The 71,160-nt window shown below is 39.8% G+C and overlaps 5 protein-coding genes across 8 annotated transcripts in view; 4 read left to right on the top strand and 1 right to left on the bottom strand.

Moving 5' to 3' along the window:
• The window catches only part of LOC121945771 (uncharacterized), a 33,264-nt gene extending 23,904 nt beyond the window's left edge, over positions 1-9,360 (top strand). For all 3 annotated transcript variants that reach the window (XM_088076044.1, XM_088075994.1, XM_088076015.1), the window contains 6 exons: positions 673-728; positions 1,259-1,434; positions 4,221-4,621; positions 5,879-5,975; positions 6,232-6,475; positions 7,302-9,360. In XM_088076044.1, coding sequence (XP_087932170.1) covers positions 673-728; positions 1,259-1,434; positions 4,221-4,621; positions 5,879-5,975; positions 6,232-6,475; positions 7,302-7,510 — 1,183 coding nt within the window. In that variant the 3' untranslated portion in view covers positions 7,511-9,360. The remainder of the gene's footprint in view (positions 1-672; positions 729-1,258; positions 1,435-4,220; positions 4,622-5,878; positions 5,976-6,231; positions 6,476-7,301) is intronic.
• Positions 9,361-18,647: 9,287 nt separating this feature from the next.
• LOC121943562 (uncharacterized) lies at positions 18,648-30,503 on the top strand. Of its 2 annotated transcripts, XM_088075780.1 has the most exons (15): positions 18,648-18,854; positions 19,998-20,185; positions 20,266-20,430; positions 21,618-21,759; positions 22,840-23,767; positions 23,798-23,831; positions 23,922-24,010; positions 24,096-24,240; positions 24,843-24,986; positions 25,216-25,274; positions 26,364-26,551; positions 27,449-27,843; positions 28,452-28,548; positions 28,685-28,859; positions 30,151-30,503. In XM_088075780.1, exons 1-15 carry the CDS (start codon positions 18,726-18,728, stop codon positions 30,285-30,287), a joined length of 3,015 nt encoding a protein of 1,004 aa, XP_087931906.1. In that variant the 5' UTR covers positions 18,648-18,725; the 3' UTR covers positions 30,288-30,503. The 2 variants fall into 2 exon arrangements, with proteins under 2 accessions (XP_087931906.1, XP_042343045.2); XM_042487111.2 differs by having other exon boundaries at positions 18,651-18,854; positions 22,840-24,010.
• Positions 30,504-32,758: 2,255 nt separating this feature from the next.
• On the top strand, positions 32,759-43,764 carry LOC121943576 (uncharacterized). The gene is made up of 13 exons (XM_042487133.2): positions 32,759-32,924; positions 33,748-33,938; positions 34,089-34,253; positions 34,366-34,507; positions 36,472-37,099; positions 37,200-37,344; positions 37,725-37,868; positions 38,026-38,084; positions 38,189-38,376; positions 39,318-39,712; positions 39,799-39,895; positions 41,179-41,359; positions 43,203-43,764. Exons 1-13 carry the CDS (start codon positions 32,781-32,783, stop codon positions 43,337-43,339), a joined length of 2,616 nt encoding a protein of 871 aa, XP_042343067.2. The 5' UTR covers positions 32,759-32,780; the 3' UTR covers positions 43,340-43,764.
• Positions 43,765-45,380: 1,616 nt separating this feature from the next.
• On the bottom strand, positions 45,381-59,621 carry LOC121942477 (annexin A2-B-like). The gene is made up of 13 exons (XM_042485698.2): positions 59,469-59,621; positions 55,849-55,910; positions 54,587-54,680; positions 52,841-52,935; positions 52,585-52,698; positions 51,614-51,704; positions 51,105-51,184; positions 49,983-50,042; positions 49,794-49,887; positions 48,921-49,016; positions 48,525-48,583; positions 47,388-47,510; positions 45,381-45,616 (listed from the first exon to the last, which is right to left on the bottom strand). The coding sequence occupies exons 2-13, from the start codon at positions 55,897-55,899 to the stop codon at positions 45,557-45,559; spliced, it is 1,017 nt and encodes a 338-aa protein (XP_042341632.1). The 5' UTR covers positions 55,900-55,910; positions 59,469-59,621; the 3' UTR covers positions 45,381-45,556.
• A 6,802-nt stretch (positions 59,622-66,423) lies between these two features.
• cngb1a (cyclic nucleotide gated channel subunit beta 1a) overlaps positions 66,424-71,160 on the top strand; it is a 35,162-nt gene continuing 30,425 nt past the window's right edge. The window contains exons 1-2 of the mRNA XM_088075237.1: positions 66,424-66,709; positions 70,690-70,870. Of these exons, the coding sequence (XP_087931363.1) occupies positions 70,691-70,870 (180 nt within the window). The 5' untranslated portion in view covers positions 66,424-66,709; position 70,690. The remainder of the gene's footprint in view (positions 66,710-70,689; positions 70,871-71,160) is intronic.

Below are 71,160 nucleotides of genomic sequence, written 5' to 3'. Positions count from 1 at the left end.
TCCTAAAGCTACAGATATTTTTTTTGTTGAGCGTCTGAGTGACTTTGGAAAAATGCATGAAGCGTTCGTCCCACATGATGTGTTAAAGGACTTTCAGAAATTTAAAAATCCAACGATAATTTGTATTTTTTAAGCTTTTGTTTGTGATAATTGGTGTAATTTTTGGTGATTTTTATTTTTTAAAAGCAGCAAATTATATTATAGAAACTGGCTCCACTGAATGTGTTTCTCACAGATATGGATGAAATAATAATTAATACAGTTGAACTTGAACAGGACAAAATGAAGTGATGGCATTTTATATCCAAGAGGTCAAAGTTCAACTTCACTGTGACATCATCATGTTTTCGGCGCGGTATCTCAGGAACAGAGAGAGAGAGAGAGACATTTGGTAAAAAGTAGAGCACACATATTTCGATAATAAATTGAACGGTTTCAATTTACAACCATTATTTTTTATCATTTTAATTATAAATAAAATAAATATTATAAAATAATTAATTAAATAAATGTAACAATTTACAAAATAAACCACATTAAATATATTTTCTGTTAAATCTCAATTTAAAAAGCAAAAAAGAGTATATGAAATAAAAAAGTAAATATTTTACACTTTATTCTTCTGCATTTTGCACTGAAACTTGTTTTTTTTTTTTTATCTTTGTCATTCAGCCAATCAGAGATGAGATGTGTTGTCGTCATGGTGACCCAAGCAGCACTCATTCAAGGTCTGTAGATCATCAGTTTTCTCTGTTGTTTCTAGGATTTTAGGACAATTTTAGGATGTTTCTATAATGTTAGAACATTTCTGGGATTTTGGGATGTTCGTAGAGTTATCGGACGTTTTTAGGATTCTCGGATGTTTCTGGGATTTTAGGACATTAGCTTCTTATCGAGGACCTCTGTCAGCATTTTGACGCTGTTTTATTCTCTCTGACATCTTACGGAGACTAAAAGGACAAAAACAATTCACAGTGTGAATAAATGTATTTTTACTGTCAATTAGAAACTGTTTGGGGGCCACCAGGGACCCTGTCAGGGGCCAGATTAGGCCCACGGGCCGTAAGTTGAGCATCATTGTGTTAAAGACATACGTGTCCGTGTAGATATAAATGCATGCAGAACACAATGAAATCAGTCTGCTGTCCTCCCGAAGACTTGGTTTGACTTATTCCTCGGTTGTTTTTGGATAATAGCGAGACGCTCAGAGTCTGTGGTGTCTGTTTTTGGAGACGCGAGCTCAGATTGTGGTTTTCAGGTAAGGCCACCGTCAGATGCTCCCCCAACAAGATGGAGGTGATCCTGGACAAAACCTCCATGCCCGGCATCGACGAGAACTTCCTGCAGCTGAGAGACAAGACGTGCACTCTGACGTCCAACGGCACGCACATCACGGGGACCATGTCCTTCAGCACCTGTGGCACCAGACTGGAGGTGAGGACGCACACTTCCACTGTCCCCCATTATCCTCCACTGTCCTCCACTGTCCACCACTGTCCACCACTGTCCTCCACTGTCCCCCATTATCCTCCACTGTCCTCCACTGTCCTCCACTGTCCACCACTGTCCACCACTGTCCTCCACTGTCCTCCACTGTCCCCCATTATCCTCCACTGTCCTCCACTGTCCACCACTGTCCACCACTGTCCTCCACTGTCCCCCATTATCCTCCACTGTCCTCCACTGTCCTCCACTGTCCACCACTGTCCACCACTGTCCTCCACTGTCCCCCATTATCCTCCACTGTCCTCCACTGTCCCCCATTACCCTCCACTGTCCCCCATTATCCTTCACTGTCCTCCACTGTCCCCCATTATCCTCCACTGTCCTCCACTGTCCACCACTGTCCACCACTGTCCTCCACTGTCCCCCATTATCCTCCACTGTCCTCCACTGTCCACCACTGTCCTCCACTGTCCCCCATTATCCTCCACTGTCCTCCACTGTCCACCACTGTCCTCCACTGTCCCCCATTATCCTCCACTGTCCTCCACTGTCCACCACTGTCCTCCACTGTCCCCCACTGTCCTCCACTGTCCTCCACTGTCCTCCACTGTCCACCACTGTCCACCACTGTCCTCCACTGTCCCCCATTATCCTCCACTGTCCTCCACTGTCCTCCACTGTCCACCACTGTCCACCACTGTCCTCCACTGTCCTCCATTGTCCTCCACTGTCCTCCACTGTCCACCACTGTCCACCACTGTCCTCCACGGTCCCCCATTATCCTCCACTGTCCCCCTCTGTCCTCCACCGTCCCCCACCGTCCTCCACTGCCCCCCATTGTCCTCCACTGTCCCCCATTATCCTCCACTGTCCTCCACTGTCCACCACTGTCCACCACTGTCCCCCACTATCCTCCACTGTCCTCCACTGTCCCCCATTATCCTCCACTGTCCTCCACTGTCCCCCATTATCCTCCACTGTCCTCCACTGTCCCCCATTATCCTCCACTGTCCTCCACTGTCCCCCATTATCCTCCACTGTCCCCCACTGTCCTCCACTGTCCTCCACTGTCCTCCACTGTCCACCACTGTCCACCACTGTCCTCCACTGTCCCCCATTATCCTCCACTGTCCTCCACTGTCCCCCATTACCCTCCACTGTCCCCCCTTATCCTTCAGTGTCCTCCACTGTCCACCATTATCCTCCACTGTCCTCCACTGTCCTCCACTGTCCTCCACTGTCCTCCACTGTCCTCCACTGTCCTCCACTGTCCTCCACTGTCCTCCACTGTCCACCACTGTCCTCCACTGTCCCCCATTATCCTCCACTGTCCTCCACTGTCCACCACTGTCCACCACTGTCCTCCACTCTCCTCCACTATCCCCATTATCCTCCACTGTCCTCCACTGTCCCCATTACCCTCCACAGTCCCCCTTATCCTTCAGTGTCCTCCACTGTCCCCCATTATCCTCCACTGTCCTCCACTGTCCACCACTGTCCACCACTGTCATCCACTGTCCTCCACTGTCCTCCACTGTCCTCCACTGTCCTCCACTGTCCTCCACTGTCCCCCATTATCCTCCACTGTCCTCCACTGTCCACCACTGTCCACCACTGTCCTCCACTGTCCTCCACTGTCCCCCACTATCCTCCACTGTCCTCCACTGTCCACCACTGTCCTCCACTGTCCCCCATTGTCCTCCACTGTCCTCCACTGTCCTCCACTGTCCACCACTGTCCACCACTGTCCTCCACTGTCCCCCATTATCCTCCACTGTCCTCCACTGTTCTCCACTGTCCACCACTGTCCACCACTGTCCTCCACTGTCCCCCATTATCCTCCACTGTCCTCCACTGTCCACCACTGTCCTCCACTGTCCTCCACTGTCCCCCATTATCCTCCACTGTCCTCCACTGTCCTCCACTGTCCACCACTGTCCTCCACTGTCCCCCATTATCCTCCACTGTCCTCCATTATCCTCCACTGTCCTCCACTGTCCACCACTGTCCACCACTGTCCCCCATTATCCTCCACTGTCCTCCACTGTCCCCCATTATCCTCCACTGTCCTCCACTGTCCCCCCTTATCCTCCACTGTCCTCAACTGTCCACCACTGTCCTCCACTGTCCCCCATTATCCTCCACTGTCCTCCACTGTCCCCCATTATCCTCCACTGTCCTCCACTGTCCTCCACTGTCCCACATTATCCTCCACTGTCCTCAACTGTCCTCCATTATCCTCCATTATCCTCCACTGTCCTCCACTGTCCTCCATTGTCCCCCATTATCCTCCACTGTCCTCAACTGTCCTCCATTATCCTCCATTATCCTCCACTGTCCACCACTGTCCTCCACTGTCCACCACTGTCCTCCACTGTCCCCCATTATCCTTCACTGTCCTCCACTGTCCCCCATTATCCTTCACTGTCCTCCACTGTCCCCCATTATCCTCCACTAAACTTTTAATAGTTTCAGTACTTTTTCCTGATTTGACTATTTAAATACGAAGTGTTTCGACCGATCTGTCTGTAACTTGTTATATCGTACGTTGTCTCTTTTTGAGAATGAGGCCCGTGGCTCAATGAGATCACCCGTATAAATAAAGCTTAAATTAAAAAAATACATTAAATACTTTTATTCAAATGACATCATCATAGCAGGACTTTTACCCATAACAGAAAAGTATTTTTTTACACGGCGGTATAAGTATTTTTATGAAAGTAAAGGAAGTGCAGACGTCTCCACCGCTGCTTATCTCTCCGTCTTCAACACAGGACAAAGGCGACTTTCTCGTTTTCGCCAACGAGGTCAGCTCCTTCGAGCTGCCCAGCGAGGTCATCGTCCGCAGAAAGGCCGTAAAGATCGACATCTCTTGCCAGTTTCCCAAAACCATCAGCATCTCCAGCTACTACAACATCCACAAGTCCGACTACATCTTCACCGAGTCCAGCTTCGGCAGCTTCGGGTACACCTTTGAGATTTTCCGCGACGGAAACTTCACAGAAAAGATCCCGAACAGCGACTATCCGGTGGAGGTCAAGCTGTTAGACACCGTCTACCTGGGCATTCAGGCCGAGTCGGACCTGCCCAACGTCAAGCTGTTTGTGGAGTCGTGCAGAGCCACTCCGGACGAAGACCCCGACAACACGCTCTCCTACGACCTCATCAAGAACGGGTGAGTGCCGCCGCCTCCTCACAGGAATGCTTCAGGCTTTTACTTTGAAAATGTTTAAAGTAGCCAAAACATATCGGCATTGTACGTTTCTGCAAACCACAGAAAGCCAAAGTCACATTTTTACTTGGTGTTATTATGTAGCAGCAGAGGCGTCCTGAGGTCCCCGAATGTTTTCCAGTTAGCCACTCCTCTAAATATATAAACTGTATATATATTTAAAAAAGAAAAAAAGGCTTAACGATAAAAAAATTATGTCATTCTGTTCAAATTTGACATTTTTTAAAAATCGTGATTAATCACACAATTTCAATAGTCATTTGCGATTAATTGCATTTTTTAATCCCATTTTTAATTTCATTATTTAGCATTAGGAATCAAATAACAGCAAAAAACTGCACGGCACCAACACAAAGCGTTCATGTCGGTAAAGAGGAGACTCAGAGGTACCACAGAGCCCGTTTTCATTCAAATATCTGGAGGTCAGAGGTCAACGGACCCCTGTCAAATGGCCTTGTAATTTTTAATTTTTTGTGATTTTTCAAAGGCACAATTTTGCCAAACTTCAGGGCATTATTACGAAGCTGTAATACTCCGAGCGTTACAGCCTCTTAAATAATACAAATTTTAAACTCAGCCCTCCCGCAGAGCTCCGGGCCGATCCCCCAATGTCCCCAAATCCTCCAGACGCCCCCGTGTAGCTGCAACGTTAAAACTTAAAACATAATGCTGCGGGTAACGTGGTTTATGAGCAGACGCAGATCTGTAGAATATTATATATAAAGAATGTACTATATAAACCTATAAATATAAAAGATTAAAACACTAAAATGCTAAATGCTACACTATATTAAAATATACTATACATACATAAAATAATGTATACATGAGCGTGTGCAAATTGGTAGAAGTTTCTGTAATTTTAAGTCTGAGAATTGAAATATTTGTGGTATTTGTGGTTTGAAGAAATATACATCGCCCACAGATTTTGGCTATTTGGCTGCTTTAAAGATCTCAAAATATAATAATAATAATAATTATGATATCATATTATATTTTGCAAGAAATTAATAAAAAGAAAATTACCTGGAAAATAAAGCAAAAATAGAAATAAAAATAAATAAATAAGTAAACAAAAGAACAAACACCTGGGGAAAATGCATTTTTTAAAAAATAAATAAATATAATATTAATAATAATAATAATGTTTATATTCAGTTCTCTGACGGCGTGTCTGTGCCGTGTTTTTTTGTCTCGCAGGTGTCTGCGGGATGAGACCATCCAGGTTTATCCGTCTGATCAAACCACGTTCAACTTTCAGGTTCAAGCCTTCAAATTCACTGGAAGCTATGACCAGGTGACAAATACGATTATGACATCATCATTTTAACACATTACGTGCCGTTTCACGCTGTCATTTCATGTGTTTCTGTGACATCACGTTGAAACAAAAACGGCGTCAGCGTCCGGCTCTTCAGCTGAGCCTCACTGCTGCTGACGTCACGAGCTGCTCGCTCATGTGGAGCCACAAACACCTGTACAGGTGAACGTGAGCCACAGCTGGCAGCCAATCAGAAACCGTCACCTGCAGCGTGTCACCTGTCCCCCTCCAGGTGTACATCACGTGCTCGGTCATCCTGTGCGAGCCGGGCAGCGCCTTCTCCAGGTGTGCGCAGGGCTGTCTGCAGAGTCCGTCCCGCAGACGCAGACGCTCGCTGAGCAGGGAGACAGACGGGCACTACATTACCCAGGGTCCTCTGCAGTTTGTGGGGCCGCCGGTTCCCGGCGCTGCCGTGGAGGATCGACAAAACCCAGACAAAGGCGTGGCTAAAAAGATCGACACGCCCACTCCTGCAGGTTCAACACAGACAGCTTTCTTTCTTTCTTTGTCCTGTCTTTGTTTATTTGTTTGTTTATTGGTTTATTTGTTTGTTTGTCCTGTCTTTGTTTATTTGTTTGTTTATTTGTTTGTTTGTCCTGTCTTTGTTTGTTTGTTTGTTTGTCCTGTCTTTGTTTGTTTGTTTGTTTTTCCTGTCTTTGTTTGTTTGTTTGTTTGTCCTGTCTTTGTTTGTTTGTTTGTCCTGTCTTTGTTTGTTTGTTTGTTTGTCCTGTCTTTGTTTGTTTGTTTGTCTTGTTTTTGTTTGTTTGTTTGTTTGTCCTGTCTTTGTTTTTTTTGTTTGTCCTGTCTTTGTTTGTTTTTTTGTTTGTCCTGTCTTTGTTTGTTTGTTTGTTTGTTTGTCCTGTCTTTGTTTGTTTGTTTGTTTGTTTGTCCTGTCTTTGTTTGTTTGTTTTTCCTGTCTTTTTTCCTCATTGTTTGATTCTTTGTTTGTCTGTCTTTGTTTCTTTTGTTTTGTTTTTTTTCTTTCTTTTTTATTTTTGTTTGTTTCATTCGTACTTGTTTCTTTCCTTCCTTCCTTTTTTGGTTTCTTTCTTTCTCTCTTTTTGTTTTTCAGTTTTTGTTTGTTTCTGTATTTCTTTCATTGTGTTTGTTTCTGTCTTTACATTTTTTTCAAAGTTTGTTTGTTTGTGTTTCTTTCTTTTTTCTTTCTTTCTTTCTCCCTCTCTGTTTCTTTCTTTTTTGTTTATTTCTTTCCTTCCTCTTTTTCTTCTAAACTTAAACTCTGACGTGTTGTTTTGTTTATTGTTTATTGTTTATTGTTTATTGTTTATGTTTGTCTCTCAGTGGACCCTCCACCGGTGTCTCCGGGACCTGAACCCAGCGGAGGACATTGGCGGATCGTGGACGTCCTGAGCACCAACCTGAGCTCGGTGATGTTCGGCGCCGCCTTCCTGGTGTCGCTGGCGTTGGCGGCGGTGGTCGTTCGTTACTTCGGCAGGAAGAGAAAAGCCGACGACCAGAGTTCCCTCTTAGTTTCAGACTCGGAGAGCTAAACACACCGTTTGTTCTGTTAAAAGACGAGTTCACAGTTTTTAAAGAGTTTGTCTAAAGTTGCGCTCACGCTCGTTCATCCTCCCTCCTCTTCGCTCTGACCGTTAAAGATTCTTCCTCTCTGGAGGATACAAACTTGTGACGAGACATCAAACGTGTTTTAGGACGTCGATGGATGATTTTGGCATGGGTCACATGTCGTCATCGTCTCTCCACACGTCTCCTTTAATACTCTTTAATAATACACACTGTTAGTATGTACACTGCACTGTACATGAAAAAACTTCAGCTGAACGTCAGCCGCACCTACAGCTTCGCGTTCGCTCGACCAGTTTTACACGAGCTATAAAAGTCCGAAACAGACGTTCAGGTCTGCTGCTGTCAAAACAACTCAGTCTGGTTTTGCAGGATTTTTTCGCTGCTGCTGTTCTGCAGTGAACATCTGACGAAAGGTTCCCACTAAGCAGGTGCTGAAAGTTTGTGATAGAAAAATTCAGGTATTAAGAGGTGAGGTTTGCATGTGACAACCAGCTGAACGCACCACGCCCTCTCCGCGCAATCTGCAAACCGCGTCCAAACTTCTGCCAGATTGACAAATTCTGCTCCACAGTTAATTGATTGGCAGAAGCTGCTGCCAAACAAAAAATGTCAAATTATAGTAAAAAAAAAAATCCTTATTCAAATAAAATGCAAAAACAGTAAATTTACCAAAATTTTCACGAAAGGTTTTGCGGAGAAACAATTATTTTAAAGATTTTCCAAAATTATAATAAAAAACCTTAAATAAAATTATGGCACTAAAATTTTAGTTTGTTTTTTTTTAATTTAACTTTTTTTTCTAAATTGTAACAAACACCTTCAATAAAGTTTAAAAAATGTCAAATTACTGGCATCAGCTGCTGAAAAACAAACCCGTCGTGTGCTGTAAAGCTCTCTGAAGCAAACTGTGATATGTGATAATGGGCTTTATAAATAAAATTGACACTGAAATTGAAAAACCGTGAAATCAAAGTAAAATATCCTAATTAAATGAAGTGGAAAGGGTTTCGCAGAGAAATATTTGTTATATATATTGTATTGTTATATATTGTTATTTTTCAGATTTTTCACAAAAAAACAATAAATTAAGATAATAATAATTAAAGTTTTGTGGAGAAAAACTTCAATTTATTTTCAGATAAAGTGGAAAAACAAAATAAAACAAAGAAATACATTTAAGTGTTTTACAGAGTTTAAAAACTACATCTACCAAAAAAAGGAAAAAAATTATTGTCATGAAAGTGAAGTTATTGTGTGGAGCAAAATATCATTTTGACTCAGCTGCCTCCTCGTGGTTTAATAACATAACACAGAACATAAAAAATTCAAAAAACTTAATCGGGTTTTGTTAAAGTTTCCTTCCATCGTGATTCTGCACGTTTTCTACGGCTTTTACAAGTGAAGTTTGGATTTACACATAAAGGTGTTGATGATGATGCCTCCAAATATCTGCGACAAAACTTTAATTATTTAAGAGAAAATCAAAACTTCTCAATGAGCTGCAGCTCAACAGATTTTATTACATTTTTCTTTAGATTTAATTCCTTGTTTTTTTAAGAAAAAAATATGTTATTGAACAGAATAAAGCTCCAAAACCTGTTGGCAAAAATGTCTGAAGCGCCACAATATGCTGCAGTTTGAGATGAAATCGACGTGTAATATTAAAACTTTATACAGACAGTTTGAAACTCAGTGAACTGTCCCGACAGCTCAGTAGAGGAATATCTGTAACCGTGAAAAAATATATTCTGTCCCTTAAATGTTTTTTTATTTACAATAAAACGGGGAAATTATTTGGACTTTATCAAATAAACACAGGCCTGTGTGTGTGGTTTGTTTTGTGTCTTTTCTGTGATGTAACTGTTATTTGGGGCTGATTATTATTTTATTTTATTTTATTTTATTTTGGTTTGTTTTGTTTATTTTAATTTTCTACTTTTATTTAGGGTTTCATTTTGTTCCAAATAACAGAACATTCCCTGACTTAGAAGATTATAAAATATTTATATTTAAAAATAAATAAATAATTAAAAAATAAAACAAATAAACAAACAAAAAATTAAACACTGTATATACGTAAACAGTTCAATAAATTAAATCAAATAAATAATAAGCTGAGATTTACAGAGAGATGAGGCATTAACCCTTTGGAAACTGGAGTGACATCGCTTTTCTTGTGTTGCTTTTCATGCCTGGAATTCAAAATAAATAAAATTAATTAATATATACATATAATTTCGTTATTTTCATGCATGCACTCCAAACCACGTAAGACGGCTGAAATGAACCGTTTGATTAACGGATTTTCTCTCAGATCTGAATCTGAATGTAACGCGCCGGGTCAAAGGTCAGTGAGGGCGGAAACGTGAGCGAGCGGCTCCGTCTCGCATAATGATCACAACGCATTTTTTTATAGCCATGATTAAAAACATTAAGTGCTAAAGACGTAAAATGCATAAAATTTCCCGAATCAAGATTTTGAATTCGGTGTTTCTCCAGACATAACATGAACGCGCATCGGACCCGCGGAACTCTACCGCGAGAGCGCGCATGTGACTCTAAGAGTTTCTGGCAGCACAGGCTTCGTACCGGCCGTAATAACGGATATTTTTGCTGTAATTCATCAGTTATTAATCACCGTGTCTGTGTCAGACCGTATATACGGTCTGTGTTCAAACTACCGGTTATCAGACAGTTACTGAGAGGTACTGGACGTAGTATTTACTTAAAGATTAGCTGTGTATTAATACACGGGGGAATATTACAAGCAGCACCTTTTCTTACCTTTTTTACGGTCAGGACACATTTCGATTCTGTTAATTTGATTTCTCCGGTCGAGATTACGATTTCATTCCCTGATGAGTTGTATGTGTGTGTGTGTGTGTGTGTGTGTGTGTGTGTTTGTGTGTGTGTGTGTGTGTGTGTGTGTGTGTTTGCGTGTGTGTGGAAAGAGAGAGAGATATAAATATACCACTATCTGATAATCACGTATATATTAAAACCGACAGCGCTGTCGTTATAGCGCCGATATAATAAGCTAAACTACTACCAGACACATGCTCGTGCACCGGCGCTGTTCGCTTCGGGTCATCTGCGTGAGCGAGCCTGTGAGTCGGAGTCAGTGCTCGGGTACACTCGGGTACACTCGGGTACACTTGGTCGCGTTCGGCTGTCGTTAATCACTTCCACGCATGCTCTATGGGCCAGTAGATCCGGGTATTTTATACTTTTCTAAACCCGGAAAAGGAGTTTTCTGTGCTTCACGGGTGTATTATCAGGAAGGCTGTATCCAGACTTCCTGATAATACACCCATGCTCCCTCTCGTGCATGCTCTCGTGGCGTCACGTGACTGAAAGAAAGTGAATCTGAGCAACAGAAAGAAAGAAAACTGCGGAATGAGGGAGAAAAGAAATCCGCAGATTACAGAGTCAGCAGCGCAGTTTAGCGTCGATCCAGACAGCAGAGACACGGAGACACAGAGACATGGAGACAGGGAGATAGAGACAGGAGGAGGCTGAAGAGACACACTGAGCAACAAAACGTGTGACAGAAACACACCAGAGACAGCAAAAAGGCTGTGAGAGTGGTTCAGCAGGAGCAGGAGGAGACAGCAGGAGACAGCAGGAGACAGGAGACAGCAGGAGACAGGAGACAGCAGAAGAAAGCAGGAGACAGTGTGGCTCCACATGATGCTCAGTATAATTATTTCCAGGTGTCCAAAGTGTCTCTGCATGGACATTTTTGGAGTGTCAGTTTGGAGGTCCTCCTGCTGATGGAGACAGAAATCTACTGATGAGATTTACAGAGAAATAAACCCAAAAAGAAGGTAAGAGACATTTATTCATTATTAACCCTGTAGGGCCTGTTTGTCTCATTTTAGTCTCTTTTCTTCTTCCTGTTGTGATAACTGTGTGTGTGTTGATGCATGTGTCCTAAATGTAGTCCAGATTGTGTATTTGAGTGTAATCAGTGAATTTGCAGCTCAGCTCCTACAATAAGTCTAAAATACACTGTGGAAACTAAATAGTTACATTCAGACTGTTCAGGTCCAAAAATGCTCCATTGAAACCCATTCAAACTGACATTTTTGATCCCACAGCCATCAGAGCAGAAAAACAGGACTTGTATTATTTCTGGGTGTCATTCTGGGCTTTTGACTCTGAATTTGTCATTTTGACTATTTTCCACCTGATGAGGTCATTTTGACCATATTTGGCATATGGAGGAAATACATGCTATTTCCACTAGGTGACCTGTCACAGTCAATGTAGCTGCTGATCACTGACATATCCCAGACTGTCAGCAGCTACACTCACACACTGACATATCCCAGACTGTCAGCAGCTACACTCACACACTGACATATCCCAGACTGTCAGCAGCACAATAAATAAATAATGATCTATGCCACATGTGGTATAAAAGTTTAACATTTTAAAGATCCTTTAACCCTTTGAGGCCTGAGCATATTAGCTTGATTTCTTTCACAAACATGGGAAGAAGGCAATGATAGAAGAAATTGCTCAAATATTAGTAAAGAAATAATAAAAAGTTCAAGAAAATTTCCTAATAATTAAAATATAAAAAAACAGAAATAACTTTGAAATATTGCTTTGAAAGTAAGTAATTATGTTGTAATTTATTATTTATTGTGTATAACAGAATTTGTTCTTGAAAGAAATGACACCAGTTTGCTCAGGTTTCAAAGAGTTAAATGCCTGTGAAAAAGTGTCTGAGAGCAGCACAAAGATAGCGGTGTCGTTCCAGGTCTCAAAGGGTTAAGAGAGAAAAAGCAGATAATAAACTATAAACAGCGTCAGATAATCGCCTCTTTTGTTCGTCCCTTCCGCCGCCGCCGTCGTTGCTGCTGCTGCCGCCACCGCCGCTCCAGCTGCCGCTTCCTCTGCCGTTTCCGCTACCGCCGTTGCTGCTGCCGCTGCCACTTCCGCCGCCGATGCCGCTGCCGCTTCCGTTGATGCTGCCGCTTTCGCTGCCATTGCTGCTGCCGCAGCTGCAGCTACTTGTTGTTGTTGTTGTGTTTGTTGTTGTTGTTGTTGTTGTGTTTGTTGTTGTTGTTGTTGTTGTGTTTGTTGTTGTTGTTGTTGTATTTGTTGTTGTTGTTGTTGTGTTTGTTGTTGTTGTGTTTGTTGTTGTTGTTGTATTTGTTGTTGTTGTGTTTGTTGTTGTTGTTGTGTTTGTTGTTGTTGTGTTTGTTGTTGTTGTTGTGTTTGTTGTTGTTGTTGTTGTTGTTGTGTTTGTTGTTGTTGTTGTTGTTGTGTTTGTTGTTGTTGTTGTTGTGTTTGTTGTTGTTGTGTTTGTTGTTGTTGTTGTTGTTGTTGTTGTTGTTGTTGTTGTTGTTGTTGTTGTTGTTGTTGTGTTTGTTGTTGTTGTTGTGTTTGTTGTTGTTGTTGTTGTTGTTGTTGTTGTGTTTGTTGTTGTTGTTGTGTTTGTTGTTGTTGTTGTTGTGTTTGTTGTTGTTGTTGTTGTGTTTGTTGTTGTGTTTGTTGTTGTTGTTGTTGTTGTTGTTGTTGTTGTTGTTGTTGTTGTGTTTGTTGTTGTTGTTGTTGTTGTTGTTGTTGTTGTTGTGTTTGTTGTTGTTGTGTTTGTTGTTGTTGTTGTTGTTGTTGTTGTGTTTGTTGTTGTTGTTGTTGCCACACACGCGTCCCGCACGTTTCTGCACGCGTCAGAGAGCGTGTGAGCGTCGAGATGACGACTGTTTGCCTGATGGAAATAATTCAATCATAAATGAGGAGAAACGCTTCGTTTTCAGTATTTAAAATGAGAAAAAGTTAAACTCAGCAAACGCTGCGCGAGCATTCGCTCCCTCACATCTGCATTATCGATTCGACAGGCAATTATTTTAATGATTAATCCGGCAATCATTTTATTATTTTCCAAAGCCCAGAATGATGTATTAAAACATCCAACATGATGATGAAGATGAAGACAGTAACCGGGTGACGGTAACAGCACATTTTGTGCCTGTGAGTGATATTTGAGATTCTGGTCCCGGTGCTGCATTACACTGTCAATCATCTGACACCTAACGAGGAAACAATTAAGCGCAGCTGTCAGAGAGATCACTGCGGAGCGCAGTCAGTCACGGAAATCTGCCATAACCCGACCCTGAAACCCGACCCTGAAACCCGACCCTGAAACCCGACCCTGAAACTCAAACAGCCCGACAGACCGAGCCGGTGATTTTTTTCTTTGTCCAAGTGTTCTGCATGTTTTCCTTTTTATTGGCTGCAGTTTCAGGTAGTAAAGCAGTGATACTCACCTTAAGGCCCGCGGGCCAAATCTGGCCTCTGATAGGGTGCCAAGTGGTCCCACAATCGACTTTTCATAATAAAAATAAAGTGACTGACACTGTGAATTATTTTGGTCTTTTTAGTCTCCATAAGGTGTCAGAGAGCATAAAACATCATCAAAATAGAGCGTGTTGATCAAAAAAAGAGCCAGAGGAGGATCCCCCACACCCCCACACAGAGGTCCCAGCTAAAACACTAATGTCCTAACGTCCAAGAAATGTCCTAAAATTAAAGACATGTCCTAAAGTCCTAGAAATATCCTAAAATCTCAGAAATGTTCTTAAAATCTGAGGCATGAGTGTGAGTATTTCACACTGCACAAAAATAATAATGACTAAAAATGAATGTTGCTGCTTATAATTGACATATCCCCAAGCTACTTAGCATGTAGTATAATGAAAATATTGTTTGTGTTTTTCTTAACCTAAACACATTGGCATCATGAAAAAAAGACATTTAAAGAGTTTAGATTCTGCAAATTAATGATTATTTGACATGTATGATTAGGACTGATGTTGGTTAAAAATAAACTCAATGAAAATTATATTTTATAATAATAATAATAATAATGCATAATATTTTTTGAGGCTTGATTTTGAAAAGCTCCCGTCATGCGCAGAGTGATATGGGAGTGTGCACTGTTAAAGTGGCCCTGAGGGGTTAATTAACAGCATCATTGTTGAAATGCCAGTTTTACTCTTTGATACTTCTTGACCTTCATATCTTTGCACATCAGTAATGTGATCGGCGTCTTTTTCAGCTCAGTCATTAGTCTAAGAACAATGTTTCGTTGTGTCTCAGTGATTTTTGGCTCCTCCGCGTTTCCTGTCTGCACCTCAACAGAGACGCACCTGAACGCACACGATCGTGCTGGCTGCAGCTGAGCACTTCAGCAGCTTCATTTGCAGTTTTGGCCTCCAGTGTTGTCGCACCAATTTGCTCAGGATTGAAAATTTTAAATATTTGTGGAAGGCATCCGAAAACAGATGCTGTTCCAGGTTTCAAAGGGTTAAAATGCCACTCAGTTTTTGTATATTCTGTGTAGTCGGAGGTCTCTGCTGCGTCTCTTACAGCTGAAAAACGATGATGACGGTTTGCAGGAGGCTGCTACTGGAGGCTGAAATTTTGACTTTTTGTCCCGTTTCTCCTCGCTGCATTTCTACAATTCTACAATTCTACAGTTTCATTTAGCAGACGCTTTTATCCAAAGCGTAAGCAAGCATTTAAAGCAGCTCCATCAGCAGCAGGCTGCAGCAGCATCACAGAAATGGCCGCAGCCAAAAATCTGTGCGTTAATATCTGTTTCTTCATGCATGACTGCAATCAGTAAAGTCACGCTCTGAATGAAAGATAAGTGATGCATTTCCTCGTATCTGCAGATCCGAGCAGAGCTGCAGGAGCGTCACCTCGGACTTACTGGAAGACGAATCTGAAAGTGTTTCATTCAGCGACACACTATATCTTATATAGAATTGAAATAATTAAATTGTACTTCTAAGACACCGGAAATTAAAGTATTAGTATTAATAATAAATAAATAAATACACAAAAACATTGTGTAACTGTAATTCTTCTCAAGATTCATTTTACTGTTAAACAAATAAAACGCTCTCATCAATCCAAATGTTACTGAGCCTTAAACCCAAAAACAAAGGTGAGTTTTGTCCTTCTCAGGGGAAAATACAAGTGTGTGTAATTATTAGGCAACTAACTAACAAAACAGTTCTCCCCAGCTTACCTCTTCACTTCCACAAGTTACTCAAAATGTCAATAAAAAAACATTTTTGACACAAAACTTTGATAAATATTCAGTGAGCAACACAGCCGTCCTTCTTTTCAATAACTGCCACGAGCCTTTCAGATTCAGATTCACTTTATTGTTGCATTTTATCATGTAAACATGCAAAAAGAGCTAAATTCTTGGGTCTTGTCCCCTTTGACCAGCACAGTGATGTCCCACACAATACAGTGTTACCATGGATACGGTATGAAGTGCACCGTATACAGAGCATTGAAGTGCATTGACTTACATTAAAAGCAATATTAGAGTAAATAATGTTCCTTAAAACATTAGAATTAGTACTTATCATAAGTTCCATCAAGTCTTTATGGTTTGGAGTTTGAAAATGTGCACATAATAAGAATAAAATTTGATAAAGTCAAAATACTCACGTGCCTAATAATTGTGCATGCCTTGTGGACTGTGTCTCTTAAAAAACGTTTATGAGACGTCTGAGCTGTGCAGATGTTTTGGTAGTTTGCAGAATCAAAGGATGCCAACATTTTCCTCTGGGGACTTGGCCATTGGTGCAATTATTAACCCTTCTTAAACTGAGCAAAACCAGCAGCTTGTCAAGCATTGGCCCAAAAATGAGCAAAAAATTAGTTAAAAAAATTACAAGAAAATAAGCCAAATTATATAAAGCAAAAAACAAGCAAACAAGAATGACCAAAAAAGCACATAAAATAAAATTGTATTACATTTTTATTAGAACACAATTTATATTGTATAGTATTATATTAGTTTTTCGTACTATGAATATAGTTTTTTGTGACACTTTTGGATAATTTTCAAATGATCCTCCCCTCTTTTTTGAAAAATATAATTTATAGACAAGTTTCTTTCATATTTTATTTATCTTTTTTGGAAAACAACATAAATCTGTAATATTGTACTTTACTAATGTGATTTGTTTGATAAAATTTTAAAGAAATCAAATCAATCTGTGAGGGTTTTAAAGGGTCACATCGCTTGTTGGAGGCATCTGAACGCAGCACAGTAAAACTGAAGTCGCTCCAGGTTTCATGTTTCTGTGAATGAAGACGCGCCTCGCCTCAGTGACTGAAAAAAGTCCACCCTGCAGACGTTACAGTAAACAGCAAGTGAAACTTTGGCGGGTTGTCCCGCGCGGTGTCACGAACACGTTGGGTGTGTCTCGTGCAGAAATGCTAACTATTTGTAAACAATCAGCGGAGAGACAAAAGCTGCGTCCTGACACAGCAATAATCTCGACAGGTCTGGACTCATCTTTTTCAGGGGTTGGCAGGGACGGTTTTTGCTGTGGGCAATGTGGGCGACCGCCCAGGGCGCAATCTATTTGGGGGCGCACGAGCACCCGCTAAATAAATAAATAAATAAATAAATAAATAAATAAATACATAAATACATAAATACATACATACATACATACATACATACATACATACAGACATACAAATCGCAAGTTTTCTACCGCTTATTTCCACGTCACGTTAGTGGAGTAGGTGCAGGGCGCCCTTACTATCATGTCAACTTTCTGCTGAGTCATGTCTACAGGTTGTGTGCGTCAGGAGAAAAGGCAGCAGGGAGACAGGAGGGCGATCAGCTCACAGCTGCAGAGGCTGAGAGCAGGCTGAGTTTAACTCTCAGAGGAAAAGCACGGAGGGGGGGTAGACTGAGCTGTTATGAGCCCAGCTGCTTCCAAATAAACTGTATTTCATTCATAAAATTAACATAGATACTTTTACATTTATTGCGCTATGTGAAAATGTAAAAACTGCCACAACTGTCGGGTTTTTACCGGAACTCACTTTAATGTCTGACCGCATTAAATCCGTCAAGCGTCTGCATAACTCTCAATACGCAACACAGAGCTTCCGCTCACAACTACTGCCTGCTGCAGACCTTTCAACATAAGAGCATGTTGGAATATGCTGAACATCACCACATGGGCGTTTGACGGAGGGAAAAGGTGATGATGTTAAATTGAGTCAAGGGTGTATCATGGACAAAAGACCAAAGAAACCATCAGATGTCCAGTTCAGAAAGAAAGGGAAAGAAGAAGAGGAGAAACGCTCAAAAGATAAAAGGTATGCAGGTCGAGTGACGTTTATTGTACGTAATGAAACAGTAGCTTATACGCTATTTATTATCTTCTTGCTAATATCAGAATCAGAATCAGAATCAGAAAAAGATTTATTGCCAGGTATAGTTAACACAATACGAGGCGCAAAACTACCCAGGACCGCCTCTGGGGTTGGGATTTAGAGGATTAGAAAAACGAAACCTATAAGAGTAAAATATATTATTTTTTAATTTTTGCATCATAACAACGTGCATCTGAGCACGAGACAAAGTGCACGTTGACATTACAACCACTGAAAAAAAACCCAAAATATGATGCACCATCTAATGGCCAGAAAACTAAACGTTTCTGTGCGTTGTGTGTTGTTACAGTTTGTTGTGTTCTACATTCGACATCTGGAGACGTCCAGTGTCCTCCGGGGATCGAACTCCTCGTCCTCCTTCTTGACGGTGGTACCAGCCGCCACGGTTCCGTCCGTTGTTTCGAGCGAAACAAACCGGAGCACTTTGTGTTCACAAAGTTCAGGTAAACGAACTCTGGAAGTGAAGTTCACTTCGAAGGCCGGGTCTTGGAGCGATCGCGAATGTGCAAAAACGAGTCATCGCTGGAGTCCGCTTGCAGGAACCGAGTGTGAAAACATCTTAATGATTGTTTAGTCATAGTTCCATACACAATGAAATCATTCATCTGATGAATGATGATACTTTTACCACAATGACTTCTTTCACAGCTCGCTGCGTGAAACACGAGCCAATCTGTATTTTTCCTGCTCACCAAAAGCAAAAAAAACAAAAGCATCTGTTTCACTCAGCGTTTCTGAAGGTTGACCCGTCAAACAGGCTGCTCGTCACGTCCTCATGACAAATGAAGTAATTTAATAAGTACATGTCTGTCTTCTCTTTGGCTTGTCACAACCGTGCAGTAACTTTACCCTCAGAAACTCATTTCCTCGTCCTATAGTACATAAGAAGCGGCGTTTAACGTAAATGAGCAGAACGCAGGAGGCAGCTCCTGAACGACCATGGCCTCGCTCGCACTGCGGCTGCTGCTTCTCATCTCAAGTGCGTCTGCGTGGAATAGTTACCATGTTTATTACGGCGGATCCGTGACCTTCACCCCAAAAGGCCAGAATTCAGACGGAGCGTATTTGGTGAGTGGGAGTGTAGCGGCAGGTAGAGCTGCAGCGATTCTCCGATCCAAAGAAAATCAGTCGCCAACTATTTTGATACTAAATTGTTATTTTGTAAGAAAAAAACTTCATTTTTTTATTCATGAAAGTAACTAAAGAGTTTTGGGGTTTTGCACTGATTCATTGGACAAAAAATGATAATTTAAAGATGTCACTTTGGACTCTAAAATTGTGAGGAGCATTTTTTTATTACAAATTTGACATTTTATAGATTAAAGAAATAACTGGTTAGTTGTGAAAATAAACTGTGAATTGAATTGTTAGTTGCAGCCCTGGGTAAGTCTGAGAAGACAGATTTGTGGTTTTTCAGTTTTCCAAAAGATAAAAATCTTGATTTTGATGAGGCAGAGCAAGTTTATTTGTATGGTACATTTTATACAAAGTGCAAATTCAAAGTGCTGTCGGTAATATAATATAATATATGTCGGTAATATAAAAAGGTAAAAAAAAAAAAGTTATCAACAGCCTGAAAACAGATGAAGAATTATCAGAGAGGTTAGGATGTTAGTGTTCGGTGGAAAATGGAGAGTGCAGATTTAGTCACTTTGTCTGAAGCCATGATGTCACTAAGGTTTTGGACTGGTTTTGTTTTCAAAGACAAAGAGCCGAGACGAGTCTTCGCCCTGCTTCCTCTGCAGGAACATGATTATTAATATGTCCACCCCAGCCGTGATTATGTGTGAGACTCTAGTCGCTTTAAATTCAGGTATCGTCTGCATATTGGAGAACATGTGATTTTATTCTTCTTTATTATTCTGCCTCCTCAAATTTGAACTACCAAACACTTTGGATTTGCTTTTGTATTCTCTTCTTGTGTTTGTATCTGTTTTGTTCATGTTAATGTTTTTCAGTATTTTCTTTTTTTCTTTTTTGCACCGGTTTGTTTTTTCTTTTTGCATTTTATGTAAAATGTATTTAAGTACCTAAAAAGTGCTATATAAGTCTCATCTGTCATTATTATTCTTATACTTAAACAAGCATGAAAGATGGAAATGATTGCAGTCTGTTTCTTGCAGCTGTAGTTGAGTTGTTTGATCAGTGCTAAAGAGATATTTCTACATTTATGAAGCTGCACTGAGATATAAATGTGATTTTTGTTTACAGGTGGAGCTTCGCAACAAACAAACCAATGAGTACTGCATCCAGAACTACTTCAGGTGTTCCGGGAACTGCGGCACCCAAACCACAAGCAGCATTACGACCGTTTCTCAAAACTCTTACGGCTACACCTGGTGCCATCGTGAGGTGGTGTGGCAGGGGGAAATCCACGGCAACCAGCCCTTTGACATCAGGTGAGACAGAGAAACTGCAGGCTTTGTTTCGCTTTGTGAAGCTTTTTTAACGTCACCTTTAAAAAATCTCGTCCAAACAGATATCCGACCAACTTCCTGTGGCACAATGGTGAGGGATACTGGGCATCAAACACTCATTCCTTCCGCACCGGCTGGAGTCTGGGGGCTCATTTTGACCTGGGGACCCGATCTGATACTGGTGAATCTAACCGATCTCCCACCATAACCAGCACTCCTCCTCTCCGGTAATAAACAACATACTGCTTTCTTTGGGAGGGGCGTTTCCAGAGTGATTTAATTTTTGATTTAATTATATTTAGCACATATTAAAACGGACAATGTTATACTTTGAAAAAAAAAAAAAAAGAAGACATGCAGGGGAAACGCTCGAGAGGCCTGATACGTGAGGTTCCCTGAAAAAACTACCAATCAGTGCGTGCAGTCCCAACATTGATCAAAAACAAATAGTTTACAATAATCGATATATATAGGCTATAATAAAAAAATAAGGGACGGGCAGATGAGGACAGAAATAATTATGTAAAGAAAAAGAAGAAGAGAAGAAAAGGTAAAGATGAAAAAAAAAACATCATGTTGGGCGGATGTTTGTCGCAGGATATTTTTACAGATTTTCTAAACAATAAAGGAGAAAGTTTAACCTGCTGAGGAGAAAATGAAATTCATGGCTCATGATTGAGGGCAAAGCTTTGTTTTTTGGGTGGAGTAATTATGAAATTGATTATTAGCTATACAGAGATTTTAGACATAATCAACAACAACAAAACTGAACAAACCGCAAAAAAAAGTGAAAGGTGGCAAGGAAATGATCGGAAAATTAGCTGGAAGGATTGATAGATAAGATCAAAAAATGGCAAAGAATACAATACTTCTAATTCGCTGAATTTTGTCATGAAAATTATGTGAGATGAGAGAAAAAAATGTCACTCTTTCTTCTTTCTGTCTTCCTTTCTTTGCTTATTTTCAAGTATTTTTTCTGCTAACATCCAAATGCTAACCGGAAGCTTCAAGTCCTCAAAAACATCAACACTTCCTGTCCGAGACCAGCCGGGTCCTTCACAATAAAAGCACAGTGGATCCTGCTTTGATTTATTAAATTATAACAAAACTTTTTAAAAACTTCATTGTAAAAGTACTTTATTGAACCTCCATATAACTTTATTCATTAAATGTTATTGTAACAGTAGTGTATTCAACTTTATGATATGACAGTCGCTACTTTATTTAACGTGATTGTAACTGTAGTCCATTCAGTATTTTTGTATTTTAGTAGTTAAGATTAGTTTAAAGGGCATTTAAATATATCGCTATATATCGTGTATTGTGATAAAGCCTTAAAATATCATGATAATGCTTATATAACAGCCGTATCGCCCAGCCCGTCTGCTCTGAGATAACTGCTTCTTCCTCCCAGAATAACGCAGAACTGTCCGAGGAGATACAGCCTGCCGGCGTTTGATCATGACGGTGACGCAGTCAGGTGCAGGTTTGGAACATCCCGGGAATCTGATGTTTGTGGTTTATGTTACCAACCTGAGGGCTTCACCTTAGACCAGGTAAGAAATCCGTCTGCGCTCACGTACTGTGAGTAAAGACTTCACATGAGCTGATGGAGGGAAAAGTGAACTTTACTTAGGATACGTGATGTTTGCTGTGCAGCATGAAATTAACATCAGTCAGTCTGCAAATAGAAAAAAAAACAAAGCACAATTTATTTTAACAAACCACTAATGGGTTTGAAAACCTCTTTTAACCCTTAGGGCCCGCTTTAATGTTACACGCACAAAATGCACTTTTCAAAATCAAGCTTTAAAAAAATATTTTACATTAATATGATTTTTTCCTTTTATTGAGTTTATTTTTTTTAACAAACATCGGATCTAATTCTAAATATCAAATATTTATTCATTTTCAGAATTTTAACCCTTCAAATGCCAAGTTTTGGTCATGGTGCCACTTTGTTTTTAGATGAAAAAAAATGATTTCCAGTCTCTAGCATGTATTTCCTCCATATGCCAAATATGGTCAAAATGACCTCATTGGGTGGAAAATAGTCAAAATGACAAATTCAGAGTCAAAAGCCCAGAATGACACCCAGAAATAATACAAGTCCTGTTTTTCTGCTCTGATGGCTGTGGGATCAAAAATGTCAGTTTGAATGGGTTTCAATGGAGCATTTTTGGACCTGAACAGTCTGAATGTAACTATTTAGTTTCCACAGTGTATTTTAGACTTTTTTAGAAATTCACTGATTACACTCAGATACACAATCTGGACTACATTTAGGACACATGCATCAACACACACACAATTATCAAAAAATAAAGAATGAAAAGAGACTAAAATGAACCAAACAGTGAATAAACATGCAACAAACATGCATGACTAAAATGGTCCTGAATAGTCTTGAGTTCAGACAAAAAATGTCAAATTCCTTAATTTAAATTGGGGTCTGTAGCTGAAAACATGAAGGCACTCTTTACCCTCTCTGTGCTCTGAGTAGAGACAGATATCAGATATGTGATCTGAGATACTGACCGAAACAGGAAACGTGTTTGCAGAGATGCGTTATGAAGTTTGCCCAGACAGTGAGGTAGCCATGACAACCATTTGTGCGTCCTTATTCTTTCTGCCAGGACTCCTGCACCCTGTCGTACACTTACACTCGCAGCCTCGGAAACAGTGCCTTCGAGCTCATAGTGGAGGACTTCCCCAGAGAGCGCATCACGCTCTCCTACTCAGATGGATCCTACACGCTCAAACGTCCCTCAGTGGGTGGAAGGCACAGACGTGACGTCACAACCGATACCACTCTGTCCCCGTTCCCCTTCAATTCAGCTCCAACTGCAACTCATGATGCAACATCCACAACTGCAACAACCACAACTGCAACAACTACCGATGCAACAAACAGAGCTGCAACATCCACAACTGCAACAATCACAACTGCAACAACTACCGATGCAACAAACAGAGCTGCAACATCCACAACTGCAACAACCACAACTGCAACGATCACAACTGCAACAACTACTGATGCTGATGCAGCAAACAGAGCTGCAACAACTACCGATGCAACAACAGCAACAACCAGAGCTGCAACAACCACAACTGCAACAACCAGAGCTGCAACAACTACTGATGCTGATGCAACAAACAGAGCTGCAACAACTACCGATGCAACAACAGCAACAACCAGAGCTGCAACAACCACAACTGCAACAACCAGAGCTGCAACAACCACAACTGCAACAACCAGAGCTGCAACAACTACTGATGCAACAACTGCAACAACCAGAACTGCAACAACTACTGATGCGACAACCAGAGCTACAGCAACCACAACAGCAACAACCAGGGCTGCAACAACAACAACCCAAATGACAACTGATGCAACAACCAGAGCTGCAACAATTGATGCTATAACTAAGGCTGCAACAACAGATGCAACAACCAGGGCTGCAACAACTCCTGATGTTGTAGTAACTAATGCAACAACTGAAACAACAGCTGCAAGAACGACTGATGCAACAACCACAACCGAAACAACAACTGATGCAACAATCACAACCGAAACGACAACTGACGCAACAACCACAACCGAAACAACAACTGATGCAACAACCACAACCGAAACGACAACTGATGCAACAACAACAACTGATGCAACAACCACAGTTGTAACAACAACTGATGCAACAACCACCACAACAACCACCACAGCCTCCACGCTGCAGACGACCAGTCGGCCCTTCCTGCCGACGATCGCTCCGTTGAGCAGACTCCCTCTGCAGTTTACTGTTCATGGTTGGAGCGCGTTGATTTCTTCTGCAGTATTTTTTCATTTGAGTCCATGTTTCATTCACAGCGTCCACTTCTTTTTCCTCTCCAGTCGACTCGCACCACGCCCCTTCATGTCTTGATGGTGATTATTTCCCCATTTTTCTGTCTCCAACTCCACGTAACGGGGTCAATCTGCCGGCGTTTGTCAACCAAACGCTGGAAATCCGAGTCCGAGCCACTGCAGTGTACACCAGGTGAGGGAGCTGAAATCCAAATTCTGATGTGATGTTGATGTGTTTTTATGCAGTTTGTTATCAGAACTTCAGAATGATAAATAACAAAGAAGACTGTCCCATTTTTATTCCTTAGGGCAGCTTTAATATCACACACACTCAAACCGCTCTGCACACAAAATGCTCTTTTCAAATCAGCCTTTAAAAAATATTATTCATTGATATGATTTTCTACTTTATTGAGAATATCTTTTTTAATTAACATCAGTCCTAATCATACATTTGATGATTACTTTGCATGTAGTGCATTGACAATAATTCATTAATTTTCAGAATTTTAAACCTTTAAATTCCAGGTTTTTGTCTGGGTGCCTCAATGTTTTTACATAAAAAAAATATGTCAAATATGGGATATGTCAGTGATCAGCAGCTACATTGATTGTGACAGATCACCTAGTGGAAATAGCATGTATTTCCTCCATATGCCAAATGAAAAGTGTGTGTAAAATTCACCAAACATTCCCTAAAGGTTAATAATAATAACAATAAAAAATAAAACAAAATAATTAAAAATAAATTATTGCTGCATGAAGTTCCTGAAATCACTCTTTGTCTGCTTTTAGAATCTCAGACCTGATTGTTAGTGGACCTGCAGGCACCTCCAAGCACCGAAACTCCACTGAAGAATTCACCATCAGATGGACTCCCACTGAAAACGAAGTCAACGACCATTTCGCCTTCTGCTTTTATTTTGAGGCGACAGACAGGTGAGCGCGTGCAGCGACTCTCCAAATCCTCCAAATCCTTAAATGCTTTTATCACGTTAGGTCAGAAGATCTGTGTTTAAGTATGGACATATGACCTTCAAATGTCCTGAGATACTGCGGTTTGTTCACCAAGTGATGATAATGAATTATCTTCAAAGTGATGTATATTTGTCCGTGTGATGGAGGGCGACGCAGCAGACTCACGTCTCAGCTTCACGCTCTGTTTCAGACACAACAGAGTCTATCAGTCGGAGCTGCGCTGCGTGACGGCTGACGTCGGACACCATGGTGAGTGGACTGTTTCTGTTTTTTTTATTTTAGTTTGTTTCTCACACAAAAACTAAAATGACACTCACCGTGTTTTGTGTATAGAGTATGAAAAGTGACGCCAAAAAATACACTGAAAACGCTGGCCCGACCCACTGAATTTAGGGATTCACCACTGTTTTCTTATTTTAGTTTGTCTCTTAGGCCAAAGAACATTTTACAAGTGGTCGAGAAAAACATCTCGTTTTCACAGGCCACTAAGAAATCTGGTTTTATATGAAAATATAAAAGTGCAGCTGAAACAATCAGACTGTTAAGTAGAAAACTAATTGGCACAATTTCTATCATTGTGTGAGTTATTTTTCATTGAAAAAACATTTCATGGTTTCAGCTTCTCATATAAACTGTAATATGAAGACTTGCTGCATTACCCTTTAATTATTGTAATTATTTTACATTTATTTAAATGTCTTTGTATACATACTTTTACTACATATATATATATATATATAGATATATATATATATGTATAGGCTTTTTGGGCGTGAAAGCGGGAGAGAGAGGGGATGACATGCTGCAAAGGGCCGAGGCTGGAGTTGAACCTGCGGCCGCTGCGGCGAAGACGTAGCCTCTGTGCATGAGGCGCCCATTCTGTCGAGCTACTGGGTACCTCAGTGTACTTAAACTTTAAATACTTCAATACATTTCCCTGAAATCACATTTTCTTTGTTTAAGTTTGTTCAACAGAACGTCAGTTTTTTCTCCCGCAGAAGTTTTTTCTGCTTTCAGACTTTTTTGGCGTCATGTCTCCAGTCTTTGCACACGGCACTAAACCTGCCCTTATATGGTGTTTAGGGGGCGTTACCTGAGCTGACAGGTGACCGATGATCCGTGGGATTCGTCACTGAGCTCACCTGCTTAGAGCAGATTTGGATGGTTAACCACATTTTCTGCATCTGGAGTCGACTAACCATATTATCTCTCACCAGAAAATTGAGAGAAAATCTAAGAGAAACTTAAGAGGAAGTTGCAGCGTGAGGGCCGATGTTGTAAATAACCTGAACACATGTAGACGGCTCAAACGTTGATCTGAATCCTCTGAATGTTTAGACACCGTCGTTCACTGTAACGTCACCTCGATGATGGTGGAGGTGGAGAAGTCGTACCTGATCAGACGCAATGAGAGGAGTTTACACCTGAAGGACTTCAGCGCCGCCGCCTGCAGCCTCCAAAGATTATCCAACAGAACCCACCTGGTGGCCGTCATGTCGCTCAACGCCTGCGGGACCACGCTGGAGGTACAACACGTTACCCTCCAACGCACGACACCTTTTAAATTTCATTTTGTGCATTCAGATTTAGTTATTAAAAGAATAATAGTTTTGGAGAGTTATCCTATAATACTTCTTGAAAAAAGTAACAATATATTGATAAAGCCATCGTCAAGGTTTTCTAGAAAACTTTCATTTGAAATCAAATGCACTCTTTGCAAAGGATTTGTTTTGTCCTAAATCCCAAATACTTTTAAATACTTCTAATAATTAGCTGATAAACGGATGATTTTCGTTTTGCTCGTTTGCAGTCGCCACACACAGGATTTCTAGCATTTTTGGACGTTTCTATGATTTTAAGACATTTCTAAGACTTGAGGACATATCTAGGATTTCAGGGCGTTTCCATGATTTTGGGACATTTCTAGCATTTTAGCCCATTTCTATGATTTTGGAACATTTCTAAGATTTGAACATGTTTCTAGGATTTCAGGACTTCAGGATTTCCACGATTTTTCGATTTTCGGATGATCATCATAATTATTTTAAACAACATAGAGATCACAATTATTTCTAACAATTATTCATTGTTTTTAATTTGCCTCAATTAAAAACTAATTTTTAGTAAATTGAGTTTCATTGGTCACCGTATTGTGCCGCTGCAGCGCGAATGTCTCAGTTTGCTCAGCGAGTAACGTCAGCGATGTTCTTCATCTCATTCTTCAGTTAAATTTGACCTGCGGTCGAGTTTCTATGAGCGGAGCATTTTAAACGTCAAAGTCGCCGTCAATCATGTTCATTTAAATGTGGGAAGACATAATCGTGATTAATAGGTGATAAGTTGTGCAGCCGTGGCGTCCCGTACAAACTGTCCTCACGTTTGCAGAGGCGTGTTTTCTACATAATTTGACGTGTCACTCTCAGGAGGAAGGAGATAACCTCGTCTTCAAGAACGAGATCACATCCGCCGACCCCAGTGCAACAATCTCAAGACAACACGACGTGGAGATCGTCTTTTCCTGCGTCTATCCAAAGCGAACCAACCTGACGCTGGGATTCAGGCACAAGAACCCGTACGCGTTCACAGAGAGGGGCTTCGGCGCTTTCAGCTTCCAGTTTGAATTCTTTGAGAGTCAGCGGTTCAGGACTCAGGTGGACGCCAGCACTTACCCCGTGGAGGTGAACCTCAAACAGATGATGTTCATGCAGATCGAGGCGACCAGCTCCATCCCCAACACCGAGCTGTTTGTGGAGTCCTGCAGGGCGACTCCGTACGACAACCCAAACTCTCGCATCAGCTACACCATCATCGAACACGGGTAGGTGTTGCAAAATGACAGGGGGCAGCTGCTTCAGACGTGTTTCGTGTTTCTAGGACTTTAGGACAGATTTTAGGAGGTTTCTCAGATTTTAGCATGTTTCTAGGATTTAAGGATATTTCCTTGATTTTAGAAAGTATCTAGGATTTTAGCACGTTTCTCAGATTTTAAGATGTTTATAGGAGTTTGTACATTTCTAGGATTTCAGGACATTTGCCGAATTTCAGGACATTTGCCAAATTTCAGGATTTTTTTTAGGATTTTAGGACATTTCTAGGATTTCAGGACATTAGGGTCTTATCTAGGACCTCTGTCGGGGTTGTGGGGAAGGTGGGGGCACTTTTTTGGATCAACAAACTCTATTTTGATGCTGTTTTATGCAGTCTGACATCTTATGGATACTAAAAAAAACATTTAAATATGAGAAATAAATAGAAAATTTAGTACAAAATATTGTGTATAATAAAATGGTTGGGGGGTCACCTGGTCCAGTTGGATATCAGTGGTGTATGTGTAGAAAAACACACCCAGTTTGTGGTGTATTGTTTTATATTCCAATAATAATAATAATAATAATAATAATGATAATAACTTGTGTTTTTTCACAGGTGTGTGCGGGACGGCACAGTGCAGATTTACTCCGGCTCAAACCTCCAGTTCAGATTTGGAATGGAGGCTTTTGAATTCATCGGAGCTTATGATGAGGTAATCCACAAGTTTTCATTATTAGCTCATCTTCAGCTCACTGTTCGTGTCGAGGTGGAGTTTTATCGGTAAAAGACGCATCAGAGCGCGCTCAGCTGCGGCCGGCGAACACACAGTGACCTCCGTGTGTCTGCAGGTGTACATCACTTGTTCTGTCATCCTGTGCGAGACTGGCGTTCCCGGCACCAGGTGCTCTCAGGGCTGCATCCGTTCGGGAGGCCATCGCACTAAAAGAGAGGCCGCGGCTCAAACCAGCAGCCACTCCATTTCCCAGGGGCCTTTGCACCTGCTTAAATCTCCTGACAGCCAAGGTGAGTGTGTTCTGCATCCTGTCTTAGCAGCGTCTACCTTGTGCACAGCGTCTACCTTGTGCACAGCGCTCACCAGTGATGTACTCCTCATTGGTTGCGGTGCACCGCTTGCAGATGGCGTTTTTTTTGCCTGCGGTGTTCATTGACACATTTTTTCTTTTGCCTCTGCGGTGGCGATAGCTGTGGCTGCCATTACACCGTTCTGTTTTCAAGTTGTCCGTACGAACGTCCCATTCTCGTGAATTCAGTGTCTTGGGAAAGCCTTGAGGAAAATTCTTCAAATTTGGCACAAACATCCACTAGGATTCTAGTGGTCATAGGTCAAAGGTCAAGATCCCTATGACTGGAAAGGTGCCTGTCACCTTTGACCTTGTGTGTCTCATTCTTGTGAGTGTGATATCTTAAGAAGACTGTGAGGGAATTTCTTTAAATTTGGCTCAAACATTTAGGCGGACTTAAGGATGAACTGATTAGATTTTGGTGGTCAGAGTTCAAAGGTCAAGGTTATTGTGACCTTGCATTTGTCTCATTCTTGTTGACTTTCACTTGGACAAAAGGACAAACCGATGGGATTTTTAGACTTTCAGCACTGATGTACCAGGTCGCCACAGCATTAATGTTGGTGTCATCGGTGACGGTGACGGAGGTGACACGTCCCCTCATATATAAATATTAAAATCTTTGTGCCTCTGCACCGGCGATAGCCCTGGTATAAGGCATAATGTTTTTGGGTAATCTGTCCGTCTCATTCTTGTCAACACGATATCTCAAGAAGGCTATGAGGGAATTTCGTCGAATTGGGTACAAACATCCACTTGGACTCAGTTATGAACTGATTCCTTCGTTCTTCGCTTCTTTAAAAAACGTGTCTTCAGGCAGACTTTTAATGTGCAAATTCACCACAACACCATTTTTCTCTGATTGTTTCATTTGTGATAGTGACAGAAGTGTAGACTTCAGGGGGACAGCATGTGAGACGTCCGCCTCAATATTTACAACATGACCCCCCCCAACAAAAAAAGCATTTAAGCATCGGAGGACTTATTATTTTGACAATGAAAAGATCTTAACACTGCAAATTTATGAAGAAAAAAAACAGATACATGGAAAAAAAAATCTGCAGAATGCAGGAAATTAAGTGTTTGATGGTCAAAATTTTCTGGCAGAGGACCCCAAATCCCAGTCCATATGTGCCCCCCCAGTGTTGACACGAAATCTCTGTCCCTGGATATTTGAATTCCTGTCGGATCTGACACATTTATTTGTATTTCTCTGTTGTTGCTTTTTTCAGCGTCGCTCCCGAGCCTGAATCTGAGCGTGAACCTTGCATTCGTTGCCACCTTCTTTCTGGCATGTGGAGCGGTGGTCTACCACTCGAGGACGTCCAAACCTAAATACCAGCTGCTGCCGAGCGCTGAGACAGGCTGAGGCCAGGAGGGGCATTTTTTATCCAATCAAATCATTCTGGAGGCGGGAGAGATCTACTGCTATAATCCCAATTTTGCTTTGAATCAGTTTCTATTTTAGAGTTTCTCATTTCAGACGTCTAAGAGGATTTAGGTCACTTTGCTTTGTGTGACATGCACCTGCTGCAGTCATGAAGGGTTCATTATGTGAATAAAGGAATCTTATTTTGTTCTCTCATGTGATTTACACTTATTTCAATCAGCATCAGCTAACAATCACCTTACAGGTTAAATAAAAATGTGATTGGGCGGCCTCCTCCGTGTTGGCCAGGCCGGTAGTGCACCGGGGACCACTGGTGACGGCTGGTCTGCAGGGGGTCACTTTTTACCAGGCTAGGTCACTGTATCTGGTGGTGCGGAGCTCCCGAGATGGCTTCACCAGACACCTGACGCCGGCCAAACCCTTTCAGCCCCTGCAACCGGCTCTGATACTGCACGCCGCCCACTCACAAACAATTTAAGGTACACCAGAGGAGAGTCTACAAAACCTTACAGCCCACTCCACTTAATTTAAAACACCAAGCACAACATGAGCAGCTGCATACCTGCACGCAGGAGCACAATGAAAAGAGCTGGAGTGAGGTTGCTGAAGTAGTGAACTCACGTAATCACACCTGCATGCAGTTAGCCATTACACACACACACACACACACACACGCACACACACACATTTGGAACCCACAACCACCAAGCACAAGAGGTGCGTGCTCACCTTCACAGCACTCAACACAAAAACCTGAACAAACAATGGATATAATTGTACCCTTATAATAACAAGCAGGAAAGCACCTGCAGATGAGCACAGGGACGGGTGTGGTTTACCAGAGCCTGCAGCAGTAATTTACACTTCTTTGTGAATAAATGTGCCACTAACGATTAATCTCATTATTGACAGAGATAATTACTGAAGCCAATGTCAGGCGATATTTTAAACTAAGCCACAGCCCTTTCCGTGAGAGCGTGATGCAGGAGGCCTTTGTTCGCTCTCTTTGGAGACAGCAGCTGGTTTCCATTACAGATCTGTACAAAACATAAGCCATATTTTTGAAGTTTAGATAAAACACAACTGTCAGACTGTGAGAACACCCCAGTAACCATGGTGATGGATGTTCAAAACATCGGCAGCTTTATTTCTCTTGCAGCTGCTTATTAAAGCCGATCTAATATCTCTGTAATTTCTTTGTCTGGTATCAGAGTGAAGAAGATCTCGGTCTCTTCCTCCGTCCTCACATGCAGAGTCATGTTTTGTAGAACGTCATGTGACTTTATTGCACTTTTTCTTCTTCTTTGGGTTTAATGGACGTTGGCGTCCATAAAGTTGCATGTCCACCATCCGGCGTTACACATCACATGAGCTATAAAAGCCAAAAAAGTGTTTCCATTGTTTTTTTTTTATGAAATATGGCTTTTTTGAATCACCTGAAAAACCACCTCATGCAAAATTGACGTGTTTTTATTAGATGAATTTTGTATTCGCAGTTTCATTTTGCACAATCCCAGGGACCTTTGGCCACGAAATTTTCTTCATCTGTTAACCACTGAGTCCAAGAGGCATTTGTGCCAAATTTGGAAAAATTCTCTCAAGGTGTTCTTGACATATTGCGCTTCGCAAAGACGAATACGAGGCCGCAGTGACCTTTGACCACCAAAACCTGATGAGTCCATCCTTGAGTCCAAGTGGACGTTTGTCCATAATCTGAAAAGATGTCCTCATGGCATTCTTGAGATATTGCATTCATCAGAGGAGACAGATGCAAGCTCACAGAAACCTCGACCTTTGACCACCACAATTTAATCAGATCCTCGTTCAGTGCAAGTGGACATTTGTGCCAATTTTGATGAAATACCCTCAAGGCATTTTAATACCCCTCATGAGCATTGGACGGACACACAGACAACCCAAAGACACAAAGACACTTCTGTCTACAGCAAGTGAGTTTGATGCACCTGAACCTCTGCACCGCCAAACATTGAAACGTCACGCTGTCCGCTGTAACGCGCTAACATTCAATCTGAAGTCATCATGATTGTGTGGGTAAAAAAGTACCGTTTGCACACAGAATGAACGAACCCACACAACAAAAAAGAGATTGTCCTTCACTGGTGAACTCCCTGCGTGATCGCTGTGTACTGAGAACCAGATCTATTTAAAACATAACGTGATGCTTTGGAGTTTCGTTTCTGTTGAATTGTTGTGCTGCAGCCAACAGCAGAGCATCTAAAAACACGAGCTGGCACTGCGTCTCAGTAATAACAAAGAAACGATTATTGTGGTCAGTTGAGAAATATGAATTCCAGTTACCTTTAAAAACAGGAGGGGGAAACTAGTTCTACTTCATGCTTTGCACTTACAGTAAATGATGTCGCTGATAAAAAATTTAAAAATATTGTCTTCATTTCCTGGTGGTAAAGTATTTAAGATGCAGATCGCGCTGAGGAGGATACACTCAGGAGGATGGCTTCTCTCACCCTGCTGCACCTGCTGCTGATGGCCTCGGCTGCGTCTGCGTGGTGGAGGTTTGATAGGAGCAGGTACAGGTTCTTCAGTGGAACGCAGACCTTTACCCCAAAACGGCGTAATGCAGACGGGACTTTTGAGGTAAACTAAACTTTAGGTGTGAGGTTCATCTCATCAGAGGGTTTCCTGCCACATCCTGACTGATGTGAAAAGAAAAAGTACCACCTATTTAAATAACTTCATTTCATAAAAATGCACTGTAAAACCTCGTCGTTGACCCTCCTAAAATTCTGCGTGTCAATTTGACCCATTTTAACCCTTCGAGACCTGTATCAGCATCACTTTTCTTGTGCTGCTTTCTGACGTCTTTTATAGCTGCTTAAACCCTCCGAAATGCGAGCAAATCGGTTTGATTTCTTCTGAAAACTAAACTTTGAAAATGAGCTAACAATTATTTTTTTTCTGAAAGGGAAAAGATAGAAAACTCTGTTCATAGTTATAATAATTATATTATTTAAAACTGTGTTACAAAAAAATTTATTACATTTTTTCATTTTTCAGCACTTTTTAGAGCCACTTTCTGTCGTTTTTTTGTATGTGGTGTTTTCTTGTAACTCTTTCCTAAATTGTTAAGTTGCTCCTTGCCTTCTCCCTATTTTTTTTTTTAGTTGCACAAAATCAAACCAAATTGCTCAGGTCTGAAAAGGTAAAAATTTACAGAGTACTTACAAAAAACTTTCGGGATAACTTCTTTTGTTTTCCTCTAAAGTACCCTTGTAAAGTACCCCAGAGAAGTACTTAAAAAATACTTAGGGGATAACTTCAAACATCTTTGTAAGTTGCAGGCTGTATCATAAAGTGCTACCAAATCGAATAAATCCGCACTTTGCAGAAATGTACAATATGCTGCGTTTTTTTTTTCTGGCGATTGGGTTGAGTGTAATCTTTGTATAATTCATTACAGGTGGAACTTCGTGGCACGCAAACTACAAGAAGTTGCCATGTAAATCACCACAGATGCAGCTTTGGTAACTGTGGGAACCCGACCCAGAGCACCACCGCAAACGTCGCCTGGGATTCTTATGGTCTCGTATGGTGCCAAAAGGAAGTGAAGAAAACACTGAGACTCAACAGCAACGCCCCTTTTGAGATTCAGTGAGCAAAATCCACCCCAGTTTACATTCATCGTGTTATAAATACATCCCCTATTTGCATTTAAGAATTTTTTTCAGGGCTTGAATCTGATTGCGAACTTTGTTACCCTCTGCGACTACAACGTCTTCATTGTCCAAATACTCCACGCAGGTACCCATCGTACTTCAATTCTAACTTTGGTATCGGCTACTGGGTATCAAACGTCAGAACCTCATCGGCCACATGGAAAATGAAGGCACACGTGGACCTGGGGACCCGATCTGACACTGGTCAGTCTAACAGATCTCCCATCACTGCCACTGTGCCAATTCTCAGGTAATCACCATCGATCCCTCTTTCTTTGACACACTTTAAAAAAACTCATTTAACAGTATCAGATATTTTTAGACACAGACTGTTCCTGACTGAGTTGATCCACGCGTTACAGAGTGCCCAGGAACTGCCCACGCTCATTCAACCTGACCGTCTTCGACCCCGACGGCGACCACGTCAGATGCAGGGCAGCAACACGTCATCATGATCACGAGTGTTCGCTGTGCAGTCTGGACAGAGCTTTCTCTTTGGACGAGGTATGTGTCTCTCTGTGTGTCTGTGTGTCTGTCTCTGTGTCTCTCTGTGTGTCTGTCTCTGTGTCTCTCTGTGTCTCTCTGTGTGTCTGTCTGTCTGCCTGTCTCTCTGTCTCTCTGTCTGTCTGTCTGTGTGTCTGTCTGTGTGTGTGTCTGTCTCTCTGTCTCTCTGTGTGTCTGTCTGTCTGTCTCTCTGTGTGTCTGTCTCTCTTTGTGTCTCTCTTTGTGTCTGTCTGTCTCTCTGTGTGTCTGTCTCTCTGTCTGTCTGTCTCTCTGTGTGTCTGTCTCTCTTTGTGTCTCTCTGTGTGTCTGTCTCTCTGTGTGTCTCTCTGTCTGTCTCTCTGTCTGTCTGTCTCTCTGTGTGTCTGTCTCTCTGCCTGTCTGTCTCTCTGTGTGTCTGTCTCTCTTTGTGTCTCTCTGTGTGTCTGTCTCTCTGTGTGTGTCTCTCTGTGTGTCTGTCTCTCTGTGTGTCTCTCTGTCTGTCTCTCTGTCTGTCTGTCTCTCTGTGTGTCTGTCTCTCTGCCTGTCTGTCTCTCTGTGTGTCTGTCTCTCTTTGTGTCTCTCTGTGTGTCTGTCTCTCTGTGTGTCTCTCTGTCTGTCTCTCTGTGTGTCTGTCTGTGTGTGTGTCTGTCTCTCTGTCTCTCTGTGTGTCTGTCTGTCTGTCTCTCTGTCTCTCTGTGTGTCTGTCTCTCTTTGTGTCTCTCTTTGTGTCTGTCTGTCTCTCTGTCTGTCTGTCTCTCTGTGTGTCTGTCTGTGTGTCTGTCTCTCTGTGTGTCTGTCTCTCTGTGTGTCTGTCTCTCTGTCTGTCTGTCTCTCTGTGTGTCTGTCTCTCTGCCTGTCTGTCTCTCTGTTTGTCTGTCTCTCTTTTTGTCTCTCTGTGTGTCTGTCTCTCTGTGTGTCTGTCTCTCTGTGTGTGTCTCTGTCTGTCTCTCTGCCTGTCTGTCTCTCTGCCTGTCTGTCTCTCTGTTTGTCTGTCTCTCTTTGTGTCTCTCTGTGTGTCTGTCTCTCTGTGTGTCTGTCTCTCTGTGTGTGTGTCTCTCTGTGTGTGTCTCTGTGTGCCTGTCTCTCTGTCTGTCTGTCTCTCTGTCTGTCTTTATGCCTTTATTGTCATCAGACAGTATAAAACAAAATTATAAATTCTTCGCCTTCAGGTGCATGACATTCAGTACACACATACAGACATTCATACATTAAAGTGCAAAATTAGCACAGAAATGGAGAGGAAAATAAATTTTACTTTATACTGTACACATGGAAAAATGTATTGCAATATTTAATGTAATTATTACACGCATCAGAATTACCAGAAATAGAAAAAGGGTGTAGCTGCATATATATATATATATATATATATATATATATATATATATATAATTAATTTTAAAAAAGCTATTAACATCAGCATTTACATGATACATAATAAATCAAAAATACATGTCATGCAATATAAATACCAGGGTTTTGCAATATTTATACGTTGCATTAATGCACACTGGACTGGATTCTGCACACTGCACACTTTAGGTCAACTTAATTAATTAAACTTAAGATATTTGTGCTGCAACTCTACTTCTGAAAAACTGTACAATCCCTCTATTTCACCTTTCCTACATACTTAAATTGCTTCTATGTTTTTCATCTTATGTTCTAATTTTTTTAAATTAACTATTTTATTCTTCCATTATGTTAATTGTTTTGCACTAAGACACCAAATCACATCTCTTGTATATGTAAATGTACTTGGCAATAAAACCGGATTCCGATTCTGATTCAGAGTTCGGCAGTTCGGGCAAACCTGCATATTAACGCATAGTTCCCCAGACAAATGTTCGGGCGGCAGACAGGCAGCAAAACTAGACTTGTCAAAAGTAAAACCTATTTGTACCCCAATTAAAATTCAATCAAAATTTAAGACAACAAATCATAGTCTGCTTTTGTGTGATGAAAGTATCTCTTCTTTTCGTCAGGATTCCTGCTCCCTTCAGTATGTCGCCAATAATCAAAATGGTTTCCATCCCATTGAGCTCGTGGTGGAGGACTTTGCCAAAACATTCATTCAGCTGCACTACTCTGATGGATCCAGCACTGTCAAGGGACAACATACACCGGGAAGGTATAAACGAGCCTTCCCGGAGTTTTACATTACAGATCAGCCGACCACCACCACACCAGAGCCGACCACCACCACACCAGAGCCGACCACCACCACACCAGAGCCGACTACCACCACACCAGAGCCGACCACCACACCAGAGCCGACCACCACCACACCAGAGCCGACCACCACCACACCAGAGCCGACCACCACCACACCAGAGCCGACCACCACCACACCAGAGCCGACCACCACCACACCAGAGCCGACCACCACCACACCAGAGCCGACCACCACGACACCAGAGCCGACCACCACGACACCAGAGCCAACCACCACCACACCAGAGCCGACCACCACCACACCAGAGCCGACCACCACCACACCAGAGCCGACCACCACGACACCAGAGCCGACCACCACGACACCAGAGCCGACCACGTATCGCCCGTCCTTAGCTGAATCTCTAAGCCAGCTTCCGCTGCAGTTTACTGTCAATGGTAGGGTCATGTTTATGTTTTTGTATATTTACAGCACTGAATGGATATTAACATTTGAAAGATTTCTCAGCGTCTGTCTGTCCTCCGCTCTGATCTGCAGTGGACTCACACAGTGCCCCTTCATGCCTCGAAGGGGATTACTTCCCCGTGTACGTGGCACCAACTCCGAGAAACGGAGTGAATCTTCCTGCGTTCGTCAACCAAACCCTGGAAATCAAAGTCAAAGCCAAAGCAGTATACACCACGTAAGCAAATGTTTTGTTGAGTCATTTTAAAATGTTGCAAACAAAACAGAGATTTTTATTAGGAGAATATTTCCAGGGTTGACTGTCATGGAGAAAAAATGACAAAACACGACACAGTCACCAGATTTGGAGCATGAACGAAGTGTTTTGTTTCAGTTTCACCTTCAGCTTCGAAACCCATGAAACTGTTCTGACAATTAGAGAAACTTTTAGAGACTTTTTAAGCCACAGTGATATATGAGCCACAGTGATTAATGCTGTGATGTAATATGCACCAATATAACACTTATAGCAAGGTTTTAAAATCGTATTGTACTTATTGTGCTGTTTAGAAAAACACTCTTTGCTTCAAACTTAGGGAAAAACTGTTTTTCTTGTAGGATAAGACGCCTGATTATCACTGGACCAGCGGGCATTTCAAAGCGGCAAATCTCTTCAGAAGAATACGTCATAGAGTGGAATCCAACTGAAAACCAACTGAATGATCATTTTGCTATTTGCTTTCTTTTTGAAGCAACGGACAGGTAAGATTTACATTAATCATCTGGTTTTACATCGTGGGCTACAGTTTAAATGAGAGAATGACTTAAACTTAAGACACAAAGGAGATTTTTATTACATTCCTTCCTCCATCTTTGTTGTATTTCTGCATCACAAATCCTATCTCGTGTTGAATCTCAGGTTTGGCCGAGTCTATCAGTCCGAGCTACGCTGTGTGATTGCTGACGTTGGACATCACGGTAAGTTAACCACATTCAACCTCTAACGATATGAATGGTATACAGAGTACACCATGAACATGTTGCATATCCCCATTGTGCTGCGTGTCTCTCTCTGCTTTTAGAGACCATGGTGACATGCAATCAGACAACAATAACGGTGGAAGTGGAGAAGACGTATCTCATCAGACGCAACGAGAACAACTTGCATCTGAGAGACGTCAGCAATCCTTCCTGCAACCTGACGAGATCCTCCAACAGCACCCACCTGGTGGCTGTCATGTTGCTGAACACCTGTGGAACCATCATAGAGGTAGAGCACGCAGAACTCTAACACCATGTGCACAATATGGCGGTTTCAGACCTTTAAATCGCTGCCCACATCTCAACGATTCAGCAGAAGACCCATTTGCTTGTTGTAAAAAAACATTAACTGCTACCAGCAGCCGTTAAAACAGGAACAGCCATTTTTACATGGTGTCCAAAAGTGGAAGTACCCCGTCACGTAACCCATAAAAGCTGCAAGATTAAATCAGCTTTCATTCAAGTTGGCAGAGCGCTAAACAGGAAGTTCATTCATTCGTTCAAAACTTTATTTAAGACTCTGGAAATCATTGAGGGAGACCCTCATTTTCATGATGCCAAGCGTGAACAGGGCATTTCAAAAAACGTCAGAGCCAGAATCATACAAAACAACAGACAATAACAGCGATGTAAATAGCTAAAAATAGAAATACAGGAAAACAATGTGTTAAGGTGTAGAAATTAGAATTAAAATATAATTATAATGATATGAATATAATTAAGAACATTTACACTCAGTTAAAACATAATCTGAAATAAGGCATTTATGACGGAAGAGTGTCCAAGTTTAAGTTCCTTTGCAGATTATTCCATTTCGTTAGCCACTCAGCGGGTTAAAGTTAGCAGTTTGGCCGTCATGAGTCTCCAGTGTACCTGCTTTGTTGGCCCCATAATGCAGAAAATGTGGGTAATTTCATAATGTGGAAATATTGCTTGTCATTATTTTCTGCAATCTTATGGAAAAAATCCCATCTGCTTTCTGACGAGGGAACCAGGGCAACACTAACTTCAGGACTGTACTTTAAAATCCCTCATCCCTGTGGCGTGTAAATAGCATTATTTGCTGCAGACACGTGGCTGCTAATAGGATCTGCCTTTAACTACTTACTTATAGCTGTAACAACGATTGCTTCCTTTCCAAATTTAATTATCATATCTTTCTATTTTTAGGATGATGGCGAAAACATCATCTTCAGGAACGAGATCACGTCCGCTGACCCAAATGAAATAATCTCCAGGGATCACGATGTTGAAATCACCTTTTCCTGCACATATCCGAAACAAAACAACCTGACTCTTGGGTTCAGGCACAAGAACCCGTACGCCTTCACAGAGAGGGGCTTCGGCGCTTTCAGCTTTGAGTTTGAATTCTTCGAGAGTCAGTTGTTCAGGACAAAAGTGGACGCCAGCACTTACCCCGTGGAGGTGAACCTCAAACAGATGATGTTCATGCAGATCGAGGCGACCAGCTCCATCCCCAACACTGAGCTGTTTGTGGAGTCCTGCAGGGCGACTCCGTACGACAACCCAAACTCTCGCATCAGCTACACCATCATCGAACACGGGTAGGTGTCCGCCATCAATAGGCTTTTGTGTGGAACTTGATGCTTCTGTTTCTAGCTATGAACCTTCGTGTCTTCTATTGTTGCAGGTGTGCGACGGACAGCACGGTGCAGATCTACCCCAGCCCCAAATCTCAGTTCAGATTTGGAATGGAGGCTTTTGAGTTCATCGGCGCTCATGATGAGGTAGGGTTACTTTTGAAAAACTCAAATGTAAATGTAAAATTTTTGAAAATTATATTCGTTGCCTTTTCAACAAATTTAAGTGCTTATCTGTCCCTAAAGCAGCATCTCTTTTTAGAGAATTCATAATGTGTCATTGACGTTAAAGACGTGAAATATGGAAACATTCACAACGGTTAGGGACATGTCTAGGATGTGAGGACATTGGGGGCTTAAACCCAACCTCTGCAGGGTAGATGCACTCTGGCACCATATTTACCCTGATAAACTTCTGTTAACTTTAGTTATTAATTGTGATGTTAAAAATATTAGTAATCGTGAGTAATGAGTGCTGAGTAGAAACAGAATACTTAACAACTGCTATCATTAAACATCTATTGATTAGAGTTAAAAAATACTCTGTGTTTTTGTAAAGCTGTGGATCAAACTAAGTGCATTTAATCAAGTGGTAACCGTATTAGATCCAAGTCCTTTTATCATTATTAGGGACTGTTCATTATTATTGAGAGGGGGAGGCATGTCAGATAATACTTAAAGCACTAGGGAGGGGTTCATGGTTTTTTTTATCTGAGAGGAAAGGCATCCACTGTTGTATCTTGTATTTATTTTAACGCCAATTTCCAAAGGAAACACACCTTTCAAACCAGCGGGCCATGTTGTCTTTAAAAAGGAAAAAAAGAAAGGCCATCGTTTTTTCTTTTAAAATTTTGGGGGGATTTTTTTTCATGTAAAACTGTTGATGTTCTTTTTTAAAATATCTTTTGGTGGTTTTTAAATTTTTTTTTTAAAGAAAACATGCCTACCAAAGCCTACCGAAAGAAAAATTGCCAAAATTACACCATTTTTCACTAGCAAGGACCACACCTCAACGTGAATTAATTTTGACAATTTATTGACATGAATGTAAATTTGGTATAGACATAGATTCTGAATATTGGAATGAATGGTTGAGTGCGGTGTGGGGAAGCTTCGGTGGGAATTCGCCGTGGCTCCCGGGCACGACGGACCCCTAGGACCCTACGGAGAGAAGGAAGAAAAACAAGAGATCGAGGGAGGGGAGGAGGGGTGCAGAATAACCAGACGAAAGGGGGAGATCGGGTTGGGAGGATATTTAAGCCGGAAGAGGCGCGGTTGAGGTGCAGTAGAGGTGTGGTCCTGCTCCTGAAACTCTGCTATAAGCTTCACATCACAGCAAGAAACTGTGTTTTTATTGAATATATACTTTGCTTAGAATGTACAAAGAACTTTTTCGGACTTTGCCTGACTTTACCGCCATGTGTCTGCAGGTGTACATCACTTGTTCGGTCATCCTCTGTCAGACTGGTATTCCCAACACCAGGTGCTCGAAGGGATGTATCAGATCCAATTCGGGACAGAATCGCGTGAAAAGGGAAGCTGCATCTGAGACATCCAGTCACTCTATTTCCCAGGGACCTTTGCACCTGGTCAAAACCTCCGACAGCCAAGGTGAGTGAGCACTGGCATTCAGTCAGTGACATCAACTCTAAAACAGATTCAACAAAAACTTAAGGTTACAGATTCATTGCAGGACTGTTAAATTAGACTGCATTAGTTTCAGCTTGGTGTGCCTAATAAACCGGCAACTTCATGTATATAGAAATATGTAAAATGGACACAAACTTGTAACAATTGCTATGTGGTGGTGGGCGCAAAACGTTCTTGTAAAAACAACACAAAACCATTGCAAAGGCTAAATGAACAGTCACAGTTTAAAACACAATGTGGGCATGGTTAATGTTGTGAAATATATAATGGCAATATTAGAGAACAAACAAAAAATACTTTAGGTTAATGAAAAGATTGGGATTTTAGTTAAAATAACTACATACACAAAATAAAGTATCTAAAGTACTTTGAATAGTTATGTAATGTCACGTTACTACATTGACTTTAGGTTTCACACAGGACACAAACAGCAGGCTCCTGGTTGAAAGTTCATGTTTGTTTAAAATAGACATGAACTAACAATCGCTATGTGGTAGGCACAAAATGCATTAAATTTACCTGCTGGCAACATGCACATCTTGCCAATGCAACTCTGAATGGTCTCAGTTTCAAACACAATGTTAATGAGGTTAATAGTGTGAATGTAACAGTCACAGTTTAGTTAGCTTTAGGGAAACAAAATCAATTGACTCCACATTGGCATTGTTTTCGTGTTGCCAGCACGTAATTTTAGCACATTTCATGGCCACCACCACATATTGCCCTATTCAGATTGGGAGTGTTGCTGTTTCTATGTGGTAATGTAGATTAAATTATCTGTGTGCAGATTTACCTGCAGGGGGACCATTCCCATATAAAATATTTTTTAGCAGTGAATAAAGTGGGTCAGTTACAACAGGGAGACATTTCTAGAGTTTAGAGCCCCAACAGCAAAAGCACAGTCTCTTAGTTGTGAGTCTAGATCGAGGGACTGATAGTAGATTTTGGTTGAATGATTTCAGATTGCGTACAGGTAGATAGAGGTATGCTGGAACAAGACCATGTAGTGCTTTAAAAGTAACAAGTAAAACCTTAAAAATCAATCTTAAAGTTAAGATGAAGCCAATACAGAGTCACTGAAATGGCGTTATGCAGTCTCTTTTATTCGATCCATTTCAGTCTCGCTGCAGCGTTTTATACAGTCTGAAAGCCTGAGAGTGCTTTATTGTTTAGGCGTGTAAAGAGTGACTTACAGCGATCAATTCTAGAGAAAATGAAGGCATGAATAAGTTTCTTTGAGTCAGAGAACAATTGAAAAGATCTGAAGTTTTGAAGCCATTCAAAGTTGACAAAAACAGGACTGAACTACTTTATTGACATGATTGTTGAAAGTTAAACGGGAATCAAAGACAACTTCTTGATTTCCATTTTAACAGAATGCACTAAATTAGGAAATGTATCACTAAATACTGAAGTGTCTTTAGGCCCAGATAATATTATTTCTGATTGTCTTTATGGAGTTTCAGGAAGAATTATTAGACATTTAGCACCTAATATCCCAACACATTTTTTTCTTAAAGAAGTCATCCTGTGGAGTGATCCTGGTTTTATAGACTCTGAGTTGAGTGTCATCATCATAACAATGGAAAAAGATTTTATGATTAAATATTCATGTGCCCAGAGGAGGCATTTAAATACAGAACAGTAGAGGACCTTGAACAGAGCCTTGAGGTACTCCGCAGTGTATAACCGCAGTAGACAAACACTAATCAGTATAGCTGATAACTATTTACACTGACCTGATATATAAATATAATGTATCATCTTATAGTTCCTGAATTTGAATGTGTTTTTTCCATTTCAGCTCCTGGCCTGAGCATGAGTCTGGGGATGAACATCGTCTTCATTGTCAGCAGCCTCCTGGTATGTGGAGTGGCCATCTACCTATCAAGGAGGTCCAAAGCTAAATACCAACTCCTGCCAACTTCTGAGGAAAACTGAAGACAGAGAAGCCATTTAGATTCGCTCTGATGATGAGAGAGATTCTCAGCTACCGCGTAATGTTTTTGTCACTGCCATAGTCGAGGGTTTCACATACGTTTCTGTGGGGTCAGGAAAACTCGACTTGCTTTGCTTGGAGGCCACTTTTGCAAAATGACAGGAGCTCAAGGGGCCAGTCCTAGTAAACCCCATGTTTTTCTAGGGTTTTAGGGTGTTTCTTGGATTTCAGGTCATTTCTAGGATTTTGGGATCCTCCACTGTCTCTTTTTTGATCAACAGGCTCTATTTTGATGTGTATTTTTTTATTTTTTATATTGGACAAGTCCTGTATGTTTCTGTATTGATTTTTGTTTTGAGTAAATTGGTTGTAAGTACCGCAGCACCATTTGTGTTTTCAAAATAAAATAAATGATAAGTGATGGGAATCGGCCCGCGGGCCATAAGTTGAGTATTATTGTTGAGTATCATTGGTACATGTGATTTAAATCATTGTCACACAATCCAAAAAATACAGTGTGTGAATTAAATTTCATTGGGTGTGTCTTTAAATGTACACAGGAGTCAGTCAGCTTCTTTAAAAACTGGTAAAGGAAAATTCACTGTGGACCATGAATATCCACAGATTTATTTTTGAACATTCCTGAATTTTATTTTTAGGGGTTTAAGGAAACATTATATTTACCTGATATATCAATTTGCTAAAGAAGTACGATTCAAATGTCTTAGTTTGTTATTTTGTGCATTAGTACCTGTCAACAATGAAACAAGCTTTTTTCCCCACGGTCATTAGATGTGTTCCCATCCACATCTTTTTATGCACATTTTCAATTTGTGCATTTAAAAAAACTTGAGAGGAAACAGTAAAAATTAAAAAAAATTAAAAATAGTCTCCACGACAACCTCATGGAATTAACAATTTACACTGATGTCGTTTTTTAAACTTAACAAGATAATGATTTAGGGGATAATATTTTGTTATACAATATCACTTTGAAATAAACGGCGAATACTTTTGTTTTTGGTAGACAGAAAACATATTCTGCCCAGTGTCTGCAGGATTAGGAATCTGTGATCCAGGTCTTTGCACGCTGGCACCTTTTAATAACAAATTTAATAATGGCCCCAGAGGGGTGCACATCCATGTAGTAAACTCCCTTTCCCTTTTTTTTTTACACCAAAAAGGCATAACAATTATAAGTATAAAATATAAAAAGTGCAAAAAGATGGAAATTGCAAAATGGAACTTGCCAAAAGTTTTTAAAGAAAAAAAAAATAAAATCAAAGGTTTTTAAGAATCACAAATAAATTTTGAAGGAAAAAAAATTTAAAAACAAAACAAACAAACAGAAATTGATTTTTTTTTTTTAAATTAGCAGTGAGATAAAAAACAAGATACAAACAATTAAAGCTGTATGCCTGTCCCCTAAGACAAATTAAAATCTTAAGTCTTCCCCGGGTCTTAAAACATATTTGAATATCTGAACACAGCAGAGATCAGAGAGGTTATTCTCTCTCAGTGTGTCTGTGCTGGTTATAAATGAGGGTGCTGATGAATAGCTGAACACAGCAGAGATCAGAGCTTATTCTCTCTCAGTGTGTCTGTGCTGGTTATAAATGAGGGTGCTGATGAATAGCTGAACACAGCAGAGATCAGAGAGCTTATTCTCTCTCAGTGTGTTTGTGCTGGTTATAAATGAGGGTGTTGGCTAATATCTGAACACAGCAGAGATCAGAGAGCTTATTCTCTCTCAGTGTGTTTGTGATGGTTATAAATGAGGGTGTTGGCTAATATCTGAACACAGCAGAGATCAGAGAGCTTATTCTCTCTCAGTGTGTTTGTGATGGTTATAAATGAGGGTGTTGGCTAATATCTGAACACAGCAGAGATCAGAGAGCTTATTCTCTCTCAGTGTGTTTGTGCTGGTTATAAATGAGGGTGTTGGTTAATATCTGAACACAGCAGAGATCAGAGAAGCTATTCTCTCAGTGAGTCTTTGCTGCTCTCTGCTGGTCGCTTCATCAAACAGCAAACAAACACACAAACAGCTGAAAAGGTTTTATTTCACAAACTGAAGCTGCTCACAAAGGTGGAGGTGATCTGTTTAATGTGGAAGTGAACACAAAAAAGGCTCTAATACTGTAAGAAGATCTGCAGTCAGCTGATATTTCAAACTCAGCGGCATTCTGGGAAACTGAGTCCAGATGGAGTTCAGGGTCTCAGTCATCTCCTCCACACAGACTGAGCAGAGCCTTCTGGTAGTCTCCTTTAGTGTGCTCCTGAAACACACAACCAATATTATTATTATTATTATTATTATTATTATTATTATTATTATTATTAATGACAACAATAAACGCACTAACCTAAAGGTAACCATGAACTGGCTCCTTTCACTGTGATATATTACTATATATAATATTGTTATTTTGATATTTCTGATCAAGATTTTTTGCTATTTTTATTACTATTACTTTTCTTTACTGTTACTATTACTAATTAAGAAAAAAAGTACTGTTATTACAATAAATGCCTGATAAGTCACTATCCGTTCACAAATGAGTAAACACAAAGATGATTTATTAGAATTTACTAGGTTTGAGGTCCTGATTTGAAAACAGCTGATTATAATGAAAATGTATATTTTGTTTGCTTTTATTTATTGTTTCTCAGGTAACACCAGTGAAAAGACAAGAAGCACATTTATATGACTGTTAAATGCATATTCCAAAAAAATCTGATAAAATAAATGAAAATAAATGAATGAACTGCAACTGTAGATCATTTACTTTTTCTGTTTTTTGTAGTTAAGTCAATCTGTTCTTCATGTTAATTTACTGGACATTTGTTCAATATTCACTGTATCACCAAACTCATAATGACTGACTGTGTCTTCATAGTTCCGGGTTACCTGTTGTAGCAGGTGGGACTTTAATCAGTGACGCACAAAACACAGGTGAGTGAAGTAGCTGCGGCCTCCGAGCTCGCGCGCAGGTAAGCTGTGCGGTGATGCTGCGGGTTTAAAGTCATTTCTGCTGCTTCCACAGGGATGAAAATGTCACGGTGGATGACTGAGCGTCACCGTCGGTGTAAAAGCGGCTGTTAGTTCCGCTAAAGTGTCGGAGATTGAGTCTCATTTGCATATTTTCGGTGTGTGTGCAGCAGGAGGCTGAGAGAGCCTGAGCCTGACGGTGAGCTGCTCCTCCTGCTCCTGCTGCTCCCCCTGCTCCTCCTGCTCCTTACTTTGGTTTAATGGAGCTCTGAGCTGAAGCTCCTTATTTCAGCCTCACTTTATGTCTATTTTCTGAACAGCTGTTTAAAGATGCAGAGGGTTTGGGGGATAAATTGGCAGAGATGGGAAATGCATCCCATGTATATCCCATATTTATTTGATATGTTGTTAAGAACCGTCGGGAATTTGAAAATCCAACTATAGTATCTGATCCTAGTATCTGATAAATGGTGTAATTCTAGTGTTTAACTTTTTTAGGCCCGCAAGACGCCGTGTGAAGTGTCGAAGGCATGTTTTCTCTGAAAATCTCCTAAAATGTTAAAAGGAAAGAGAATTCGGCAAAAACTTTAAGAGAAAAAAAAAATAACCAAAAAATGTTCAAAAGATTTTAAAGAAAAATAAAATTGCCCCCCAAAATTTAAAAGAAAAAGCAAAAAATCATCAAAAAGAAAAACGGAAATTTACAAAAGTTTTTAAAGAAAAAACAACAACAAAGTTAAGAATCAAAAATAAATTTTGAAGAAAAAATATCGCCAACATTTTTAATAACAAAACAAACAAACAGAAATTGGCTTTAAAAAAAATAGCAGTGAAATAAAAACAAGATACAAACAGTTAAAGCTGTATCCCTGTCCGCTGAGCCAAATTAAAATTTTCAAGTTTCCCCCGGGCCTTAAAACATATTTGACATGCCCCCCTTATTTTGAAATAAGGACAATAGTAGGAGAGACGATGCGTGTGTGTGAGCGCGCGCGTTTATGTGTGTGTGTGTGTGTGTGTGTGTGTGTGTGTGTGTGCGTGTGTGTGCGTGCGCTCACAGCGATGGTCTGGTACAGCGATCGTTTGTGCTGCCTCTTGAACTCTGTTCTGATCTTCATCAGGTCGACTTCACAGCGGGACACCATGATCCTGGTCACCACCTTCTCCTTCGCTCCTTTACTCTGCAGAGACGAAGAGGACGGGGACAGAGGAGGATAGAGAGACATCAGAAACAGAAGACGGTGTGTATAATGTCACTGTGATAGAAAAGATGGACAAAACCTTTCAAATTAACCTCCTGAGACGCTGCATCCTCACATAAGGACATTTTGGACCTGCTGTCCTTGTTCACTGACACTTTTTTGTGCCATCTAGTGGCAGCAAGAGTACAAAACACCGAGCAAAGCTTTGATTATTGATATTTGAAGTCCAAATCTGTCCAAATCTGTTTGTCTGTACCCAAAAATCCCCGATATCCCATAAACCAAGAAATAACACTCCAACTGAGATTCAGCATGATGATGGGCCTCGTTTAACTCAAGCTACTGAAAACGTTTCAACATTTACAAAGATGATCCCTAAAAAGTCGAATGACCGATTCGTCAAAGAAAGCTGGCACATCACAAATCTACAACGAACTTTGCAAAAAACAAAAAAATCACCCGTAAACTGTCTGCAGGGGATAATGTGAGTTTAACCTGCATGCTCACAGAGAGGCTCGTTGGTGCATTATTTTAGGTGCAAAGACTGAAAGCTGAAGTTTAAAAAATTCTCATCTTTCAACCCCCCCAAGCTTCGATTAATCACAAATATTTTATTTTACCCCTTTAATTTTACTGCTTTTATTACTGTCAAATTGTATTATTATTACTATTATTATTATTTTTTACTGTTATTATTTTATTTATTTATTTTTTTGCTTGTTTTATCTGAGATTTATGCTTGTTTTATCTGAGATTTATTTGAGTATGTGGAGAGCTCTGTTAAGTTAAAAATGAAAAAAAAAATCATACATATTTGAACATGTAACTTAAGTTACCAAATAAATAGTAAAACGTGCAGTATGAAGTTGAAAAATTGCCTAAGAGGAATTGTGATTTATAAAGTACCGGAAAATGAAAATACTCAGATTGTTCCTCATCACAGTACTTGTATAAAAGTACTTTCCCTCGGTGGATGAAACAGCGGGTTTGTACCTTCATGGCGTCGCTGAGTCTGTTGGCGAAGTACAGCTGCCTGTTTTCAAAGCACTCCACTGTGAAGAGAAGACACGGACCCGTTACACAATCTGTGGGTCTAGTTTTTCATCACAGTCGTCAAATCTCACGAACAGACTCAAACCAACAAAACGTGTTTGTCTCAGCACTGACTGAAATCCTGAAAAAATCGATGCAAAGAAGTGAATAGATGTGAATTCAGGCAGAAAAAAATCAGCTCTTGTGAGAAATTGGCCTGTGTGTGATTTCCTATCAGAGATCCAGCTGACAATCTTCTGATGTTTCTGAGATTCATAAATGACGAAAAACGGTAAATCGGAGCATCTCTGTGTTTGTGGAGAATGAGACGTCCGGTGGTGAAGAGTTGTTTGTTACCCAAAGTGAGGAAGGACTTCTCCAGATCTCCCTTCACCTCCTTCCTGATGCTCTCCTTCATGTCATACGGACTGAAGCTCTTATACCTCTCGAACACTGAGGCAGAACACACACACACACACACACACACACACACACACACACACACACACACAGACAACACGTGAACATGTGGTGCTGCATGTAAACATCTGTCACAACACGTAAAAAATGTTGCAACATGTAATAATCTGTTGCAACATTCAAAAATATTTTGCAACATGTCAAAGTATGTCACAGCATGTATAGATATGTTACATCCTATAAGAATGTCGGAGAAATGTAAAAATATTTTGCAACATGTAACAAAATATTGAAACATTAAAGTTATGTTGCAACATTTAAATACTATATATTTCAACATGTGAAAATGTGTTGCAACATGCAAATATATTTTGTAACGTGTTAAAGTATGTGACAGCATGTATAGATGTGACCGCGTGTGTAGAGGTGATGTGAGGGTCTGAGGGCAGAGGGATGTCGTACACTGTAAAGTCCTCTGAGGCAAACCATGTTTTGTGATAATGGCTCTATAAATGAAATTGACTTGACTTGAATTGACTATGTTACATCATATAAGAATGTCGCAGAAATGTAAAAATATTTTGCAACATGTAACAAAATATTGAAACATTAAAGTTATGTTGCAACATTTAAATACTATATATTTCAACATGTAAATATATGTTGCAACATGTAAATATGTTTTGCAACATGTAAAAATATGTTAACCATGTGTGTGTGTGCAGTGTTTTAATTATGATAATGCATGTTATTTATAGATTATTTATTATTTTCACAGCACTCAAAGACGCCGTGTAAAGTGTCGCTCACCTCTCTGCAGGTGCGGGACGCTCCTCTGAGCCATGATGGTGATCCAGGTCGCCACGTCGGTCCCTTTCCTCTTCACGCCGGCTTCATACAGAGACTGAGACGTTCACACAGACAGAGCAGATCGTTTAGAGTCACCGAGGTATGAAGGAATACTGACAGATTATGATTTATGATTTATAGATCACTCACTCTGGCGTCGTCGTCGATCTTCTCGTAGTCGACCACGTTAGAGGGCTCATCTCTCTTTGTCTGAAGATTAAAACACAACATATCGGTCAAAACCATGTAGAAATGACAACTGAACTGTCGTTAAAAAGCAGCCTGGTGGTTCTGAGTATTTGCTCCGAGCTCAGTGACAAAACTCCGCAATATTTCAGTTTTGTTTTTAGTAATAATATCTAAAAATATCACACAGCCGGACACATTAAAGAGGGGAAAACAGTTCATACCTGTAAAGTGCTACAGAGAAAATAACTTTTTATAATAAAATATAAGAACATTTCTTTTATCATCACTCATTTACAGATTTTGTCATTATGAAAAGGATCAGCGTCACTTTTTCTCTTTTATTCTTTCTTGCTGTAAAAGTGCAAATATCACACTGTGAAAATACTCTGTTACAAGTAAAAGTTCTGAAGTGAAATTATTACTTAAGTGAAAGTATGCGAGTACAATCAGTAAAATATGGTTTAACCCTTTGAAACCTGAGCTGACTGTCTAACTGATTTCTTACAAATACACGGGAAAAAAGCAATGAGCAACTCAAGAAACTGAACCAAAAATTGACAAGAAAACTATAAAAAGTGACAGAAAATTACCTGAAAATTAGTCAAAATACAAACAAAAAACAAATGAAGTAATTTCTTGGAAAAGGTGCATTAAAAATATAATAATTTTGTAACAGATGTTAATATATGGAGGCCTAATTATAATAATTATAAATACAGATTTTATTCTTCTTAGACGTTTTTCCGTAGCTTTTACAATAAATAAATTCAAAGTCTACTTCTTTCTTTCAACTTTTTTTGCCCAGTTGCTCATTGCCTTTTTGCCAACGTTTTTTAAAAAAAATAAATTGCATCTATTGTTTAGGGTCCAAAGCTTTAAATACCTGCGAGAGGTGTTTGAACGCAGCACGAGAAAAGTGACGTTGCGCCAGATTTCAAAGTTTTTGGGAAAATTGTTGGAAACCTCTGTTCTAAATTATTTGAAAAAACTGCAAATATATTAAGAAACGGCGTCACAGTTACAGAAAGTTTATTTCTGATGGAAAACGATGGACGTGCTGTTAGCGGTTAGCGTCTGAGCTACCTGAACCAGAGCCAGCAGCAGTTTGGCGAAGTCTCCCGACGTGTCTCCGGCGACGTCTTTGTCCAGCTCCTTCTTAAACACTGAAGACAGAAACAAAAGGACGTCAATGCCACGAAAAACAACAACAACAACAACAACAACAGCGTGGTAAATTTCACCTGTTAATACGCTGATGTTAGCCTCAGAAGCTAACAAGCCACATGTTGTAACTGATAGCGTGTAAAGCTAACATGCTAAACAACCATTTTTAATTTGCACTTTTTTCAGTTTAAGAAAACTAAACAAAGAGACATGAAACATGTAACGTTATGGTGCAATACTGATAGATATATTATGATACCAGAATCATTATTATATAGAATTACCAGATTTGAATGAATATTTTTAGTTAATCCAGTAAAAAGAGAGAATCAGCTGTGCAGGTTAACTGTTGCATCTTTTTAATGAAGTTGTTGTGTTTTAACTGAATTTTGAGCTGAATTTATTTGGAGGAAGATTTCTGAACGCACTCTCTCTGTAAACCTTCTTGATCTCCAGCAGTTCTTCGTTGTTTCTGGAGCAGACGATCTCTATGAGGGTCTCCTCGTCTGTCCCCAGTCCCTGGACACACAAAAACCAGCAGGTGAGACTCCTCAGTCATCACATTATCACCACTAACATTTAAAAAATGACTGTCAGAGCCGCTTTATCGCTCAAAATATTTATCATCCAAAGTAAAAGTGCTCACTGTGACTGATGTGATAGATCAGACTATTAAGTATTGATGCATTAATGTAATATTAATCAGCATTTGTAGCATTTTACTTTTGAAGTTGAGCTGCGGTCAAACTTTTTTTTAGTGTTTAAATCATTAAACTCAGCTGGTTTATATTTGAAACGAGCTCTAATTCCTTCACACAAACCTGTTGCTCAGCAAGAATGGAAATAAAGTTAAATTATTTATTTATCCTTTTGAGAACTGGAAAAATTGGCTTTTTTTTAAAAAATTCAAAAACGGGAAGAAAAAAATGAGCTGAAAATAAGGATATTACACAGAGGTTAAGCAAGAAATATGTGAAAAGTGCAAGAAAATTACCTGAAAATTTTTCCAGAACAAATAAGCAATAAACAAATAAATAAAAAGCAGAAAATGCTTAAAAATTATAATTATTGTGTAAAATAATTTTAAATATATAATTAGAAATATAGTTCACTGGACAATTTTCCTTGGCTTATAAATAGTCTTCAGCATCTACTATTCTGTCTCTGTTTTTTTTTTTTTTTTTACATCTCTCGTGTTTCTTCTCGTCTTTTGCGTCTTTCTTTGGTGGCTTCAGTCAAATTAACTGACTGATTAAATTGTGGAGAATCTCACAGAGCTAATAACAGCGTGTCTGTATTAAAAATGCAATCATATATAATTTCTCCCCTTCGGTCAGAGCTGAGTTTGACTGAGTCACGGGTGTGAACGCAGCCTCACTTCCCCGTTGGTGGTTCTGACCTTCATGGAGGCTCTGAGCTCGGAGGCGTCGTACTGCGCGGTGCTCTTCATCAGACCCAACATCAGAGCCTCCAGAGAGCCGGACAGCGCCCCCTTCAGGGCCGAGATCAGGTCCTGCAAAAGATTCGGGGACACACAAACCAGAAGTCTTTAAAAAATACTGGAAACAATCATCTAGAGCAGAAAGAAGGTGAGTTACATCTCTGATTCAGACCAGCACGTCAACGGTTTTTATTTTAGCAGAAAGACTTTGAACCTTTTTGGCGAAGCGTTCGTATTCAAAGGCGATCTCCCTCCGCTGCTCGTAGCTGCGCCTGGTCAGGATGTCGATGACGGTCTGTTCGTCCACACCTGCAGGATAAAGATTTAATAAGATAAAGATTTATCTAAGAGTCCACCGTCATTCATTTCTGGCTTCTGCTGCTTCCTGACATAAAAACAAGACATCTGTTTGATTTCCTTTCAAAATCACAAAAATCGCGTCCTGAGCAGAAAACACGTCGTTTTGGTTTGAACAGCTCAGACGTGGACCGAAGCTCGTCAGTAATCTGAGATCTGAGCGTGAGTGAATGAAATCTGACAAACCGCATTAAAAACAGGAATCTTAGAGTTCAGTTGGTCAGAAAGGTTAAAGGTTAATATCGTGCAAGAGTTTTCAAACTGAATATTTAAAGGTCCGAATGTGATCCGTGTTCACAGCCAAAACGTCAGAGCGATCGGTGATTCGGTTGTCAGTTGTTGCCGAGCAGCCGCTCAGTCGCTCTCTGCTGAGTCAGAGATCTCAAAAAAAACAGCTCGTTTGTTGGACGGGAGGATTTGAAGTGTTTGTGTTTCGTCCTCTGCTCTGTCTTCGGAGGACGTTAGAAATGTCTGAGCTTTGTCGCAGCTGTCTCTGTGCAGATCCAACACAGCTGCTGATCGAGGCTAAATCAACAAACATTTCTCCGTCTTCTCATTGTTGAAAACTCGGTTTTCTTGGTCAACTTTTCTTTTCTTCGCACAGTTGAACAGTGATGTCCTCGCTGCGTTAACGCACACTGACAGAAGACACCGAAGTCTCGCTTTCTCGTGTCCACAGGACAGAACGTTAATCGTCCGTTAGCCGGTAACTAATTTACTAATTGTTAATGGACGCCTAATAGCTGACCCCTGAACTCTGACACGTGATGACTTAAACCTCGCCGTCTGCAAATGTTGCCATGACAACGCTGTCAGACAGGGAAACGAAAAAGCTTACTTGCAACTTGAACTACGTTTATTTCATTTGTAAAGTTTACGGTTTCTGTGTGTTGCATTTTTTTCCACATCATTATTTTCTTTTATTTCGTGTGTTTTTTAGGTTATTGTCGTTACGTAAAGTTTTTGACCTTGCTGCTCTGCGTGCTTTAGAAATTGCCCTTCAAATAAAGTGTTTGAATTTGAATTGAACTGAAATGAATATTGCAAAGATTTCCGAGTCTCTCTGGAGCTCTTCGGTCACAAAATGTGAGTAAACGGTCGCGATCGGCGCTCTGCAGATAGAAAAACACGACCAACACTCATTAAATTAGACTGCAGCGCTGGTAAACCTGATGATTGATTCTCTGTGAGCTCGAACAAACGAACCGCTCTCCACTTCTTACTTTAACAGCAGTCGTGCTTCCTGCTTGTAAAATGTAGCTAAATATCAAAATCCTCAAAATTGTGCCGGTAGTTTTTACTGCAGTCCTGAGAAACAGGCAAAACTGAAAACTTGACTTCCTGGTGGAAATAAAAAATGGAAAATAAATTCTTTGCAGCAGCATCAGATCTGTCCATGGTGACTTTGCCTCATTAAAACAAAGCTGGTTCTCCGGTCCTGAACTGAGACCGTCTGCAGTTTAAGGCCTCAGGATTGTCTCTGCAGACTCTGAGCTCACGCCGACCTTCCTGTTTTGGGCTGACGTCCTGCTTTTATTTGCAGATCACGGTTACATAACTGAGAATAATGTGGAAACTTGCAGGCAGCAGGCGACTCTCTCACCTTTGGTCTTGATGGCCGTCTCGATCCTGGCGGCGTCTTTGGCCGGGTCGAAGTCTCGTACCGGCACCACGGTGGGGAATTTGGGCTCGACTTCCTACAGAGGACGGAGAGAGATGCGTTACCTCACCGTCTGCTGCTGCTGTTTCGAAACATGTAGTAAAGAATTTTAAAATTGTTTCTAGCAGATGAGCTTTTAGACCGAACATCGAATCGATGTTCACTCGTTAATTAATCAACTAGGGATCGCTTTGATATCACACACTCGTATCACTCTGTGCACAAAACGCTATTTTCAATACCAGGCTATAAAACATATTTTATCTCAATATGATTTTCTACTAAGATTTTCTAATTAGTTTATTTCTAAAACCAACATCCGTTCTAATCATAAATATTAAATATACATTCATTTTCAGATTTTTAACCCTTTAAATGTAAGTTTTTGTCATGATGCCACAATGTTTTTAGATTTAAAAAAAACAAACACAAAAAAAATAATTATTTTTAATATACTACATGCAGAGTAGTTTGTTTTTTTGTTATTGTAGCTGCTGACAGTCTGGGATATGTCAGTGTATGAGTGTAGCTGCTGACAGTCTGGGATATGTCAGTGATCAGCAGCTACATTGACTGTGACAGGTCACCTAGTGGAAATAGCATGTATTTCCTCCATATGCCGAATATGGTCAAAATGACCTCATCAGGTGGAAAATAGTCAAAATGACAAATTCAGAGTCAAAAGCCCAGAATGACACCCAGAAATAATACAAGTCCTGTTTTTCTGCTCTGATGGCTGTGGGATCAAAAATGTCAGTTTGAATGGGTTTCAATGGAGCATTTTTGGACCTGAACAGTCTGAATGTAACTATTTAGTTTCCACAGTGTATTTTAGACTTATTGTAGGAGCTGAGCTGCAAATTCACTGATTACACTCAAATACACAATCTGGACTACATTTGGGACACATGCATGAAATGTAATAATATTGTTTATTGACGCAGTAACCGACTCATCAATGACGGACGACCTCTTCTTCAGCTTATCAGGTGAACTCTGGGTGGAGAACAAACCACACCTGTTCCTGTTTTATCATGAGGGCAGTAAAACACTGAACGTCCTCTCAGAGCCGTAAAGATACGGACGTGCAGTTGTGTAATCTAAAGATTCAGTCCAGAGCAGCGTCCATACGTCCACATTTCATATTGAATATTTATCATGCTTCTATCCTCCTGTTTCCTGTGTGATGTCAGCAGGTGACTCACCCCTCCGTACGACAGCGTCAGTTGACCCAGAAACTCGGACACTAGCGCCATGATGAGTCGACCTGCAGGGAGTCAACACAGACCGTCACAAAGTCAGCTTCCACCACTTAAAATAAAACACACTTCACTCAAACTGTTTAGGGTGAAATAAATCCTTAATTCACCAAGTTAGATGTAAAAAACATGCCGTTATTCCCCACACTCTCTCTGCCTGCTAGCTGCCGGCTGTTTACAGTCCTGTAACTTCTTGTTTGTGTAATTAGCATGTGCACGCAGGCTTTTCAAACACGGGTAAACCTGCTAAATATAGGCAATCGGCTGCATTCCCACAGCCAGAGAACACACCACTGCAGCAGACAAGTCTGCCTTTCTGTCAGCTTCTGTGTGTGTGTTTTGTTTTGTTGGTGTGTCCGTGTGACGTCACAGACAGGAAGCAGAGCAGCTAAACACAGACAGCAGCATGAGCAGAGGTTTTTGTTAACTTTTCAGTGATTTCTTCTCTTTATATTTCTCAGACTGATTCAGTGTCTCTTTCAAACTTGGTGCAGATGAATTTGGATCGATGTTTTAGCTGCTCAGGAGGAGACAGACAGTAATTAGTGATGGCGCCTCGTAGCATCCCGCCGGTTTAGCAGCTGAGCGCTCTGAGCAAAAAATGCGCTTTTCAAAATCAGGCTATAAAAAAACAAATCAAAGCCATTAGCAAAGCAATTCCTCTGTTCAGCTGTTATTCAGGACGTTACTTCGGGTGATGATGCCAAAAAAAAAATTATATTCTACAAGAAGATTTACTTTTTTATGATCACAGCCTGGGATACGTCAATGATTAGCAGCAACATTCATTTTTACACTTTTTTTGTGCAGTGTCAAATACTAACAGTCAGACCACACTGCACAAAATCAGGCTACAAAAGTAATTATACATGAATACGATTATTGATATGATTGCACCTTGCAGGTTAAGGAGCTGAAATTAGTGCGTCCACCGGGTGTTTTATTCCCATCAGTACTGATCAGGGAAGTACAAATGAAAAATGTGCATAAAAACCTGCTGACACCAGATGAGAAATCATAAAGTTACATCACAAACTACACATTTTCTCGCAGTGGGAACGTTTGGTTTTCAGAATTTCATTTTTACAAAAGTTTGAGCAAACAAAAAGTCTGTTAACATTCAGAGCGTCAGAATCCAGCCGGCTGTAAAGGCGTCACATAGGTGTGTTTGATTTATTGACCGGGACGAGCCGGAGGGCGTGTCAGCAGGAGCGGCCGCTGATAAGGAGTCTGGATCACAGAGCAAACACATCTGAAGGTGTGTGGAGTCTCTTATGCAACACACACACACACACACACACACACACACACACACACACTAAAACACTGAACTCTGTTTTAAGATATTGTTAACTTATAACCGATGAATTTATCCTGTTTTAAAACATTAGAGAGGAACAGGAAAGCTGCTTCCTCGACCTTTGACCTCCTTACAAAACATTAACAGGAAGTGTGTGGGGGTCGGCGTTTCATCACCTAGCAACAGCAAACACAAACAGACCTGAACTTTTGCTCCAACAGACAGAATCATTCAGATTTTAAACTTTTGAGCAAATTAGTTTGATTATTATTTTTTTCTTTTTTAAGAAATCACCCAATGGTCCAAAAACAACAAGAAATTAGTAAAAAGTTACAAAAAATTACCTGAAAATAAGAATAAAAGGAAAGTAAAGAAAAACAAAATACACAAGAAACTGATTTGGAAAAAAAACATGCAAAAAATCTAAATATATACATTTTAAAACAAATTCTTGGGCCAATTTCTTTTTCACCTTTTACTAATTTCTTGACATTTTTTCTTTAAATTCTTAAAAAGCTTGTGAGAAGCGACAGAGCAAAGCTCAAGGAAAGGGATAAAGGGTTAAAGAGAAGCGCCACCATTTTAAATCTTCCTGTGCAGCATGTTTTTATTCTCCATCAGTATGTTAAAAGTTCAGACGCAGTTTGTGAATGTCAGAGCTCATTTTTGCCCTGAGCTGAGCCTCTCAGGCTACATGGCCAAAAATATGTGGACGCTTAAACATAGCACACACAAAGGGTTCAATCAGTGATATTATCAGTGTTGAAAAAATGAAAAATGATTGAAATGAACATTTCTTACATTTTTAAAAATCTTTTTATTTTTCACTTTATTTGCTTTAAAAAATGACTGAAACAGTTAATGAATTAGCGGAATAGTTGCCACTTATTTTCTTTCGGGGATATTGTTATTTTTTATGTCATGTTTAAACGAGAACGGCCTGAAAAACAGGACAGACTTTTCTTCTGCGTTCAAATTAAAATTCATTTATATTGAGGGAGGGAGGGGCAAATGTCCAAGTTTAAAACATTAATTGGGACATATGCAAAATCTACACGTTTGCATGCAGGGTTAATGTCATATTTCCTGCATGGGTACAATAGAAATTGCACAGGAAACAAATATATATTTAGATGGGACCTAGAAATAAATGTAGAAACGTTTTTAAATTAGCTGCTATATTTACCATACAATTACATGGCATCATCAGAGTGTTGCATTCTGGGAACAAGGATGTTAGTCATCAGTCAAATTTTATTTATAAAGCACCTTTCAAATGAATCAAATCCAATTCAAGGTGCTTTACAGTTTGATAGAAGAATCAAAAACAAGAACAATTTATGGAAAAAGCAAAAATGGATCTTAAGAACACAGAAAATAGAATAAGTATAAACGATAACATTTGGATAGTAAGACATTACACAAAAGCCAGACTAAAAAGTAGAACTAGACTACATTTTTTTAGATTTACAAAATGTTATTTTTTTTAACAGCTGGGTTAAAATGTTAAGAGAACTATATTTAGAATTATCTCAATTTTATATATTTTTTAACACTTTTTTTCAGGTAATTTCCTTGCTTTTTTGTTGCCGTTTTTGTTTTTTGTGTGTGTGTGGTTTTTTTTCTAATTTTCCTGTGTTTTTTGTTTCTATGTTTGTTTTGTGTTTTGTCATTTTCTTGTACTTTTTGCTCATTTCTTGCTTATCTCTGTCATTTCTTAAGTTGCTCTTTGGCTTCTGTCCATGTTTTTGAACGAAATGAAGTCCACCTTTTAAAGGGTTAATGTCTTTTCTAAGCAGCAGCAGCTGGCAGGTATCCAGATAAAGAAATAAAGAAAAGAGGAAATAAAGTTGAGGCTGCTGCGGTCTCTAATAACCTGTTTCTGCGTGCAGATAACAGCGCTCCATCACCTCCCTGTGATCTGCTCTCTGTATCTGACATGAAGACGATACTCTGGTGATTACAAGCTGGCAGAGAGCAAAGCGGCTCTGCAGGGAAGACTTTACCCGGCCGCACCCGTCCACCAGCTCGCTCTTATCACGTTTCAGCTGCCTCTTAAGAGATTTTAACTCCTAATAGTTTCTTCACAAATTTACACAGACTGAATGACTCACTGGACGGATGTTTCCTGTAGTTAAAAGTACTAAAAAACGCCTAAATACTTTGTGTTGTTAAGCAGTCGACATGCTGATCCTTCACTCGAATGTTTTTACAGCTGAGATGTGAGCAGACAAACAGCTGCAGGTCATTCTTTGTGTTTTCTTACCTTCAGCAGCAGCAGTGAGGCAGCGAGCAGCAGCAGCTCTGTTATGATCCTGGACTGGAAAGGGTGTGGTGGTTAAATACCAGCTGACTCAAACACACACACACACACACACACACACACACACACACACACACACACACACACACACACACACACACACACACACACACACACACACACACACACACACACACACACACACACACACACACACAGGCGCGCTCGGCCCTATCTTAGTGCCTGCATGACTCAGTGGTTGAGACTTTTTCACATGGACATAAATTCCTCACACAGGTTCGGATCGCCTCGCCTGCTTTCTGTCTCCATGGACAGACTGCCCTCTGATTGGTTGGCAAGTGTCCATTGGAGTACTACACAGAGAGCTCAAAGTACAAATACCTCCGCATTGATATTTTACGGTGCATGTAAGTAGGCGGGTTTCCATCACAGATTTGTGCAAAACTTGAATGATATTTAATAAATGTGATAAAACTCAGTGGTGAGCTGACTGTTTCCACTGAGTGATGTTGTGCAGCTTCTCCTCTGGCGATAACATCCTGGTAACCATGGCGATGGATGTTTTAAACATCAGCAGCTTTATTTCTATTGCAACCACTGCAGTAGTTGCCATTATTTCCAATCCAAGGCCACGCCCACCCCTCCATGTCAGTGAATGGGTCATAGGTCAAACTAAAAACTCAAAGTACACGTTAAATCAGTGTTTCTGTCGCTGAAGGTCGTTCTCATCGCCCTGATGTTTGTTCAAGTGTTTGTTTTCATGATAAGTTCGGTTTTAATGAGTTATTAAATTATACAAAAGGGGGATTTTCCACCATGATTGACAGCTGTGACAGCCAATCTGTGCCCATTAATCCCAGTGATCCCACTGATCCCAGTGTATTTAAACTCTTAAACGGCAGATTTCACTTGAAAAACCTTCTCAACAGATCCCTGAAATATATTTAGTGTTTGTCTGCAGGTGCGACAGTGAACGCTGCTGAACTGAGCTGGACAACAGGAGTGAAAGGGTTAATGAACGTCAGCAGAAACCTTTCAGAACAAAACAGGAAGTCGAGGCTTCAACACACCTTTGGCAGAGATTCAGAGACGCTCGGGGGACAGATCGCTGTTAGGAAAATCAGCCGGACAGCTTTCACAGAGACGCAGTGTCGGAAACCGTTACAGTTCGTGCAAATGTGACCTGATAATTTAACAAAAAAAAGCATTTCACTCTGTTAACCCTTTAATACCCGGGCTGACATCAGTCACAATAATGTCACAATAATTTAAACATCTGAAATCTTAAAACTGGTTTAATTTTAATTTAATTTATTCTGTCCACAAAACTCAGTCGGCAAAATAAATATGAGTAGCTATTGTATGTTTCTGCAAACCGTGGATATGTATTTCTTCATTCATCCACCAGGAGCACTCAGACTTTCCCACCTGACTCCTGCATCCACCTGCTCACCTGTTCATCGTCCCCAGGTAGCCTCCACAGTGTTACACCGCCCTGTCTCCGTCCACAGTGTCACTGACGCTTCTGTCTGTATTTTCCAGTCCTCCTAACCTGGACCTGGTTCTGTTCCTGACCTGCTCACCTGTCGCTCCCTCCTGGACGTGTTCGACTGCTCAACTGCCATCCGACCATGTTGGAAGGTAAGCCGCCGTCCTTCCAGAGCGGTCCACCGAAAAGCAAAGCTCTTTTGTCTTTCAGTCCGTCGATGTGAAGACAGCCAGGTTCTTCGGTGAAAGGTGTGAGACGGTTTGTAGCTGCACACTGCAGAAAGTCACTGAAATTACCAAAGATTTTTACACATGCATATAATTTACCATCTGAAACTTGATAGAAATGTTATTCCAGCCCCAGTTTCCCTCTGGGTTTCTTTATAAATGTATATTGTTAATGTAAATATTGAATGAATTATGAGATTTAATCAATCTTTATTTCAAACATGAAAAAAAAAAAAACAAAGCAAAAAACAAAAGACAAATAAAAGCAAATCTGCCTCGAGACAGAATACAATGAACAAAAGCAAAAACAGCCAAAGGACAAAAAAGAAGGCAGATACTAAACCTATATGTCAATAAATCTCAGTAAGCAAACTTAAATACGACCATGTAATACTTTATAAAAAACGTTAAGTATGGAGGTGCATGGATCCCACAAACCACCGACTTCTGTTCAGGAGTGCAGAGTTTCTTCTCCTGTGAATGTGTGTGAGAGTGTGTTTTTCTACATTTCACCTCTTTTGCCCGGTCCTAATCGTGGTGATGGTCCGCGTTGGTTGCCCCGTGCTGTTGTGTAAACATAACGACATGCTGCAGCATCCCGCCGTGTGCTCTGTTGACGGTAACGGCGTCCCAGAGCGTAAACAGACTACAACACTACTACAAACACTTAATTGGCCTTGAATGAACGGCACTTATATTGATAACTAATCTCCGGGGTGTACTGTAAGTCTGTAAGTCATCGTCATTTTTATTAGTGCCGTCTGTATGATGCACTCTAAATCCAGGTGTAAATCCAAATGTCGGATTTGAATCACTTTTAGATGTAAGCAGGCGGTCACAAAAATCAGATATAGGCAACAAATCGGAATTGGGCATCAAGCCTTGCAGTATAAATCCAGTCTAAGTCTGCAGAGTTCATGTGGTCCACATGGACAAACTCCCTTCAATACTAAAAGTCTGCAGCTCCTGCAAGCACTTTTCTCTCTGTGACGACAAGCTGTGGCGTTTTAAGCCTCCAAAGACTGAAAAATCTGTAATAAGAGGTGGATTTGTCGACAGTGAGCTGATGTGGATCCGGGCTGCAGAGTCAGAAACTGTTTGGCTCAGATCAGCTGGACTCTGCATTCTTTCCTCCGTTATGTAACTCGAAACTCCTCGACGTCCCGAGGAAACTCCTGCCAACAATAACAGAGTTAATGGTGAGGGGAAAGCTCTATTGTTGTGTTTCTATTTTTTTAACTCCCCCAGCAGTCAGACCGACAGTGGACTCTTCAGTCCTTTAAGAAGAAAACATGAAACTCACTGTCATCGTCCTTAACCCTTTGGGACTTGAGCAGTTTGGCTTGTTGTCTTTCAAAAACACGAGAATTAAAATTATTAGAAATTAGAAATGACCAAAAAAAAGAGCAAAAAAATAAGTAAAAAGTAAAAGAAAATGTCCCGATTTTTTTTAAAAGAGGTAAGAAAAAAGGCAATCAAGATTTAGAAAAAGTGCTTAAAAATATATAATAATCATGAAATTATTCGTGAAATTAGTTTAAACATGTAATTATCACAATTATTAAAATATGTTTTCCTGGCTTTCTTTCTTCATCCACATCAGACCGGTTCACACTGAGTCTGAAACTGGTCACATCTGAAATTACAACGTGAACAGCTTCATTAAAAAATCTAGAAACAAAAAATCTGAATTGAGCACCAAAGCTTGCAGTGTGAACGTAGTGTCAGATTTTGAGCTGAGTCAGAAAATTGGTAAAAAAAAATCTTTTACATCTGACTTGAATGAAACTTTGATCAATAACTGATCTCTGAACCACTCGAGGCTCCACTCAGAGCGCCGTTATCGCTCCGTCTCAAAGGGTCGCGCTCAGGTCGGATGTAAATGTGATTACTGTTGGCACGGTTACCATGGAAACACAGACAATAACAATCTGTGAGTCATATCTGAGGGTTAAAACTCGAGCGCTGCTCTCAGAGCTCTGAAACATGTTTATTAGAAACCAGTTTGTCTTTTCTCTCGTTTTTTTCTCTTGATCTCTGTTTTCCTCTATTTTCTTCATTTCCTCCTTTTGTTTTTCTAACGTTCATTCTTTTGTTTGTTTCATTTTTCTTTTAAACTATTTTACTCGCTTTGTCTTTCTAGCACTTTTTATTTGTTTCACTCTGTTTACATTCATGTTTTTAATTTCTTTCCCTTTTATTTTTATTTTTTTTCTTTCAGTTCCACTTTCCTTTCAGTTTTCCTTTCTTTATTTTTTGTCACCTGATCTGAGATTTGAGGCCGTGACTTGAATGACTTGTTAACTCTCTGCTCCTCCGACAGGTCGTCTCCACAGGAGGGCGACCTGAGCTCGGGTCACCTCAGGTCAGTGCTCAGGATCTGACAGTTACATCCAAAAATTCATTTTATGAACCCACTGAAGGATTCAGAGACAGTTTTTGTTCTTTATAAGAAAAAATCAGCTGCTGGACAGTTTTTACAACCCAAAGAGAAAACAGTTTAGAGGAGGAGTGATCAGAATCAGAAAAACTTTTTTGATCTTCAGGGAAATGATGGTTTATTACAGACGCTCTGATGCCAAACAGAGAATTACAGCAAGTAGAAATAAGCACGAGCACAAAGCATATAAAAATATAAATGCAGTAATAGTAAACAATTAGCACAGCATGCAAATATTTAAATATTTCAAGAAATAAAGAACGTAAAATACGCTGAGTATGGAAGTGTGTAAAAATATAAGACCAGGCAGCTTTATTTGTAGCCTTACAGAGTAATAAAATATAAAAACATAATAAAAGATTGCAGATTTACAATAAAAGTAAAGAGTAAAGAGATAAGATCTAAAAGGCAATTACTAAAAGATTTTTTAAAATTAAAATAAAAATTAAAAAATGAGTAGATATAAAGAAATACGGTAATAGAAAATATGTGAGAATGAGGTTAAAGGTACATCAGCCTCCCTCATGTTTGACAGAAAACAGAAATACAATGAACTCCACACTCAAACGTAACTCATCTGGAGGATTTCAGGCTTCCTTTTTAGGTTTTGGGACAAAAAAAGTTTGTTGTCACGTTGAAAGTGAAAAAAGACAAAGAACACACGATGTTCTCAGGTGATCTGGCTCAGGTAGCTGAAGCACCTGAGCTCCAATCCTCTGTTTCGCTGACGCTGGACTTAACCTCGTTAGCAGCTAATCCTCCTCAGGGCCACATTAACAGCTTTAACCTGGAGCCGCCGCAATATGCTCCCAGCACACACACACACACACACACACATCGAAAAACAAAACACACTCACGATCCCTGTGTTAGTGTGTTTCCAACAACTCAGGTTCATACAGAAACTCAAAACTACTGCAAACGTGTTCAAAAAATATACAAAAGGCCAATACATATACACATATACTCTGTCTGTCTGTGTGTGTGTGTATGTGTGTGTGTGTGTGTGTGTGTGTGTGTGTGTGTGTGTCTGTTTGTGTGTGAGTGTGTGTGTCAGAGCTCAGGTTCATGTAGGAATATAAAGACTTAAAATTAAACTCACAAGCTGAAAGGAAATAAAATATAGAGCTGTCATATAGCAAGTAATTAGTAAAAAGTAAAAAGTACAAGAAGATTACCTGGCAGTTATTAGCCTACAAAAAATAAAATTTAATATTTTTTTAAATTTAAAAGTGAAAAAAAACTAACACAGAAATTGCTTTAAAAAGTAAGTAGTTTTCCCTAAGCTTTTTATTTTTTCTTTGCTTTTAAATATGCTACCACCTCTTCTTGTTGTATAACAGAACACATTTTTGATTTAAATTATTATTTGATTTATATTTGATTGTATTTATATATAATATTTAGGGCTGGGCAATATGGAAAAAAAGTATTATCACAATTATTTTTTTCATATCAGTCGATATTGATATATATCACTATTTCTGTCGAGCTTAGAGGTTCCTTTGACTCCTCAGTGAGATATGAAGATCTGTCTCTGACTGTGTCCCAGGTCTCTGCCAAGACTCTGTAGCAGCGGAGGACCGTTTGAGGTGCAGACCAGCAGAAACTGAGGCTCGGGCGGTGCCTCCATACATCGCTTATCATCAGTCTCCCGACATTAGCTGGAGTTGTTGCTGCAGCTGTTGGTCCGTCAGTCCTCAGTCACACCGGGACACCAGGTCAACTTCAGGGCTGAAGCTGCAATCCAATTTCAACATTAAAACAACACTCAGCTCTGCGATCGCTCCAAAAACCCAAACAACTGCTCCTCGGCCCAACAGCTCAGCGCTCTGCAGGAAACACACAATCAGTAGGTCAGATGGTCTTTATTTAACTCACTTTAATATGTATTACTGTTATATATATACATATACACACACACACACACACACACACACACACACACACACACATATGTACACACAATAGGCAACAAATTAGCTGCAGGGAGATTAGTACATTTTGTGAAAAAACAAGGTAAAATGTCAAGAAAACTATATTCATAATTCTTATCATCTACTTTTAGATTTAAAATTAAGCTGGAGAAAAAAAATCAATTTGTTTGATTTTTAGCACAATCGGAATTTTATTTATTTATTTTCATGCTTATTTCTTACTCAATTTTGGGGATTTCTTGTTGAGTTGCTCATTGCCTTCCTCCCGTATTTAAAAAATATGTTTTTGTTATGGTTAGATACGTGTAGCTCTCATCACTTTGTGGTTGTAATATGTTTAAATTACTGTATTTTTAATTGAAGGACTTACATAACTCTTTAAATTATTTATATAATTTAGTTCTTTTATTTATCTTATATTTTTGTACTCCCCACTTCTATTTTGCCCTGCTCTGGTTCTTTCTTTTGAATATTCATTTTGCTCATTATTTAAACTCATTTTAGCGCGACAACTTTGATCAATGCGCTCTTTAATCTTATTTTATTTATTTTGTTTTGTTTTAATGTAATTTAGTTTAGTTTAGTTTCGTTTAATTTGTTTTATATTATTTTATTTTATGTTATTTTATTTTATTTTATTTTATTTTGCTTAAAAAAACATACTGTACATGCTTTTTATGAGGAAATCTTGAATTATTTTTTACTCATGCACCCGTGCCTCTACCAAACCTGACCATAAGGGGGAACTCTGCACTAAAGGGGGGACACATTTTTCGACGGGGGGGACACACTTTGATGCAACACGATGACACTGATGTTCTTCAGACTGCAAATATCTAAATTTCAGAGTTCCTGTTGATATTTTTTGTTCTCGTGTGTGTGGTTTTGTTCCTCGACTTGTTCTGTCCGTTTGTCCTGACGTCCCCTTCATCTTTCAGCTTTTAGGCGTGTAATCTGAGCCCCCGTCCCGTCCCTTCCAGCTCTGTCTTTTTGTCTGTCTCTGTCCTTCAGTAATCCCGTTAGCAGAGTTCCTCCATAATCCCGGCACAGCGTCCAGATCCCTGCAGGTCTTCACAGCTTCTTCAGCGCAGCTCTGTGGGATGCTGCTGGACCCCGACTGAAGCCCTCAGGTAGGACCAGAGACCCCATACACCTGCACCTGCACCTGCACCCCAAAATATCACAGCCCCCAAAATACCCCAGAGCTGCGCGGACTCTGCAGTGAGCGGCTGCAAGGCTCAGTGGTTAGATTCAGTCTTTGGGCTTCACTGAGTTAATTTTTGCTGTTTTGGGGGATTTTCTGACTGAAACATCAACAGTAACTGATGATGTGTTTTTCATGTTGGGTTTTTTTGGTTAAACTGTGTTTTGGTGTGTTTGAAAAGATGGACCAGTTAGCACCAAAATATGAGACAACAGATATTTTAGTTCTAAAAATGACTCTGTGTTTTCATTGAACGCTCTCATTAACCCCTTGAAACCTGAGCAAATTGGCTTGATTTCTGTCAAAAACACAGAGAAGCAGCAATGAGCAATGTAATGAGAAATGGGCGAATAAAAAAAAATATATCTTAAATGTTCAATAATAATGGTAGTTGTTCCTTAACTTTTTTAACAGGTTTCAAAAAACCCAAAAACTTTCTGCTCAGATGGTGAAGGTTTAAATATTTTTGACGGCGTCTGATCTCAACACAAGAAAAGTGATTGATCCAGGTGCCAAAGGGTTAAGTCGAGTTTGGGAACTCAAATCCAAACTAGTTTTTTGGTATTTCACAGGTTATCTGCAGCATCAGAAAAGTGACTTCAGTTAACAATTTGTTTGACAAAAGTGTTCATCCAACAGGAAGCCATAATAATAATAATAATAATAATAATAATAATAATAATAATAATAATAATAATAATAATAATAAGACTAATAATAATAATAATAATAATAATAATAACTTTATTTATATTGCACCATAATGGTTTGTACCGACAACATCACCCTGAGTCATGTTTGCTGAGCTCTGACGAGGCTTCCAGTGTGATTTTTCATTTAAATTAATTTTTTTCAGAGTTTATTTATCTGAATTGAGGCTCTGATGAACGAGTTGTTGTATATGTTGCACAAACTGTACAGACATTTTAGTCAAAAATGTAATTTTAGACTCATAATATGGAATTGATTTGCTAAATGTGGCCCACCATCCACTTCAAAGTGCTGCAAACTGGAGTTTTTGCCTCATATACCCCTAAAAATACCAACCTAACCAAATCTGTCAGCCACATACGGGCCAATGCCGGCTCACATTTGATTCTCTTTAACACAGCCGAGCGTGCCGACACTCGGCCGACACTCGGCCCGACCAAACTGAGCTGACTCAGCATTTACTGCTGATGTGCAGACAGTCGTCTGTGATTTGTATGGAAGACCATTTCTGACAATATGATGAAAAGAAAACAAATCCTGTAAGTGAATTTGATGAGAGACTTTCTCCTTTTTTTTCATGTTTTCTTTTTAATTTTTACCATCATAAAATGTAAATGAATAAAATAAAATATGAAATAAAATCTCTTAATATAATAAGAACCTTTTTCAAAATAACTTGTATCTCAACATGATCAAAAAAGTATATTTAAAATTAGAATATTTTTCAAACTTATGACTTATCTGAAGATGACCAAATAATGACTTATTACTTAAAGAAATTCTAATTATTTTGGGATATAAAGTCATTATTTCAAGATACTAACTAACATATCTCAAAACAGTGAAAAAAAGGTGAAGTATCTCATAAAAATGACAAACTTTCTCAAAATAATGAGAACCTTTTTTGAAAAATTGAAAAAGCTTTCTCAAAGTAATGATGAACTTTAAACAAAACAGAACATAAAAAATGAGTAGCTCTTTTAAAATAATATTTTTTTCTCAAAATATTGAGAAACTTAAAATGAAATTCTTTATAAAAGGTAAAAAGAAACTTAAAAATAAATATTTTCTCAAAAAATAGTAGGAAACTTCAAAAAAATTGACAAACCTTTTCAAAATAATAAACTTTTTTTTAAATGACAAATTTTCTCAAAATAATCTTCAAAAAATGAATGTGAAACCTTTTGAAAGTAATGAAAACCCTTTTTTATACAAATTTTCCGAAAATAATAAGAAACTAAAGAAACAAACATTGACAAACTTTCTCACAAACTTTTTTTTTAGTCATTACAAACTTTCTCAAACAAAAACTAACTAACTAACTAATAACAAAACTTTTTTTTTCTTAAATGACGCTCTCTCAAATAATGACGAATGTTTACAAAATAATTACTTTTAAATCAGAAGTTTAGTATTGTTTCTCATTGTAGATATTAAGTCAGAATTTTAGGGATATTTCTTGTAATATTGAGTGAAACGATCTTATGTTTTTACGACGGGCTGCTGCTAAACTGCTCAGCTGATTATTGGTCGACCGTCTCATCACTGAGCAGCTGAACAGATCAGCCAGCTGAGTGTTTGGCTGTTTTTCCGCCTGTTTACCTGCCTGATTGACTCTGGCAGCGTCTGATTGGCCAACATGCTAACTGCTTAATTGGCTGATCATTAAGTGACAAACTGAAACTGGCCTAAAGACAGTCGATCAGCCGCTGACCAACAGGTCGCCGTAGAAACCGGCTGAATGGCTGAAAAGGAAACTGGAAAGTGTGAGTGATGAACTGGACACCGGTTTAAGCGGATGCACAGCAGCGCGGCTACATGGGGTTTTTGTGCTGCGGTGGATTAGGGTCACGATCCATCAGCTGTAATTAGAGCCGACACTCAGCCAGACATGATCTAAACGGCAGTAAGCACCAAGACGAGGGTCAGCACTCCTCCAGACCGACTCTGCAGCTAATTAAGCTTTTATTTTATTTTATTTTATTTTATTTTATTTTATTTTATTTTATTTTATTTTATTTTATTTTATTTTATTTTATTTTATTTTATTTTATTTATTAAGTATTTGATTGCATTACATTATTTAAATTTTTACTGCACGGCATACTTGCATCATTTTCTGTTTGTCACATTAAAGTTGGAAAGATTAAAAAACAGTGAAACTAATAACTAATTTATTATTGTTATTATTTTATTAATAATAATAGCAACTTTAACTTTATTTATACAGCACATTTAAAAACAGTTGTTTACAAAGTACTTTGACAGTCAGCTAATATATAGTATTTTTTTTAAAGAAAGGAAACAAACAAACAAAAAGGAAAAACAGTCCATCTCTTGGTAAAGTTCATCATATTTTGCAGGAAAAAAACCTAAAAGTAACAAACTGCTGAGTTTTTTCTTGTACCTCTATACACTAACATTTGTTACCATTTTATGTCTTTATTTTTTCATGTCATTTACTTTTAGCCTCAAAGGATTTTATTTTAAAGATCCAAAACTTTACAAACTTACTGTGACTTTCGGAAGTCAACACACTGAATGCTGACCTGATACTGCGAGGGACAGTTTAGTTGTTTTATTTTCATATGATTGACGCAGCAATAATCAACAGAGTTTTGAGTTGAAACATCAGACTTTGCACATGACATATATAATTATTATAGCATTTTACTGCAAAACAAGTTCATTTACTTGTGATACTTTGACTACAACATACTGACGATACCTCTTACTTTCACTAAAGTTGTGTTTTGAATTCACAGATTATTGAACCCTTGAAAACCTGGAGCAACATCACTTTTCTTGTGCCGCTTTTAGAAATATTTCACAAATATTTTAACCTTTGCATCCTGAGCAAATTAATGGAATTTCTTTGAAAAATGTGCTGAAAAAGGTGTAAAAAAGTATACTTAACATACGTGCACGTTACAGAATTATTATAATTTCAAGGCACTTTTTCAAAGGTCTTTGTTGTTTTTTTAAAAAACTTTTTAAAATTTAGTTTTTATTTTAATTATTTATTTAATTTACTGATTTTCAGGAGATTTTCTTTCTTTCTACTTTTTGCTAGTTTCTTGCTAATTTTGGGGTCATTTCTTCTTTTGTTGCTCACGTTTTTAAAAGAAATGCGGCTGATTTTTTAACTGTTTACTGAACGTTCAGCAGTGATGGTTGCTGTTTGTGTGTTTGGAGGATGTTGAGCTGGGTGGTCAAAGTGGTCCCCCAGCCGCCTGAGCCTCCGCCCAAAACAGCCGAAGAGCAGAAGGAGAAGAAACCCGCCGCTGCCCCGCCTCCCACCGTTGCCCCGCCTCCCGCCGCTGCCCCGCCTCCCGCTGCTGCCTCGCCTGCTGCTGTGACCGCACCGCGTGTTCAGGTAAGCCACGCCCCACGCCTGTCAATCTGTTGTAACCATGGCAGCTCAATCAGCACAAAAACTGAAAAGACGTCGTTACACGTTTCTGCAATCTACGATAAGTTACTTTTGTAAGTAATTGTTTAGCGGAGACACAGAAACTTCTCAAAGTCTCGATGCACAGTTTACTGGAGCTACAGTTACAGCTCAGTTACACCATTTTTATTTCATTTGATTTGATTTAGCACAAATGTCAAAAACAGTGTGATATATTTTAACAAAGGAGGCCTGCAGAGGAAACCCAGGAAACC

This window comes from Plectropomus leopardus, chromosome 1, assembly GCF_026936395.1.
Source record: "Plectropomus leopardus strain MGB_pleo_1.0 chromosome 1, ASM2693639v1, whole genome shotgun sequence".
Classification (NCBI taxonomy): Eukaryota; Metazoa; Chordata; class Actinopteri; order Perciformes; family Serranidae; genus Plectropomus; species Plectropomus leopardus.
The sequence above is the reverse complement of the archived record's forward strand: the minus strand, read 5'-3'. Positions and strand labels throughout refer to the sequence as shown.

Coding starts and splice junctions, on each gene's coding strand:
- LOC121943562 (XM_042487111.2), top strand. CDS start 18,726: ATGGCCTCGCTCGCACTGCGGCTGCTGCTTCTCATCTCAAGTGCGTCT. Junction 18,855..19,997: donor ATTCAGACGGAGCGTATTTG/GTGAGTGGGAGT, acceptor TTTTGTTTACAG/GTGGAGCTTCGCAACAAACA. Junction 20,431..21,617: donor ACCAGCACTCCTCCTCTCCG/GTAATAAACAAC, acceptor TCTTCCTCCCAG/AATAACGCAGAACTGTCCGA.
- LOC121943576 (XM_042487133.2), top strand. CDS start 32,781: ATGGCTTCTCTCACCCTGCTGCACCTGCTGCTGATGGCCTCGGCTGCG. Junction 34,508..36,471: donor GAGCTTTCTCTTTGGACGAG/GTATGTGTCTCT, acceptor TCTTTTCGTCAG/GATTCCTGCTCCCTTCAGTA. Junction 39,896..41,178: donor TCATCGGCGCTCATGATGAG/GTAGGGTTACTT, acceptor ATGTGTCTGCAG/GTGTACATCACTTGTTCGGT.
- LOC121942477 (XM_042485698.2), bottom strand. CDS start 55,899: ATGGCGCTAGTGTCCGAGTTTCTGGGTCAACTGACGCTGTCGTACGGA. Junction 49,888..49,982: donor AGATCGACGACGACGCCAGA/GTGAGTGATCTA, acceptor TGAACGTCTCAG/TCTCTGTATGAAGCCGGCGT. Junction 49,017..49,793: donor CGTCCCGCACCTGCAGAGAG/GTGAGCGACACT, acceptor GTTCTGCCTCAG/TGTTCGAGAGGTATAAGAGC.